The sequence below is a fragment of the Pipistrellus kuhlii genome, unplaced genomic scaffold (genome assembly GCF_014108245.1).
Source record: "Pipistrellus kuhlii isolate mPipKuh1 unplaced genomic scaffold, mPipKuh1.p scaffold_m20_p_7, whole genome shotgun sequence".
Lineage (NCBI taxonomy): Eukaryota > Metazoa > Chordata > Mammalia > Chiroptera > Vespertilionidae > Pipistrellus > Pipistrellus kuhlii.
In genome coordinates, this window is record NW_023425573.1 from 39,907,821 (window position 1) to 39,973,190 (window position 65,370).

Sequence of the window (65,370 nt, forward strand, 5' to 3'; positions counted from 1 at the left end):
AGCATGGAACAACTTGAACTGGTTAATACTTTTTTTCCTCTTTCCTAGATCAGGACTTTTTAGTCCCACCCCAAACCCCTCCCTCACTCCTCAATGTCAGGCTTGGCCATGTGATGTGTGTGGCCACTACAATGGAGCTGAACTGCAAACATGATTTTCGGAGTGATGTGTTGTGCATCATTTTTGTGGTAGTTGACAAATACACCAAGGTAACCAGGGAAAACCAAGGTGGGACCCAGAGAAAGGTAGTCTGCCCAAGATTGCTGGGCTGTGGGCTCAGTCTGGGCTGATGGTGGTAGTGTGTTAGAGACCTGTCTTTCTCCATTTCTCTCATTTCAAATTATGAATATTATGTAGTGTTTATTGTATGAACCCTCGTTTAACTCTCACCTCTATTTCGCTGATGAGAAACTGAAGTCCAGGGAGCCTTCCAGACTTCTCAGACCACACAATGGGAGGTGGGCTGAACACTCTTCTTTGGGCCCAGTGCCCATACACTGCTCTGTGAGGCCTCCCAACTTGGCTACAAAACCATTTGACCTTGGAAAACCATTTAATCTCTCTGGACTCCCATAATGGGAGGGATAGAGTATTAGATGAGACCAGACAAGGCTTCCTTTATCTAAAATAACTTAGTATTTTGTGATTCTTCTCATTGGGGAATATTCTGATGCTGTGAAGGCTAAAGACTCCTCTTAAGGACTTCTTTTCCTCCTTATTACAGAAGGAAAAGCAAAATTTTTAAAGACAGCCAGCCAAGTTCAAATCTTGATTCTACTTATCAGCTATTACTTCTGCTTTAAATTTTCTCATCTGTAACATGGGGGATAATATCAGCTTTGTGGGCTATTTTATTAGATGCCCATAAAACTCAGTTAGCAAGTACCACAGTGCCTGGTTTATGATATTCAATAAATGTTAATTCTTGCTATTTCTCCTGCTCAGTTCAACAATGATTTTGACCCATTTAAATTTCTCCATGGCTATATAAACTAAGTCTAACAAGTGTTTTATTTTGTTGCCCATTTGCTTCAGCAGAGCTCCATCAGCCCCTGACATGGACTTGAGATGCTCTTCTCTAGTGAGTTAGAGGGTTTTTAACCCAGAGAGAAGTCTGATTCCCAGAGGATAAAACTTTCTGATAGGATATTCACACTCACCTGAGAAGAGGTGAAAGGGAGCCAGTTTCGTAACGAATTCTTCATTCTGCCCGTGACACTTGCTGTCTTTTGAACATTTGACGCACGCTCCCACTGCAGGCACTCGGCAATCACTGTTCCTTTGCTTGGGAAAAAAGCTCTTCCCGAAGGACTTGTTTCTCCTTATTCTGGTCTTGCCTCGAATGTTCAAATGTTATTTTCTCAGTGAGACCTTGCTTTATCCTATTTAAAATTGCAATTCTCCCTCTCCCACAGTACGTTCTATCCCTTCCTTTTTTTTTCTTTTCTCGTATACCACTTGACATATTGTATATTTTACTTATTTATTGCTTCTCTCTTTCCACTAAAATGTAAGCTCCAGGAGGGCAGGGATTTTTTTTTTTTTTTTTTTAAGACCAGTGTATTTCCAGCACAGAATGGCTCCTGGAACACTATAACCACCCAGTGCATATGTTTTCCTCACCTCTTCAGCTGGCCATCTGGGAGGCACTAGCACCTACAGAATGAGTGAGAGCAGTCGTTTTACATCAGTTTCACTTTTACATCTGGATTCAGATAAGTTGAGAAGAAAATGTAGAAAAGGAAAAAATAAATCCTCAAAAGTTGGAGCCACACAGTGGTTGGCAAACTCATTAATCAACAGAGCCAAATATCAACAGTACAGTTGATATTGAAATTTCTTTTGAGAGCCAAATTTTTTAAACTTAAACTTCTGACGCCAATTCTTCAAAATAGACTTGTCCAGGCCATGGTATTTTGTGGAAGAGCCACACTCAAGGGGCCAAAGAGCCACATGTGGATCAAGAGCAGCAGTTTGCCGACCACTGACCTAGGAGCCCTCAATTAACCTAAAAGGGATTAGCCAGTTATCTGAGTATTCAAACCACTGCTTTAACAGGTTGTAAAAGATCTCACTTTAACAAGTTTTAGTTTGTGACAAGTTTCTTATTCTTTTAATTCCATTTAGTACATACAATTTTTAATATTTTCCTACATTAGTGGGTTGCAAGCTAAGAGAAGGTAGCGTTAGCCTGATGATGATGTTTGCTGATTTAAGTATTCTGTCTCACCTTGAGTTCTGATACAAACAGGAAGAAATTGAATTTGGTACTTGGGGTGATGGTGAAAATGATCATTTTATTTTTTTTATTATTATTTTTTAAATATATTTTATTGATTTTGTACAGAGAGGAAGGGAGACAGATAGAGAGTTAGAAACATCGATGAGGGAGAGTCATCGATCAGCTGCCTCTTGCACACCCCCCACTGGGGATATGCCCACAACCAAGGCACATGCCCTTGACCAGAATCGAACCCGGGACCCTTGAGTCCCCAAGCCGACGCTCTATCCATTGAGCCAAACTGGTCCCGGCCACAATGATCATTTTAAAATAAAGCTTTTTATGGAAAGACATTTAGAATAATTTTATTAAAGCTCTAGCTGGTGTTGCTGATCAGTGGTTGGAAGTGTCAGCTTGTACACTGAAGGGTTATAGGTTTGATCCCTGGGTCAAGGGTAAGTATCTGGGCTGCAGGTTCAATCCCCAGCCCCAGTTGAGGCACATGTGGGAGGCAACCAATCTATCAATATGTGTCTCTCTTGTATCAATCTCTCTTTCTCTCATTCTCACCCTCCTTTCCTTCTCCCTTCCACTCTTTCTAAAAATCAATGAAAATAAAAATTCTCAGGTGAGGATTAACAACAAAAATAATTTCATTAGAGATGAAGATACACTTAGAGATCTGAGGACATGAAACACCAAAAGCCTTGTTTCATACTTTCCAAAAAAAAAAAAAAGTTTTAAAAAGGGCAGAAGAAACTCATGACAGTTAACTATTAAAATTATATGGGCAACATCCCATACCATATTCCAGAAAACAATGAAAATGAAGATTCAGAGGATCCAAGATGGCTGCGCCCAGGTGAACACCTAACTGCAGCTGCACACAACAATTTCAATAAAATACAACTAAAATATAAAACGGACATTGTCCAGAACTACAGGAAGGTTGACTGACTGGAAATTCTACAGCGAGAAGCAAGGAGAAAACCAGAAGGAGGCGCGGAGGAGCTGGAAAAGCCCAAGGTACGGAGACGCGGAGCGCGGAGAGGATGGAGCCGGAGAGGAGGGAGGCCGAGTGCCTGGCGGGCGTTCCCGAGCGGAAAGGAGAGAAAAGCTCCGACTGTGCTGGGCCCCCGACTGCTCTGAAACCCCAGTTCTAGGCCAGACCCCGGGGACTCAGGCTCAGCCATAGGGAGCCGGGCTGTAAGGCGGAACCCCGGGGAGAGACGAAAGGAGGTCCTGGAGGCGCGCACACTGAGCGCAGAGAAGGGACAGTCAGCTGTGCCGCGGGATTGCCCTGACGGGAAGGAGACCTGGGCTCCAGACTGCTCTGAACGCCACCTCCAACTCCACTTCCAACTGAACTGAACCCCAATACCGGGCTCATTGGGGGAGAGCATAGACTGTTTGCCAGCAGGCGAAAATCGAGGGCACCTTTCTCTCAGAGGCGCAGCGAGCACTGAAGGACCCGCATAGGGCGGGGCTGACGGAAGCCAAAGCTGCAGGCTCCACCCTGAAACCCCATCACATCTGTAACTGCGAAATGAGACAACAAAATAGATCACAAACGAAAGAAATGGAGGACAAAAAGCGTCTGGATATAGAGTTCAAATCTACGCTTATAAGGTTTTTCAAGAATTTCCTAGAAAAGATGGATAAGACCTATGAGGATATGAAAAGAGATCAACTAGAATTAATAAGGAGTCATCAAGAAATGATAAGGGATCAACAAGAAATAAAGAACACATTGTCTGAAATAAACAATATTTTACAGAGTCCTAAAAACAGAAGGGAAGATCGCAAGAATCAAGTCAAAGATTTCGAACATACAGAGCCAGAAGACACTCCTCCACAGAAGCTAGAAGGCAAGAGAATCCAGAAAATTGAAGATAATGTAAGAAACCTCTGGGACAACTTGAAGCGAACCAACATTAGAATTATGGGGGTGCCAGAAGATGAGAGAGAGCAAGATATCGAAAACATACTGAAAGAAATAGTGACAGAAAACTTTCCCCACCTGGTGAAAGAATTAGACTTACAAGTCCAGGAAGCGCACAGAACTCCAAACAAAAGGAATCCAAAGAGGACCACACCAAGACACATCATACTTAAAATTCCAAGAGCAAAAGACAAAGAGAGAATATTAAAAGAAGCAAGAGCAAAGAAGGTAGTTACCTATAAAGGAGCACCTATACAATTGTCAGCTGACTTCTCAACAGAAACCATGCAGGCCAGAAGGGAATGGCAAGAAATATTCAAGGTGATGAATAGTAAGAACCTACAGCCAAAGATAATCTATCCAGCAAAGCTATCACTCAGAATCGAAGGTCAGATAAAGAGCTTCGCTAATAAAAAAAGCTAAAGGAGTTCATCAACACCAAACCAGAATTATATGAATTGCTGAAGGGGGTTCTTTCAGAAGAGAAGGTAAACAAAGATAAAAATTATGATCAACAAATATATAACTATCAACAAGTGAATCTAAAAACCAAGGAAATTTTTAAAAAAATCTGATGAACAATAGTAACTGTTGAATATAATAGAATCAGAGGTATGGAAGGGGAGTGAACTGACGATTCTTGGGGAAAAGGGGGGAGGGGGGCGTGGGAAGAGACTGAACATAAACTGTGCACCTATGGATGAGGACAATGGGGAGTGGGGAAAGGGCAGAGGGCGGGGTGGGAACCTGGTGGAGGAGAGCAATGGTGGAGGGAAAAAAAGGAACATTTGTAATAATATGAACAATAAAAACTTATTAAAAAAAAATATCCTAAAATGTTGGTCAAAATGCCAGAAATGGCCAGACTAAAGATAAAATAAATGCTGACAAAAAGAAAAAAAAAATGAAGATTCACCAAACAAGCCCTATATATTGTTCATCTATGTACTTGTCATCACTTTAAAAAATCTATAGCCAGTCAATGTGGATGAGAACTGACCACTGACTGTCCAAGTTATAGACACACACACACACACACACACACACACACACACACACACTAAACTGAGATCCCTAGGAAAACTACATTTCACATCAAGATCTAGGACATACACACATACTCAAAGTAAAAGTTTCACAAAAACAGAATTTCTATACTCTTTTGTAATGTGTGCTATTTTATTCTATATACTTTAATTTTAAAACACCCCAGCTACTTGTGACTATAAACTTTTCATAACTGACCAATGGACCTGTACTTCAAGAAAACATTTTTCTACCTGGCTATTAGAATGTTCTTTCTAAAATACCATCATTATTTTTCTTTAAATTCTTCAATGTCTTCCCAGTACTCTAAGAATAAAGACTTTTATGATCCTCCATTATCCAGCTCTTTTATCATTGTAGCTTCATCTGTTTCTGCTCAAACTGGTTCGTTTTCATTTTGCAATCCAACCTTACCTACTTAGTTTCTGGACTCAGAATGTATCTAGTGTTAGAACACTTCCCCACATTGTCTTGTAGCGAATGCCTGCTCATTCTAACTTCTCAGCTCAGACTTCACTCCCCTCTGGATGCTTTCCCTGGATGCTGGGCCTGGGCTAGGTGCCCCTCCTCTGTGCACACTGGACTTCCTCAGTGCAATGTTTATCACCCTGTATTTCAACTATGACAGTGCTACTTAAGTACTATTTATGGGTTTTGTCCCCAGAGTATACCTAACAGGCCTTCAGTAAATATTTATTAATAAATGAAACCATTTAGTGGGATTCCCATGTTGTTGGATATATGGGTATTTGTTTTATTTTTATTTATTTTTAATATATTTTATTGATTTTTTACAGAGAGGAAGAGAGAGGGATAGAGAGTTAGAAACCAATGAGAGAGAATCATCGATCAGCTGCCTCTTGCACACCCCCTACTGGGGATGTGCCCGCAACCAAGGTACATGCCCTTGACCGGAATCGAACCTGGGACCTTTCAGTCAGCAGGCCGATGCTCTATCCACTGAGCCAAACCAGTTTCGGCTTTATTTTAATCCTCACCTGAGCACTGATCTTAGAGAGAGAGAGAGGAACTGGGGGTGTGGGGGGAGAGAAACATCATTATGAGGGAGAAACATTGACTGGCTACCTCTATATGCACTCCAGCTGGAGATTAAACTGCAACCTAGGTATGTGCCCTAACCTGAAATGGAACCCACATTTTAATTTAATTTTTATTTTTTTCTTTGTATACAGGACAATGCTCCAATCAAGTGAGCATTGGTATCTAGTTCTTTCACACCATGGTAACATGCTATAAAATTTTAAAGGCACAAGACTGGAACATTAGTTTCTAGACTTTAGCTAATGTGAAGGTTTCTAGAATTTAGTGATGTGTGAAGTCGCATGGGATGCTGTGTTCAAGGTTCTCTAGATCTCTCATACTGAGACATAACCTAGCATCTCTAAGTCTTAATTTCCTCATCTGAATTCCAATACCCATTAACATTTACTCTTGGATATCTCCCAGCATCCCCAATTCATGTCACTTACAGGGATAACAATAGCACGTTATAGAACTATTGTAAGAAGACAGTGAGTTAAATAATAAAATAATACTTGAAAGATTATTTTTTATCTACTATTACTATGTCAAGTTTTGCCAACATGCTAAGTTACATTAGTTAAGGAGAGCAAGAAGAATGAAGAATAGGAAGAGAGAGATATGATAATTCTGTATGAGCAAACCTCATGATATTTTGACTGTTCAGATAGTTGTTTTCTTAGAACTTTAGCATTCCTTTAAAAGAAAACTAAAATCTCATTAATGTAACTAATCTGCAATATCAGTTGTAGAGTATTTTATGAACTTCTTGGTGGGGGAAGGGGACCTCTATACTCCGGTAAACATCATCAGATTGACATATGGTGGTTTTGCTATAGTGGGGAGGAATAACAACCCCCCACCCCAAATAAAAAGAAGAGCCATTTCTGAAGTCTGTGTCAGCCAGCCCTCCAGTGCTATCTGACTTCTTATGTAGCTACAGGATTATACACATCTGTCTTCATTTATCTCAGTCACTCCTATAAAATGGTGCAGAATTTCTTCCTCTAAATGTTAGCAGGCTACAAAATGCCCAAAGAACAATGGTGCAAACATTTTGGATATAACATCTGATATAAAAATAAAAATTCAAAATACCCACCCACAAATCAGACTGGCACACTGAAAACAAATTACTCAGGAATATATTTCTGATTTTTACCTTACAACCTATTTTGAAGATGGCAGAAATTTATTGAGGAATACAGAATCAGCAAAATAATGTAGATTAATACATCAAAGGTGTAATATAGTTGTGTAAATGTTTCATGAAAGAATATAAACATTTCATTAATTTTCACTACATTCATTCACTTTGTGTATACATCCTATTATTTGCCAGGCACTTGTGCAGTTGCTAGGAATACAATGGTGAAAAAGACAAAGTCGTACTTCAGGAGGTTTACATTTCCTGACTGCAAGGGAGAAGATAAAAAGGGCAAGTAATTAAATAAGAATGTCAGGTACTGATATATGTTATAAAGAACATAAAGCAAATTATATAAAAGTACCTTAAGAGGTTGTCATGGAGGGACTTAGAGTATAATTCTGGAGCTATAATGTCCATGTACAAATTCAGGCTCTACCATTCAATAGGTATATGATGCCAGGGCAAGCTACCCATCCTCTCTATGCCTCAGTTTTCTCATCTGCTGAATGGGAATAACAATAGTACTTACCTCATGGGTTTGTTGCATTAAGTAATGTGTGCAGAACAGTGCCTGGCACATAGTGCTATGTGTTTTCAAATACAAATTGTTTTCCTCTCTGAGTAACTCACATTGAATCAAGACCTTAATATTAGGAAGAAGTTCAAAATAATATGGATAAATTAAAGTACCTCTATACCAAATAAAGAAGAATAAAATGCAGTTCTCTTCTTTATATTTCCATGCTATACAGTAATGAAAATATATGAAGATTAAAACATAGTAGCACCTTTCATCACCCGTCTTCACATTCATCAGAGCTTTCTTCACTTGGCTCCTCACTGCTTTCTCCTTCACTCTCCCCGCTACTGTCTTCTTCACTCTCTTCCTCACGATTCTGAGCTTCCTCTGCCACAGAAAGAGAATTGCTTAATATGTTTCTTAACATTTTCACTCTTTTAAAAAATTGAAATTTTCCTTGCTTCTGCCTCCACTAAGAAATATATATTTTTGGGACATGAGAACTGAGCTGAACTTTGTTAACTATAAAGGGTTAAAGTAGTAGTACAAGTAAGACTATATTCTTACCGGATGTTTGTGGATTGAAAGTAAATTTACAATATTTATAGATCTATAAAATATTTTTTATTATGAATGCAATTCTTAAACAGAATAGGATAATACAGAGGGTACTAGCTTTCTTTGGAATTGTGGGATAGTCCCTTTAATACAAGGGGCCATTGGCATGTTCTATTCCCTCTGAAGACTGTCATGCAAATACCTGTGCCCAGGAAGCCCACTTTGTTTGGGTAGTCCCACCCCACAGAGAAAAGGAAGTCATCTTGACCATCCACAAAGGACAAGCTGGTTTCATTTAACCATCCAAGATGACCATTCAGCCTTTTCTTAACCACATCCTGAGGATGTGCTTTGCCAGACTCTGGGAGAATGGTTTTTAAATAGCAACTGCTCATAGTTCTATGAGAAAGAATGAATTTCAATTTTTAAGTTTACCCATCAGCAACATTTCTTCAATAAGAGTTAAGAACTCCTTGGCCTCAGGATTTTCTGGTTCATAGATTAGGACTGAAAATAGACAACAGAGTGTGTGTTACTAATGGTCAAAGTGTTTCAGCAAACAGGTTCCTCAGAATGAGATTAAAACTGTCCATCAGAGTAAGGAAAAACGCACAAAAGCAATAAACACCAACAATTACACCATGGGTGTATTTAAGTGCAAATAGAGAATGATATAAAGTAGTTTTTAATAGCAGAAGAGAGGATAAGTTAACTAAAGTACAACAGAAAATATTCAAACTGAAGAAGAGAAATATAAAGCAATGGAAAAACAAAACAAAGCTGAGTATAAGATACATGTGGGACACTATGAAAACAAAGTCTAATTTATGTGTAATTGAAGATCCAGGAAGAAAAGAAAGAAAGAGAATAGGGTAGAAGTGATATTTTAAAAGATGATGGCTGAGAATTTTTCAAAGGTAATGAAAATATCAACCCTCAGAACTAAGAAACTCAGGAAACCTGTCAGGCCTCCCTTTGTATAAAGACAAAGAAAAACTACAACTATCAAGTCAAACCACTAAAAACCAAAGATAGAAAGAAAAAAAAAAATAGGGGTAATATTCTTCTACTCAAAAATGTCCAATGGTTTGCCACTCAGAGAAAAAGTGAAGACCCTAAGCTGTGAAAAGGTGCCATGTAATCTGCACAAACTTAACCCATGACCTCTGTGACCTCATCTATCACACTTCCTTTGCTTATTTTCTCCAGTTATATGTTCCTGGTTGTTGTCAGGCACACTTGCCTCTCAGCACATTTGCTATTAGTCCTGCCTGGAACTCACTATTTTCCAGATACCCACATGACTAGTTCCTCAACTTCAAGTCTTTCCATGAGGTCTTCCGGGACCATCTTATTTGAAACTGCGTTACCTCCTCCCAGGACTTTGTATTCCTTCTTTCCTATTTTCTTCTCTTTAAAAAAAAAAAAATTTTTTTTTATTGATTTCAGAGAGGAAGAAAGAGGGGGAGAGAGAGAGAAACATCCACGATGAGAGAGAATCATGGATGAGCTGCCTCCTGCAAGTCTCCCACTGGGGATCAAGCCCACAACCCAGGCAGGTGCCCCTGACCGGAACTGAACCTAGGACCTTTCAGTTTGCAGGCCGATGCTCAAGCGACTGAGCCAAACCAGCTAGTACTGTGCTTTATTATAGAACTATTATTTATGACACACTCTTTAAATGAGTTTTATCATCTGCCTGATACTAGATATAAATGTGGGATCATTATATGTTTTGTTGACAGCTGAATTTCCAGTGCCTGACATATGCAGGCCTCAAATATTGGTGGGATAATTGCATGTTAAATAAGGTTTGATGCACTACCTGACAGCAATTACCTATTATCATAAAGGTAAGGATTTTGACTTACCTTCATGGTATTAGTGGTAATTAGTCTTTTTTACTAGGTCTCATACCAATCAACCTAATTTACTGTCAAGGAAATTCACTGGACTTAGGATAATCAAACCATCTTATATATTATGGAATGTATTTAGAAACAAAGTAAAGATTAGAAAACAAAGTATTTTGTACTTACTCATCTGACATAATTTTTTAGCCAAATGGTAGTCTTGGCTCATTTCTGCTCTCAGGAACTGGAATACATGAAGAAATTCTTTAGGTAAGTAATTTCTGAGAGAATTTAAGTGTCAATTGTAAACACCTTAGAAAATATTCTATTAATGATGAACTATTTTGCTTTTAATATTTACACATGTTTTTCCAGGAGTGAGTCTGTAATCAGTTAATCAATTAAGAATATTTAAGGTCTTCTCATGGCAAGGCAATATATGCAGAATGATATCTCTACTTTTCTGCAGCCACACTATATAGACACTACTGAATAATCTGAGGATACATAGGCCGATTCAATCGGAGAAGATAGTGAAGACATTAATCACCTGAATATTTTTTTGGTTCAGATACAGCTTTTATTTGTGAACTTAGTCCATAATTACATGATCATACTTAGTAAAAAAATGAAGATTTACAATTATGTATATTCACTGTTTTTTAGTATTACACTCATACCATTCTGTTTTTACTTGATCCCTGGTGGGGAGTGTACAGGAGGCAGCAGATCAATGATTTTCTATCATTATTGATGTTTCTATCTTTCTCTCCTCCCTTCCTCTCTGAAATCAATAATAATATTTTTAGAAAAAAGATAACTGACCATTTTTAAAACAAAAATAACAATGCATTGTGGAGCTTATACATAGAAATAAAATGTTTTGACAACAAAAGCAAGAATGAGAAGGGGACATAAAAATGTACTATTATAGCCGGCACCGGTTTGGCTCAGTGGATAGAGCGTCGGGCTGCGGACTGAAAGGTCCCAGGTTCGATTCCCGTCAAGGGCATGTACCTTGGTTGCGGGCACATCCCCCATGGGGGTGTGCAAGAGGCAGCTGGTCGATGATTCTCTCTCATCGACGTTTCTAACTCTCTATCCCTCTCTCTTCCTCTCTGAAAAATCAATAAAATATATATTTTTAAAAATGTACTATTATAAAGTTTGTACAACATATATGAAGTTGTGTAATATTAAGTAATGGTAGACTGTGACACAACAATAAGTGAGGTAAAATTGTTTTGTTCTCTACAGAATTACCAGTAAATGTACAATTTTGTCCTGTGATGTTTCAGGTTTCAATGCCTTTGCATATGCTACAATATTTCCTGTATTAGGAATGCCTTCTCCTCTTGTTTACTCTTCCTTCTTCCTTTAAGTTTCTAAGATGTATGTATGTCTCTTCCTTTTTATCCCATTTCTCCTGTTTCTTTTCTTAATTACTTAATCCTCTGTTCCCAGAGAATTTCATAAACAATTCTACTAGCATAATTTCATTTTATTGTAAATTATATTATATAAATAATATGTGCCTGTTATTTCTCAAAGGTGGGAACTGTCTTTATTTCTACACATTCCCAGTAACTAGCATGGTGCCCATGTTTATGTACAAAGCATTCCTTTAAACAATCCTTGAAGAGTTTTATACCAAATCTACTCTTATTCCTGCTCCTTTTATCAGAATACTCTCAGGCAGTTCTAGAATCTTCTCTCACCGCTCCCCTGGTGAAAGTTGTGAGAGAGATGAGAAGTCAGGTAAGCATCTGTGTGTGGCAAGGATCTTTTTACTATTTTTTAAATCCTCAAGGCTATATACTAGTTATTTTAATATGTTTAAGTTTCTTAAATTATAATGCATAAGTAAAGCTTACTTCTGCCATTAACTCTAATGGGGCACGAATACCCTTTTTTGGGCCACTGTCTTCATTATTTTCATCACTGCTGTCATCTTCACCATCATCTTTTGTTGACTCGGACAACTTATCATTAATAACCTGAAGGCTATTTTCATTATTTTTCTCCTGCTCTGCAATGACTTCATCTTTGCCCACCTCACCTAAAACAACATACATAATTAATCAGTAAATACTAAAAATTCAAAAATTTTAAATGCTCCTAAATGACAATGTAACAAGTGTGCATGTTGTCTATATAGCTTTCTATTCTGGAGTTGTGTGTGCTTTATTTTTTCTTGATTAAACAGCACTGATTTCCATTTTCAAAAAAGGTAATAAAACTGCCAAATGAAAGAGGAAAAAAACCCAAATCTATTAACACTGAGCTGATGTTAATGTTAACTGTTTAGTGCTTTGAATTTTAATAGATAATATTTTTGTTTATAAAGAATTTCAAGAAAAAAGAAATTAATGCTATTCTACCTCCAGAAACATATTTCTTAAATTATTCTTATAGAAGGTAAATACAGAATAAAGAGCTTGGAGAGTAAAAGAAAGGCTGGAGAGGCTGAAAAGCAAACAGTCCTTAGGTCATGTTACTTCTTGGATACTTGAGAATAAAGTCTCTCTCTCTCTCTCTCTCTCCACACACACACACACACACACACACACACACACACACACGCTGAAAGAAACACCTGTGGATATTCTAGATATAACCAGAGGTTACATAACATTAGTAATAATTTTCCTTAATGTTAAGTCACAGTACCTATGACCAAACACAGGTGACCCTACAATTAAAACTAAGTACTACTGAGTGACTACCCATTTAGTGCCTGGCACTATGCTGAGTCCCAGCTTCACAAAAATGAATGGTCCTTGATCTGAGAGAACTTGCAAAAACTCTAACTGGGGAGTCAGAAACATATGGATAATTATAAAAGAGTATGGAACAACAGTGATGAAGATGTGTAGTAGGAAAATGGGAGAACAAAGGAGGGCCATATCCCTGCCTTGCAAGTGGTCAGGAGCTCTCCAGTCTGAGTGGATGTTTTTCCTGGAAGAGGGAACAGCATGAGCCAATACAGAAGCAAGAATGTGTGTGGACTATAATCACTCTGATGCTGCTTAAGGGTCATGGTTATGGCTGGAAGTCTAGTAGGGGCTAGTTGGATAATGGAGAGTCTTGGAGACCAGAAGCCTTGGGACTATCTTAAGAATGAAGGAGCTATTAATGAAAGATTTTATGTAAGGAAACAAGGATGATCAATTTTGCACTTCTGAGGGAAAACTTGGGAGAGCATGTTAAAAAGTGTATTTGAGGGAAGACAAAAATAAAGAGTAAGGGAAGAGATTAGAGTTATCTCAAAATCCAGATAAGAGCCGAAACCAGTTTGGCTCAGTGGGTAGAGCTGCGGAGGTCCCAAGTTCGATTCCGGTCGGGGCATGTGCCTTGGTTGCGGGCATATCCCCGGTGGGGGGCATACAGGAGGCAGCTGACCGTTTTTTCTCTCTTGTCGATGATTCTAACTCTCTGACCCTCTCCCTTCCTCTCTGTAAAAAATCAATATAATATATATTTTTTAAAAATTCAGGTAAGAGACATGCTACGGCACTGGTAAAGTAGGAATGGAGAGGAAGTGAGAGATAAGTATTTAACAGATAAAATCTTTTTGGTACAAACTATTGAAACACTTTCTAAACTTAATTCTTATACTATCTTCATCCATTTTGCCTTATATATATCTCACCTATACTAATTACTTAATATTCTCCTTTGAATCTACTTTTTTAACTTATATACTTGTTAGATCATAAATATCATCCACGAAACTGATGGATTAATAAAAGTAACATATAATAATCCTAATACATCATATACCATTATTCTTCAGAATACTACATATATTAACTCATTTTCTCTCAACCCAAAGAGGTTTTACTTTTATTTCATGCATAGATGAAATTGAGGGACAGAGATTAAATAACCTGCCCACCTTCTCACTGCTAATTAAATGGTAGATCTGGGAGTCAGTTAGGCTCCAGAGTTCATTTTATTATTATTAAAAATATATTTTTATTGATTTCAGAGAGGAAGGGAGAGGGAGAGATAGAAATATCAATGATGAGAGAGAATCATTGATTGGCTGCCTCCTGCACGCCCCCTACTGGGGATTGAGCCTGCAACCCGGCATGTACCTTTGACCAGAATCAAACCCAGGACCCTTCAGTTTGCAGGCTCTATCCACTGAGCCAAACTGGCTAGGGATATATTATTAACCACATCTTTTTTTCCCCCAACACATATAAAAATATGCTACTATTAAATTTTTTTTAAAAAGTTTATTATATGTTTCCTAAATGCATCTCTTTGGGAAACACTATTGAATGAACTTAGAGGACTCCTTTTGCTCTATGGATAGCTCTGTTTCATACTAACTTGTGCTACACCATCCCTTTCTTGTCAGATATTGAGTATCTGGGAAGTCTTATGAGATGCCTTTTGGAGCTACTCTAAATAACGTAGAAAACTTGTGTAGAAAGGAGAAAATAAGGAAATCCAGGAAAGCTTAAGAGAAAATAATGTTAAGAGAACATAAACCAAAAAAAGTCTTTCCAAGAGTAGGATGGCTTGGCTACCTGACTCTGTGTCCTTTATGGTGTCCATCAGCTCACAGCCACCCTGATCTCCCAGTGTGTATCCAGCCTGCTCACTGACTCATCACACTGATGTCATCAGGGGAAGATCAGAATAAGGAATTCAAGACTGTGTGATGTCACAGGAATTGTCTCACCTCAGTTAATTCATAAACACACACTGAGCTTCATGAGAGAGGTTTCCTGATCTCTAGATCTAAGGTGGTCCTCTCCCACGTGGCCTTTATTAACATTGAAACATCCATCACCACCTGACATGGGGTTGCTTTTTTGTATTTGTTTTATATTGTTTATTGATTTTTAATAGTTGGCTATCTCACACTAGAATGTAAACTTCATAAGGCAAGAACCTTGCCTATTTGCTAACTACTGTATCCAAAGCTTCTAAAAGAAGTGAATGGCACTCAATAAACCATTGTTGAATGAATGGAACTTGTTAATGCTTTCATTAGGTATTTTAATTCATTCTAAAATTTAATACTCTATTACTATCATTTCATATATTTTCCCATTGATCCTACACCTGACTGCATATCAGAATCATATGGTACATGAATTTGAAAAAGTATCAATTCCTATGATCTTCCCCAGACCTACAGAGTTGTCAACATCCTAAAAATAGTGAAAGAGGGCTGAATTAAAAGCAACAGTTGCTCTAAAAAAAAACACCAAGTGTTATTACCTGTTCTTTCTTTTAAGAAAGAAGATGACCATAGTTTTGACTGTAGATTTGTTTCTGTATCTTTATGTTCAATACTCTTTGAAGATACTTTATTTTCAGTATTCTTTAAAAAGACTTTCTTTTCAATATTTTTTGAAGAGACTTCCTTCCTAAATGTTAAAGTAGATAGTCAAAATACTTTCCTAAGTCAAAATTATGTTTAAGGCTTTATTTGGGTACACACACACACACACACACACACACACACACACACACTTATTTAATGTAAGCACACAGTATGATATACTAATAATAAACTAAATAGCTAAAATGCAGTATCTTCTTTGTGGTAAAGTATTAAAAATAAATTTTACTGGTGATTAAAATTCTATTTCTGCTTGGCATTTGCCATTGTATAATGATTTCTAGAATGTTTTCAGAATTCTTTAACACAGAGCATATAAGCAATCAGTACTATGAGTGTCTTCTGATATATATATACACACAGAAAAAACTATTTAAGGAATACCAGCCTTTTTTAAATGTTGTAAATCCAATTTGTTGTAAGTCCATAAAGTACCATATATTAGAAGACTACCATCATTTAAGAAAAAAAAGCGGTTGCTAAGTTTAAGATGCCATCAATTGTAAAAGATATTAAACTATGATGAAGACATGTGTACATATTTTAAATATGAAATATGTTACTTATATATTGGCTAAGTTATACCCCAAGTAAGAAAATTTAGCTAGTATACAGTAGTTTTGGGTACTTGCTTTTTAAATAGTATTAATGACACAACAGAAGGAAACATTCAATGTAATAGTAATAAAAGGGATGTTACTATTTAAGAAGCATTAACATGCCATAAAAATACATATGAGAATTGGGGCCAAATCTTCATTTTAACAATAAAATATGAAATGCCTTTCTGCTCATTTTCTGTAGTCTTTCTATATACAGTTTTAAAGACTCAAAGGCTCAAAGGCCAATCTCCTCTTCAACTGTAATCTATTGATTTCCATTTGCTAAAGTGATGTTATTTAAGGCAATAGTGCCTCTAACCACTAAATAAGGTAGATAACCAATATACTCCAAAAGAACTGTTATTTAAATACAGTTACAATTAAGGAAAGATTCAAAGTTTTTTTTTATGTAATATCCTTTGGAAATGAAAGATATTTAATTTAGTATCTGCTAAGGTTAGAGAGTCAGTCCAGTTAGATATCTCACTGGAGGATATTTATGCTAAAGGGTAAAAACCTAGGTTTTAGAATTGTTTCTTAAGAGCACTGGGCATATTTATGGAATGCCCCCAAATTTCATAGGAATTAGCAACTTTTTTAGGAAGTTTATATTCTAAACTATGTTTTAAAATGATTTATAATTTGTAAAAAATGGGCCTAAAGCCGAAACCGGTTTGGCTTGGTGGATAGAGCGTCAGCCTGCGGACAAAGGGGTTCCTGGTTCCGTTCTGGTTGGGGGGCACGTGCCTTGGTTGTGGATGCGTCTCCAGTAGGGGGTCGTGCAGGAGGCAGCTGATCGATGTTTCTTTCTCATCAATGTTTCTAACTCTCTATCCCTCTTCCTTCCTCTCTCTAAAAAAAATCAATAAATTATATTTTTTTAAAATGAGCCTAAAAGTTGATCAAAAACTACTTTTCTAAGAATGTCTTAGTTATACTTAGAGAAACTTGTGTTGCTGACATGTAAAGTTTGCTGGCCAATTCTTGGTCTTGTCCTTAAAGTGTAAAAATGGGAACTAAAAAATAAAAATAAAAAAATAGCTTATTCATTTAGTTTATTTTATTCTTTTAATATATTTTATTGATTTTTTTACAGAGAGGAAGGGAGAGGGATAGAGTTAGAAACATTGATGAGACAGAAACATCTATTAGCTGCCTCTTGCACACCTCTACTGGGGATGTGCCCGCAACCAAGGTACATGCCCTTGACTGGAATCGAACCTGGGACCTTTCAGTCCACAGGCCAATGCTCTATTCACTGAGCCAAACTGGTTAGGGCTAAATGACTTAATCATTTTAGAAAATATAAAACATATAATTATGGAATAACATAGATATAGTGTTTTCAACCTCAGAGTATTAAGTGCAGTGGGTCTGCTTCAGCCATTTCCTCCTCACATCTTTAAGTATGCTCAGAAGCTTAACCAAAAAACCCAACAGATCAAAGTTCAAGATCTATAAAACTTTGTTCAGCATTAAAGATATATTTTACCTTCACTACTGAAAAGTTTGTTAAATGCAATTTGTTGGGTGGACAAAATCTCTCACACATGGATTAATGGAGGAAAAGGAAATGATAAATGTGAGTTTTATGTGGAGAGTGTGAAATTCATGGTTTATAAAGTCCTTGCAGCTCCAACTAGATGAAGAATCAACCAAATTAAGGCAAAAACTGGTGGGGAAAGAAAAGTTCTTGTTTTCCTCTAACCCAAGCTTGATAGGATCTTATGGCAAATTCCACTTGACAGTCAGACTATGGAGCCAACAGGAGTTGGAAAGTACAATCTGAAGCTACACTGAGAAAATTCATCAACTTTGCAGTTCAGTCACACTAGCTCCCAAACAAAGGTCACACATGATTTTCTATTTTCTTGCTCATTTTTTTTTTTTTTTCAGGACTGATCCCGTTTGCCTTCAATTCTGGGTAAGGAACCTGAGGTGACACCACACAATGGTGAGGCTTATTGGCTACACTAACTATCCACTTCAAACAATCAAACCAAACCTAAACTCTTCTATGCAAGTAAATTTAAGGGAATGTTATCATCTGACCCTTTCAAAAAGTAGTTTGATGAGCAGATGCAATTACTAATGAGGTTAAGGAGAAAAGTAGGCACTCTGCTTTTCTCTTTTGGGCCTGGCTGCCTTTGATTTATCCCTGGGGTATAACTATTTCAGGGTGTGAGTCACTCCTGTTCCAATTCCAACATTGCTTATCCCAGTCTCAGAACACAGGGCTCACAGCAGACAAAACAATTTATTTTCATTAATGACCTATTAACTTCTGTTACTATTATTGGAAGTTATATTTCCCTCAAAGACTACTAAAATTGTCTTAGATTTTTAAATTTAAATGTTTTTAACGATGTAATCTATATATATAAAAGCCAAGTGAACAGAATGACCAAGTGACCAGAACGACTGGAATGACCTGTCACTATGATGCACACTGCGGCAGCCAACCAGCCCCATTGAGGCCCCGATTTGTTCCCTCAACCTCCCTCGGCCCTTCCCCCCCAGCTGGTTCGGCCTCTGATAGGCCCTCCCAACCCAGATCGGGGGTTGGGCTGCCCGGCCAACCTCCCGTGGCTCCCCCCACCCCCAGCTGGCCCAGCCCCCATTCAGTCCCCCCATCCCGATTGGGGGTGGGGCTTGCCAGCCAAACTCCATGGCCCCTCCCTCTGGCTGGCCTGCACCCTGATTGGTCCCCTCCCCCAATCCCAATCAGGGACGGGACAGCTGGACCTCACCTGTGCACAAATTCATGCACCAGGCCTCTAGGAGGATATAAGTATATATATATTTAACAGAGCATTTATTTTTTCTGGTTGTCTATAAGATTTAATCTGAAGTACCGGTATATAGATTCTCATCATTGATCTGCTATACATTACTCTCACTTTAATATAAGAATATGTTTTTAACATATAATTTACAACAAAGCCAAGGCTTTTAATTTTTAGGTTTGACAGCATAAAGTTAAAAATATATGTTGCATTACATGAAATTTTTCCCAGCCAAAATATTCACAATAAGCCAAAATAATATTAACTTAAATAGAATCACATCAGAATGGTGCTTGCAAACCTGTTAATAATTGATCTCTATGAATCTGTTTTATGATCAGCTTTCAAAATGTAATTTTTCATGGATTAAATGATAGAATATTTTCTTCAGGTGGTAGCAGATGATCAGATCAGGAAGGGCTTTGATAAATGAGCAGAATCAGCTACTTTAGCTACTAAGTTTAAACTGAATTATGACTCTTTTTATCACTAATCTCTTCATCTACTTGGGGTGATAATGTGTTTTCCTTATTTACTAGTAATGAATCATCTCATAGTAAATGAAAATCCTGTTTATAAATATTCATTTAAAGAGATAGTCTGAAATAAATGAGCAAGTATCAAAGGGAAACAAATGAGCAATGAGGCCCTGGCTGGTCTGGCTCAATGGATAGAACACTGGCCTGCAGACTGAAGTTGTCAAGGGTTCAATTCCAGTTAAGGTCAAGAGCACAAACCTCGCTTGCAGACTCCATGCCTGTCCTGGTCCCTGCCCTGGTCGGAGTGCATGGGGGAGGCAGTCAATAGATGTGTCTTTCTCTCTCTCTCTCTCCCCCTCCCTTCCATTCTTCCTAGAAAAAAAAAAAAATGAGCAATAAGAATTACATAAGTAAAGTACAAAATCCTTGGTGTTTAAGCATTTAAAAGAAGTGAATATTATCTATATCTTTATAATTTTATGAAAATTCATGTTTCATTTTAAATGTCCTTTTATCTAGTAACAATTGCTTTGACTGAAGCCAAAGCCAAAGTGCTAATCCATGTACTTCTGGCCTTTCAAATTTAATTGGGTGACAAATGATTGTATTATCTAATTCTAATTGCTCAAAAGGCATGTGATAGGTCAGTGGCACAACCAGAGACATTTTCTTACTCTGACATTGTTTCATTTGCTTCAATCATCACTTTTTCTGAAAGAGAAGAAAAAAAACACCCTCAGTATTTTATCGATAGGGATGTTCCTAACAGAAATTCCTAACTGGCAAATATTTAGGCATTTTTTGAACGACAGACAATATAATAAAAGATTAATTGCTAAGTCTTTCAATCACACTCAACCATCCCAGTAAACTATCTTCTTAATATTTAAGACAAAACGGTATTTAAACATATTCTTTTTAAGTAATAAATCATTTACCCTTTGGATCAAACACCAGCAACTTGCCATTCTGTCTATATTTTGATGCCTAAAATAGAAGCAGAAATTAAAACTAGCATTATCATTATTACTTTCATTTGAGGTGTTTGAAATGATTTATTCATAGTCTTATATAACATTTTTTGTTATCTATGCTAAAAGGTAACTTTATCCTAAAGCAATTATTAAAAAAAAACTATGTAAGTTGATGGTAAAAAAGTTTGTGTACTCTTACCTTTACAGCATCTGTCTTATCTAGATAATTCCTGCAAAAACCAGAATATTTACTTCATAAGTCTTTGAACACTTGCATAAATTTAGAATCTAAATAAAATAGAATGCAGAACTCAGTTTTTCATTAGAATATTAAGTATATTGTTTTTGTATTTGGTAGATTATTTCCATCCTAACTGAAAAAACCTAATTTTCTGGATGATAAAACTAGATTAAAAAAAAAAAAAAAAGGCATATAGAAATTAATCCTTTGTCCTCTTTTATCTTAGGAATAATTTTGCATGTTAGAAAAGTAATAGGTTAAATAAGCCACTAACTCTGTTACTATTTGGTTTTATAAAACCTCTCTAGCCCTAGCCCATCTGGCTCAGTGAATAGAGCGTTGGCCTATGGACTGAAGGGTCCCAAGTTTGATTCCGGTCAAGGGTACGTACTTCAAGGGCACATACCTCAGTTGCAGGTTCCTCCTGGGCCCAGGCTTTGGTCGGGGCTTGTGTAGGAGGCAACCAATCAATGTGTTTCTCTCACATCAATGTTTCTCTCTGTCTTTCCCTCTCTCTAAAACTCAATGGAAAAATATCCTCAGGTGAGGATTAAAAATAAACCACCACTTACACACACACGCACTTGGTCACCAGATCTAGATCCAAATACAATCAATAGCAGATTAAGGATTCACCTTTCTTACTGAGCTGACCCTAAAAATTATTAAATTCATCTTGGCTCATGTTTACACCAGCTTTTGTCTCCCCTACTTCAACAAAACAAGATGTGAGCTAACCTGCCTGCCAGATTTGAGTTGATCCATATTATGAAAAAATCTTTATAGAGTGTATATAAGCCAGAAGAAGATATTGCATTTCTAATAAAATATTATTTCAATAAAAACATTTAGAAATTGCCCTAACTGGTTTGGCTCAGTGGATAGAGCGTCGGCCTGCAGACTGAAGGGTTGTGGGCACATCCCGAGTAGGAGGTGTGCAGGAGGCAGATGATTGATGTTTCTCTTTCATTAATGTTTCTAACTCTCTATCTCTCACCCTTCCTTTCTGTAAAAAAATCAATTAAAAAATATATATACACATTTAGAAATTAACCTTTGATTTTTCTCCAGACAAATAATCCTTTACCTTATAAATTCCCTTATGTTTATTAACACATAAATTAAAATGTTTTCTCTGTGAAGTTTTATCTTTCCTACGTTACCCTCCGTAGACTGATTTTCCTACAAGTTAGCCCTTTATGAATTTACATAAATTTCATTCTAATTGCATGGAGAAAAATCAGCTCATACAGTTTTTTATGTTTGAGAGAGGACACACTTAAACTTTTCATAGCTAACAATTCACTTGTCCCCAAATCCCAAGCCAGATTCTCAAATTGTTATTAGTAATACATACCTAGGGATTTCTGGAATACAAAATGTAGGGCCAAATCTGTGGGCAATAAAAGAAAAGCTTCATTATTTTGTATTAAGTTTTTCTCTTTTTAAAACCAGCTCCCTCACACTGATCAGTAGTATGTAAACCTTCGCCTGGAGCTCTGTTTTCCGGGCAACCCTAACCAAGCCAGACATTATATGTATTAATTTGATTATCCCTCTGAGAAGCTCACTGAGAGCAAAGTACACCAGAAAAGCAAGGAATCTTTTGGGGGAAAACAGTTGTAGAAGACTAAATTCTAGGATAAATGAAAGATTTGCCTCCTAATTCTCTAGGGTAGTAGACACAGCTCAGAACGTGAAACAATGCAATGAACCAATAAGGCCTTAACAAAAGAAATCTGGGATGTCCTCTCTTGAGAAATACTTCCACTCCACAGATTTCCACAACCCTGTGTTGCCATAGTCTATAGGGTAGGACTATGTTTAGAGTCCTCTCCTTTCTAGCTCTAGGATCTTTATGGATTGTTACAGTCCAACCTTTTACCTGGATGAAGACATCAGTGCACATAATTCTTCTCCCATGTTCACCTGGGAACAGAAAAATCTAGGTAGGGTGGGCAGATCCTACTCTTGATAGAAATGCAGGCTCTCCTAGGTCTGATTTTATCATTACCTAGGAAGTGTCCATTTACTCTCCTTTCATAAAACTGAATTTCTAGGGGCACAGAGTAATACTCAAAAGTTGGGGCTCTTGCATGATAGAAACTGGATTCACATCCCAGTTCTGCCATGTGCCAGGTAAGCCTGAGAAAGTTACTTCACTTCTCCAGGCCTCAATTCTTCCATCTGTAAAATGGGGATTACAATGGTGACAACTTCACTGGATCATTATAAGGATTGTATAGTATATGATCTGGGTAAAGTGTGTAGCACAGTGCAGGGCACACTGGAGGGACACTGAAGGAACGGTTCTTGCTGTCATCGAGACAAGCAGATTAACTCTGAAGACTTTTAATTAATTTAAAAATCACAACAGCCCCAAATTAATGATACTTGTTTAGAAAGATCACTGACTCCAGGAAAATAGCAGAGTAAAAACACAGGTAAAGGTAAAGCAGCCATGACAGGCTGAGCAGAATGAGGTGCAGCCATTGTGCAGGTAATATATATTTTTCAACTAACTATCAATATGCAAAATATCTCTGAAAGGAAATGCTTTCAGAAAAGAAATGATAATATTGGCTGACTCTGGGGATGGCTGCAGGACTGGGGTGGGAATTTTTTACTTTAGGTGCATTAGTACTTCTTGAACCTGGGGGGGGGAGGGGATGTATTATCTATTTAAAAATACAATTTAAAATTTGCAATACCATTTGCATCTCTATGTTTATCCCTCTCTTACAGGCATGTGAACCAGGTGCTACTTCAATTCTCTACCCAGTGGTACCTGTTCAAACAGGGGTCATGGTGTCCAGAAAGAACGGTATACAGGTGCATATCTTGTATATTTGTTACTATTGGTTATGGTTAATGTTAACATCACAAGGTTCATTTAATAAGCCATTTGTGTTTCTATCAAGTGCACCCTCTGGCTTTTGGAATATGGGCAGACTGTCCTGATGTCTTTCAACAGTCCCAGTGGTAATGGGAACAACAGTGATGACAGGTCCCAATTTTCATGTTACAGTCAATGTCTATTTGAGACAAACATTTGATGAGCAGCTACTAAATGTTATATATATCTGTGATAAGCCCTGGGGTTACAAAAGATATCCAAGAGGAATTAGCAAGTAGTGGAGGCAGATAAAGAAGAGATAAAGGAAGAGAAAGTCTAATAATCAAGCTGTCCGGGAGCAACTTTCCAATAACAGAATCAAGCTTGAGGCCTGTTCTCTGGATTTGCTATAATACTTTCAGGTATAATTTCTATAAGTATCCCTAGAATATGGTATTGTCTACTGATAGCCCCTTCCTCCTTATGTGGTTAAAAGATCCAGCCCATCTGAACATCAGAGTAGTACTGTCCTAAGACACAGCAATCATAGTAATTGATAAGCTAACAGTGACAGGACCAAGTGAGCCTGTGATCCAAGCTAAGCTCATCACAACTTATCTCTGAGACAAAGAAGAATATGCATCTAGAGCTCCCAGTAGGCATGGCTCTAGCCTTCAGGAAAAAAAAAAAAAAGGAGGGGGGGGGGGCTGAGAGTGAGCAGAATGTACAAAAGATAACCAGGGAGGAGATGAGGAGAGAGGGAGTGAGTGAAGCAGAATGTACAAAAGATAACGAGGGAGGAGATGAGGGGTAGGGAGAGGGGGAGGGCAGTGGGAGGGAATGAGAATGAATGATGTTTGAGTCCCTGCTTCCAGTTCAGCCTGTCTTTACCACAGGCCAATTAATTTCTCTTCTTTAAAAAAAATATATTTTATTGATTTTTTACAGAGAAGAAGGGAGAGGGAGTTAGAGACATCGATGAGAGAGAAACATCGATCAGCTGCTTCCTGCACACCCCCTACTGGGGATGTGCTTGTAACCAAGGTACATGCCCTTGACTGGATTCAAACTTGGGACCCTTCAGTCTGCAGGCCGATGCTCCATCCGCTGGGCCAAACCGGCTAGGGCTTACTTTCTCTTTTTGACGAAATAAGCTGGAGGTGATTTTTAACATTTGAAGCCAAAAGAGACCTTGACAAACATGGCTCCTACTTCTTGAAACAAAAGTAGACTAACACACCTGATACCATGTAATAAGAGCTACATATTAGAATTAAGATAACCTGAGAGAACACAAAGTGAGAAGTGATGGATTCTACCTGTTATGGGAAGAAAGACTGAGTCAGTTATGGGAAGAAAGACTAATACAGCTGGCAGTTATTTAACCAAATCAAGACCAAGCAGCCAACAAAAGGGTAAGAGAAATCTAGCACTGTGTTAGAGAATATCAATAGATTAAATAAAAATGTACGTGGAAGCACATTTTAAAAGTCATTAATTGCCACATGCTAAGAATTTTGGGCTTTAATCGGTAGGCAGTGGAAAGCAGGTCAAGCCTTTGAAATTCTCTTGAGGGTAAACCTGAGACAGAATGGAAGGGCTCATTTCTAAAAGAAAGGGCTTAGTTCTTATCTTAGCTATATTAGAGTCTAATCAGTGGTTGGCAAAACTCATTAGTCATTAGAGCCAAATATCAACAGTACAATGACTGAATTTCTTTTGAGCCGAAAACTGACTTTTGTGCATGGGCCACGAAGTTTCAATAGCACTGTATGTGTGCACCAACGTGGTATTTTGTGGAACAGCCACACTCAAGGGGCCAAAGAGCCACATGTGGCTCGAGAGCCACAGTTTGCCGACCACTGCTCTAGACTCTTGTTTGCAAGTTGCAGAAACCCTGCTCTAGTTAGTTTAGGAGACAGAGGAAGAGGAAGAGGAAGAAGATCACAGGCTCGCCCCTTGGTCCTGTCACTGTTAGCTTATGAATTACTATGATTGCTGTGTCTGAGGACAGTACTACTCTTTTCAGATGGGCTGGATTTTTTTAAAAAAATATATTTTATTGATTTTTTACAGAGAGGAGGAGAGAGGGGATAGAGAGCTAGAAACGTCGATGAGAGAGAAACATCGACCAGCTGCCTCTTGCACCCCCCCCACTGGGAATGTGCCGGCAACCAAGGTACATGCCCTTACCGGTATCGAACCCGGGACTCTTCAGTCAGCAGGCCGACACTCTACAACTGAGCCAAACCGGTTTTGGCTGGGCTGGATCTTTTAACCACATAAGGAGGCAGGGGCTATCAGTAGACAATATCGTATCCTAAGTATACTTATAGAAATTATAAGTATAGGGGAGAAAAAGGCATTGGCTCATGGAATCCAAGAGTTGAATACCCAAGCTATGTGCAAGTCAGGACACAATGAATACAACTGTGTTCAAGGCAGGTAGGCTGGCATTTTCCCTTGTTCATTTAGCTTCTCCCTGCATGTGGGTCCTCTCTCTCTCTCCAGATGTTCTGCACGTGGTACAGATCAGGGCTCCCAGAAATCTCAAGTTATATGTGATGTAGTCCCAGCTTTTAAGGAAAAGTTGACTGTCAACAATAACCAACCCGTCAAGGTCCCAATTATTTAGATAGGTTTTTGTAGGTTTGTTTGTTGCTATAAAGAACAGATTATCTCAGGCAACCTTTAAAGAAAAATCTCTAGTGTCTAGTGCACTACATGTCACATAACCTGGTGCTCAATAAATATTTGTTGGAGGAATGGAATGGGAAGGAAACAATAAAGAAAAGGATGTATTAGACTAGAGATTCACAGCCCAATATGGTAGCCACTAGTGGCTATTGAGCACTTAAAATGTGTTCAATTTGAGATATGCAGACTGGACAAAAAAAGCATGTAAAACATCTCCACCTCCTCTAAGTAAGCGTGCACTAACCAGCAGCTATTAAGGCCAAATAGGTTTTATTTGGATTCTACAGGTTAAAAAAACAAACAAAAAAAACTTTTATAAAATGAGTCACCAACATTTAAAATTCAGATTTCACTAAATTCTTATTTTAGGTTTTTCTTGTAATATTGGAAGACATTTTCTCTTCATCCCATTTGTGCAATTATTTTATTCTTTGTGCTATTTGTTTTTTATAAGCTATCTTGTATTCTACTAGGCAAAGAATGAGTTACTAAATAGCTACATGTTCAGGACTTGCAATGTGGTGAGGAGACGCAGAGCTGATTAAGCACCAAACTCGGTCCCAGAAGAACTTAATGAGGAAACATAAAAGGATGTGGGGGCATTATTTCATTGCCTAGCTCAATTGTGTCAATGATCATCTGTCACTCACATTCATATTTAAAAGTGACTACATATAAATTTTATATATTTCATTTACAACATAATATAGTGCCCAGCCTCTGGAGTCAGATTGCCTGTGTTCAAATCCCAGCAAATTGTGTGACGTGGAGCAAGTTCCTTAATCTCTCTATGGTTCACTTTCCTCAACTGTAAAATGAGTATAAAAATACTACCTATATCATAGAATTATGAGATTTAATATAAATAATAAACATTAGTGGCATCTGTAATTATAATTGCTGCAACTCCTCCTCACGTTACTATTATTATTATTACCCACAGCCTGTCAGGGACAGTCCTAAAAGTGAACTCTGATTTAGGGAAAAACAGATCTAAGTGAACAATTGAGACTGGATGGGGCAAAAGATGGGAAAAAACACTGATAATTTAGCTCCAAGGTGGAAAGTAGAAAACTCTGAATTCAGTGGGAATTGCTACAAAGGTGTTGGAATTCAACTCCGGTAAACTCTTAACACTTAAAAGAGCAGTGTTGTTGTTTTCCTGAGATTAAAAAATACAAAACTTCAATTAGCAGAAAATAAAAATAATAAGGTGGATTTGGAGAACATTGTATTTAGTTTTCAGGAGAATGAAACAAATATAAAATTTTTTCAGATTTATTAAAAAAAACCAATAACTTTTGGGATAAGAACAGCTTCATCCATGTGTTAATTTATGCCATGTTTCAATTTAAATGCTACCAGGGCGCAGGGTAGAACAGTTTAAGACAGTAATCAAAAAGCCTTCACCATGACTAGACCTCTCAGGTCAATTTCGTCATCTCAAGGCTGAAGATTGAACCTTACAAGTGATCCCTGTCCAAGCCCCTCATGTTACGAAAGATGAAAAGAAAGCCCTTGGAGGCTAAATAATTTGTCCAAATTCCACGGAAGTTTTTATGGCTGAGCAAGTTATGTCTAAAGAGTAATGACGTCTTAACTACAGCAGTGAGTGCTTGCTCCTATTGGCCATTAAGCAGTTTCCAAAAAACAAACAAACAAACAAACAAATAAATAAAATAAATTCATTTGCCTCTCAGCATAACCATTATTGCTTGTCCCATTTTCGGTTCTTATAAGCGTATTTCTAGTATCACATGAGCTCACTCATCTAGGGGAAATGATGAACAACACAGACTGATGAACAAGAACAGCATCGATCAGACTGTCGGGCCTCAGAGGGAAGGCAGGGGAGGGCGGGGATGAGGGAGAGAGACCAACCAAAGGGCTTGTGTGCACGCATATGAGCCTAACCAGTGGTCACGGACAACAGGGGGTGGAGGCATGGGTGGAGAGGAGTTTGGGATGGGAATGGAGGGGGGGGGTGTTTGATGACAAATTTGTGATACCTTAATCAAGTGTTTCCCAAACTTCTCTCATGATGAGAATCACCTGGTGGAGTTGTTAAACTACAGATTCCTGAATCCCAACTAAAAAGTGCTAAACTAGAATTTTGGGGAACATATAGGTAAAATTGTATACTTAACTAGTGCTCCCAAAATTTCTAGTTTAGCACTTCTTAGTTGGGATTCAAGAATCTGTATTTTAACAACTCCACCAGGTGATTCTCATCATGAGAGAAGTTTGGGGAACACTGCAAAATCAATAAAGTAATTAAAATAATAAATAAATAAATAAATAAATAAATAGATAAATAAAAATTTTAGTAGCGGACCAAAGGAGTTGCGGAAGCCTTGAGATGACCTACAGCAATTTTCACGGGGGCGGGCGGGGGAGGGGGGTTGGCATGCGGGAATCCGCAGGCCAGAGCTGGCGGCGGGTGTAGCCGTCCGACAGCCCGCGGTCCCTCACTCCCGCGGACGCTAATGGCCTGGCTCCGGGCCCACTGCAGCCGGAGGAGGGGCCCAGGGCCTCCGGGCCCAGAGCGAGGCGCGCCTCCAGCCGAGCGACCGGGTCCTACCTTCTCGCGTGCCGGCCGGCAGCCGAGGGGCCGCAGAGCCCAACCCTGGAGGGTGCACCAGAGTTTGCGGAGCCGGGCGCCGGGCCTGGAGGGTCCGAGGTGAGAGAGGAGTCCGGCTGCACGCCGGGGCCGGGAGAGGGAGACCCGCAGCGGCCGCGGCGCCTCTTACCCGCTTGGGGCCCTCTCAAGCGGATCATCGGAAAGGCAGTCGGCGAAGGCCCGCCCCGCTGGAGGTTCGCTCGGGTTTCGGAGCAGCAAGCTGTGGACGCCTCGTCGCCATGGAGACGACGCCACTTGCGGCCGGAGTCCCGGGAGCCGCCGCGGAAGGCGGCGGAAGGGGCGGGGCTTGCACGTGGAGAACTCAGGGAGCTGAGAAGGGGCGTGGCGGGGATGGGCCGCGCCTGGGGAGCAGCAGCTGGCGCGAGACGAAGCGGGCGAGACGGGGCGGGCCCAGGCTCCGCCTGCGAAGTGGGACGGACGGGGCGGGGCGTGCCTGGGTCTGGGCAGAGGGGGCGGGGCGTGCCTGGAGCCGGGCTGAGGGGGCGGGGCGTGCCTGGGGCCCGGCTGAGGGGGCGGGGCGTGCCTGGGTCTGGGCGGAGGGGGCGGGGCGTGCCTGGAGCCGGGCTGAGGGGGCGGGGCGTGCCTGGGGCCCGGCTGAGGGGGCGGGGCGTGCCTGGGGCCCGGCTGAGGGGGCGGGGCCAGGCGAGCCTGGGCGGAAGCTGCGGGACGGGGCAAGGGTGGGGCGGGGGCGGAGTACGTTCTGTGAGTCACGGCAGGTTCGGGGCGCCAAAAGCAGGCCCAAGAGAGCCCCTTGGTTCTCGGGGTCTCGCCGCGCAGTGGATTCGGTGCGCAGATCCTCGGACGCACGTCCGCACGCTCCCCGGTTACTTGGAGAAGGGCAGAAGGGAGGGAGAAGGAGATATCCTTGTCCATACCTGACCCTGTTCTCGGTGGGAAGAGGGGGAAGGGCATGGTGGCCTCGGCGGAGTTTAAATTTGTGGAGGGAAGGGAATGCTCAGCCTTGCACCGAGGCAGAGAGGGTTCTCTCTGAATGCGAATGAACAAATGTCCCCTGCAGGTCTTGGTCCCTCAAACCTGAGGTCGCCCCAAGAAGATGATGGGTTTCCTAAGGGATCTCTGGGCGCCAGTCTCCACAAGTCAGATTCGAGTGACTGGAACCGGGGACCCGCCTCTGCCACTAACCCCTGCCGAGTCCCAAGTGAAATCGACACTGGCCAATGGGAGGTTTTACTGACTAGCTGACTGTTTTGGTCACAGAAGCGGGTGGGGAAGAACATCATTAAACAATTCTAATTGTTCTCCAAGCTTGGCTTCTAGGACGGAATTGGTTGGTTTTTTTCCACTTAAGATGCGCAAGTCACGAGGATCGATTTGTTGCTAGGCAACGTGTTATGAAGGAAGCCTGTTGGAATCAAAATCTTGATTTGAATTTCACTGAGAAGCTCTGATATGAGGTTTAGTTGCTATTTAACCTTTGGACTAGGTGCCATCTGGGAATATGTACCTTGGTAGATGGTTGTGAGCTTCAAATGACACAAAAGACAGTATGTGGCAATTTTAAATTAGTTTATTATTACTATTATTAAAAATAGAACCAGCTGAACCATTTCAGGAACCAAAAGTGTGTAAAGTGTCCGTTATTTTAATTAAATCATTTCTCCGTATTCATTCCAAATTTCCTTGGAACCCTGGATGGAAAGAAGAGGCAGAGGGATAAAGCCAGAATGGAAGTTTTTTTTAAAGAACTCAATGAAGTCATTGATAAAAACATCCCTTGTTTGATAAGGACATAGCAAGCCATTACCTCTGTTGTAGAAACACCCGTGCATAGCCGATATCTGAAGTTTTTGTTCAAATAGGCAAAGGGAAAATCATTATATTTCTTGGTGAGTATCTTTGAAAAGTCAGTTTTGATGAATTTGCTTTGTATTGATAATGAGTGATGTCTGACTGGCTATTCCCATTGTTCTACTCCAAGGAAAGTAAGAAAACCTACTCTAGCTGATTAAGCTGCCTCCTCCTATATACCCTCTTCCAACAGAAGATCAAGATCATTTGTAGAATACAGTGTCTTCAGTGTTTATTGTTCCTGAAAGAAGGGGCAAAATGGTTTAATGACCTTTGAGCATAAAAATATTTTCTCCACGTGGAGGGTGACTTTTCTAGCTTTTACCTTGGGCTTCAGGATCTTCAAGTGCAAAGTGGTGATAATATACACTATCTGCCCCCAAAAGCTCAAAACATGAGAGAAAATAATAACACAGAGTATGGCACATGACAACTGATCAATAGCTCAGCTATTATTACTACTTCTGTATATGAATAAAGGGAAGCTGCCTGGCCCAGTGCCTATACATAGTGGTTATTTTATTTCTCACTGATGAAAAAACATTTTATCTTTGTATAATTTCAGAAATAATTCACCTATCTCTGTAACTTGTATACAAAAGTTATTGGTGTAATACTCAAAAGTAGAGCACAATTTAGCCCTGTTTCATGATTCAGACCACTGAATAAATTACCAAAAGTATATATCTAGTGAGCATTTGTTTTAACAAAATAATAGGGAAAAGCCAGACACTCATACAAATGTTGAACCACCCTACAGCAAATACCTTTTATTAAACCCCATGGAGATATATATATATATATATATATATATATATATATATATATATATATATAAATTTAAATTAAATATATATATTTTTAATTTGAAATTTTTATTGATTCCAGAGAGGAAAGGAGAGGGAGAGACAGAAACATTAAAATGAGAGACTCATTGATCGGCTGCTTCCTACAACCCCCCAACTGGGGATCAAGCCCTTTACTGGAATTGAACCTGTGACTCTTCACTCCACAGGTTGAAGCTCTATCCACTGAGCCCAAATGGCTAGGGCTCCATGGTTTTTTTTATTTATTATTATTTAAAAAAAAATACATTTTATTGATTTTTTACAGAGCGGAAGAGAGAGGGATAGAGAGTTAGAAACATGGATGGGAGAGATATATTGATCAGCTGTCTCCTGCACACCTCCTACTGGGGATGTGCCTGCAGCCATGGTACATGCCCTTGAACAGAATTGAACCCAGGATCTTTTAGTCCACAGACTGACGCTCTATTCACTGAGCCAAAACGGTTAGGGCTAGAATTATTTATTTATTTATTTATTTATTTTGGTGACATTATTTTATTTTACTTTATTTTTTACATTTTAATTGATTTTATTTATTTTTTATTTTTTTATTTATTTTTAAAATATATTTTATTGATTTTTTTTTGCCCCCCTCCCTCCCTCCCACACATCCCCTCCCTCCCCAGAGTTTTGTGTCCATTGGTTGTACTTATATGCATGTATAAAAGTCCTTCGGTTGATCTATTATCTCCCCCATCCATGGGTTTTAATAGATAAATTTTTATTACAGATCTGAATGTTAACAGAGCATTATAAAAATGTTTAAATAATATTTGGTGCTCTGATTATAAAAAACATACTCATGACAATTTGCAACACATAGAAAAATGCAAAGAAAAAATAAAAACCACCTCAATCAATAATTTAACCCTTTTTGTGTCCATATATATTTATAAGATTTGTATTAGTGCACACATTGTAGTCATCCCTTTTTGCTTAACATTTTCTCTAATGCCTTAACATTTTCTAATGTCTTTTAAAAAGTATTGAAAACATTTTAATGGTCATACATAATATGTATAAACCACAATTTACCCATAATTATTTAACTAGTTACCCATTTGGAAAGTTCCAACTTTTCTCCTGTAATTCATTCTTCCAAAAATACTTATTGAGATTTTTCTGGATGCTAAGTGCTATGCTAGGCATATGACTTAAGTGGTGAACAATAACTGTAAATATAAGGTTTTGATGAACACCCTTGTAAATAAATTTTTGATGGCATCTTTTATTCTTAGACTGAATTTCTAGAACTATGGAAACAACTTCAAAAAGCATTTTTTTTTTCCTGGTTCAAAGACAAACTTAAAATAAAATCCTGAACTGTAAAATATTAACTTTTTGGAAAATTGCCAACAGACTTAATATTTATTTTGTGCAAAGTGTGAACTTACCCAGAAGATGCTTTCTCGTTAGTGACTGTGAAACATCAAGGGTGGTTGAAGTGTATTGACTTTGGCTTTTATCTCTAATTCTTTCCAGGATTTGCAGGTTTTCTCAATAGTGTGAGATTGTTTGAAGTCTATGCAAATTGCCCTACTTCCTCCCCTCACAGTTAAAACGTTAACTATTTTATTTCTAGCTTTCCTCTTGTAAACATATGGCTTTTCTAAATTTCTTTCGTTTACCTTCCTGTGTGAAACATTTTGTATTTTCACACTTTTTAACTTTTAAACCCAAGTTGTAATACACACATTCCTATGGTACTGACATACCCTGTAGTTAATTTTGGTCAAGAAACAACATGTAAATTAGCCAATGTATTTAGAGGATTTCATAATAAAGATTATTTATTAAAATAACCATCTCAATACACACACACACCACTACCACCAATGTTTGACAATAAAATGTTTAAACACAGGCTTGAGCCATATCAAATAGTCATTTGTGGATTAAAAAAAATAGTCAAATAACTTCATGTGATTTTATCTATATATGTCATTAACTAGTTTATGATTTTTCTCAACTTTCTCCAAATATTAAACTTCCTGATTATTATAAGGACTTCCTTTATTATTACGCAGATTGGGTTTGCTTTGACTTTCATAAATACTGGAATCTAGTCAGGAGAGTTCCATAAAATGTTTGTTTATTATTGCAGAAACAGTAGAGGGAGCCTGGAGCCAAAGCATTGTTTATTTAGGCTTCCCATAAACGATGATTGTCTTCCAAGTCTTGAGATGTGGTTGAATTTAAATACTAGTATATATGTGATATAGCAATCTCCTCCCCTGCCCCCTAAATAACCACTTCAATTGGAAAGGGAAGGTTGGCTGCCAGCTAGACTTCATCAGGGTTCATGCTGGAATCAGCCTGCCTCCCATTGTCCTCTGGGTGATGCTGGAGACAGCACACTGCCACAATGACATATTTGTGCTCCACAATTTCCCCCTTTCCAACCCATAATGTAGACCATCCATTACCATGGGCATTACATCATGATTGTTGATTTCATCAGAACTTCAAAAATCTTACTAAAGTGACTATAGTTCAGTTGGCTGCTTCCTCCAGACACGTAAGGAGACACTTTGATCCTATCTTGAAAGCACATCCTTTTGGGAAGGTAATAAATTGCCAATCCTTTCACTGAGCGGCAAATTTTATTTCCCTTAATTAAAGATGATGTGTCTTGATGACCTCTCCTCAACCATCTTCATCCTCAGTATCCTGGGTTTTTGTTAACTTCTCCGGTCCTGGTGTTATAAAGGGTCCGCAAGGCGATTGGTGGTCACCATTATTCTTCACTGTCTAGGGAGGGTAACATGAATCCTTGAGTCTAGAGATAAGATGGAGAACCTCTGTTTAAAACCTCCCAAATCCACAGAACATGGAGAGAATCAAATTGCTACAGCAGGTATTTCCTCAACTGGTATTAAGAGGAAATTCTTCTGGTATGTTAATAACATGCAGAGAATAAAAAGCCTGGCGGGGGAGGGAAGTGAGTTTGTAAACTTTTGAACAGTGTTGTTGTTTAACTAGGATGGCTCAGAGGCTTTAATATGCTAATGTACTTGGTCAGCCTCTCAGAGGGAGATTTTTAATGGACAGCCTTTCTCAAATTATTTGACCAGGACACTTCAGTTCTTTTCTTAGGGCCATTTGGGAGCTCTAGGATCACTGGATACTTCCTCTGTGATTTGAAGCTAGCTCCAAATGAGAAAAGTAAAATGACCTGTCCGTCTCCAACTTAATTAGGAATCAGCTAACCTAACGTCGTAATGGAAAAAGCAAACAGATCGGGGAATTTTAACAACTATATATATCGAGATGAAGGGCCATACTGCAAAAACTAAGTACAAGTAGAAGGATTTTTCATGGAATCTGGAAAAGAAAATGCTAGAAAAAAATACCCTGTTAGAGTGTAACCCTCCTTCCCCCCCTTTTTTGGGTTTTCTTTTACTACCCTTTCTCCTCAATTACTAAACAAGCAAAAGTCACATAGCCTTAAAACAAACAAAATTAATTTATAAAAACCCCAAACACTTGACATTGAAAAGTGCCCTCCTCGCTTCCTGCTGCACGGATTCTCTTTACACACTGGCATGCATATTCTGGTTTTCAGCCATGGCTCAGCACACCTTGCTGGCTCTGCCTGCACGGTGCTGCTAAAACATTTTCCTGGCAAATGGTGTCAGATTCAATGGGAGGACCTTCTGGTTCTAGCCTTACTACGGTAAGCTCTCTGCTGCATTTGACATACTTCTCACTCACCAACTATCTTTTTTAAAAAAAATTACAGCTGACATTCAATATTATATTACTTTCAGGTATACAGTATAGTGATTAGACATTTTTATAACTTACAAGGTCATTCTCTTGATAAGTTTAGTACCCACCTGGCAGCATCCACAGACTTCTCATGCCTTTTTGCAATATATATATATATATTAGCTTTTGTATACTTTTTCTCCCAGTTTTCCTACTTCATGGGCTTCTTTGTGGTGTATCTGACTATGCCTACCTCTAAAACCTGGTGTGCTCCAAGATCCCTCCCCATCCCACTTTACGTAGTCTTCCTGGAGTTGCATCCACACTTTAGCACCAATATGCCCACAGGTGTGAAACTTTTCACTGACCTTTATGTACTTACTGTTGTGGGGTCGAACCCTGGAGTCAAAATAAGACCACTAATTGATTAAAAGGCTGCTAATTGATTTTAAAAAGCAGGCAAGGATTTATTGAACTGGCCAGGACGGCTGCTAGAGCACCACCCGCAGGTGGAGTCCATACTCATGACCACGCTGTTCCAGGTGTCGGCAGTCCTTTTAAAAAGATCTAAACCACAAAAATTTTCCTTTGTTCTAAATTCTAAATTCTAAATATATAATTCCTGCTGGATCTTGCGAAAGCAGATAGTACAGAGGCAGAGCTGAGTGGTTAATCTCTAAAGGTTATCTACAGTTTCTACTCCTGAAGCTACTGAGTCAGTGGGAATCGATCTCCTGTGGTCGTCCACAGGCACAGGAAAATTGCCTTAGCTTCCAGATCTCAATCTGGAAGCTGAGGCACCTACCATATTGTTTAAGCAACTAAGCGGGTGCCGAAGCCAGAATAGCAGGGTTAAAATTCAAACGGCAGTTTTTACCCAAGTATGGTTGCTACCATACTTCACTTACTTAGATACTCCACAGGCATCTCACACTCTGTCTTATCATATTTTCCTCTGCCCCAAAATGTCACCATGACCATGCCTTCGTGTCATTAAATCCAACAGGAAGTTTTCATCTCATCTTATTTAACCTTTCAGTCATATTTGACCCTGTTGGTATTCCTCATTCTTAAAACACTCCTTGATTTCTGTGGGTCAATTCCTTGCTGCTGTGACACTATACCTTTCTGGTTTTCTTCCTCTCTCTCTGGCTCTCATTTTTTATTCTTTTCTTTTCTTTAAAAAAAAAAACAAAACCCAAACTTGGGATTCTTTTCTTTTCCTATCCTTTCCTTTCTTTCCTTTTCTTTTTGCTAGCCTTTTTCCTCTACCCAATATTAAAATATTGGAGTTTCTTAAGATTTTCCTGGGATTCTGCATCAGTGGTTTATTGCTGCATCTCAAAACTTAGTGGCTTAAAATAGCAAATATTTTATTTGTTTATGATTTTATGGGTCAGCAAGATTTGGCTTGCCTGAGGGGTTCTGTGCTCTTGCTTATAGTCACGCATGCATCTACAGTTATCTGATGTCAAACCAAGGCCTGGATTTCCTAAAATGATCTTTCCCATAAGTGTGGTGGTTAGTGATAGCTCATTATCACTTGCCCTCAAGAAGGCTAATCCAGGCTTCTTAATAGGGCAGGAGAAGCAGCAGCTGCAAGGCCTCTTGATATTTAGGCTCATATTCCCATAATGTTTTCTTTTACCATGTTTTATTGGTCAAAGCAAGTTGCAAGGCTATTCCAGACTTCAGAGGTGGGAGAAAGAAACTCCTCTTAATGAAAGACAAAATCACATTGTAAAGAGTCATGCAAACCAGAATGAGAGGAATATGTGGCCATTTCTTACGTTATATTACTTTCACCTTTGCTTCTTACTCTGTATTCATTTCCCAACAGATTTCACCCATTCATTTGGCTCACTGTCCATCAATATACTAGCAATGACTCCCTAACATATGTCTCCTCCTCAGTTCTCACCTATAAACTCATATAATATGTGCCTCCTTGACCTCTTATTCGGATATCTCAATGATACTTCAAGCTCAATAGCTCTAAACTACATTAATGATCTTCTACCACCATTACTGTCCTGTTTCAATGTTCCCTATCTTAGTGAATATGACCATTAACAAGAAGACTGAACAAATATCTCTTTTTTATTCCCCATTTCCATTCCATAACCCAGTCATGTTAACTGTAAGTCTGAATAACTCTCCACACCATATACTTTTACTTCTACCACTTGAGACCAAGCTACCAGCAGCCTTTCCTTGGATTACTGCAACTGTCTCCTAATGTCACTATATCCACTCATTTCCTCACCAAATCCATTTTATCCAAGAGCCAGCATAATCTTTGAAAATGCAATTTGAAAAGAAAAAAAATGCAATTTGAGAACTTTTTGCTCAAGATGACAAATTAGGCACATATGTTTATCACATTTATTATGATAATAAAAGAATGACAAAGGTCTAAATCCACAACAAAGAGAATGGAGGTGGAGTGGTGATCACCAGACTACACTTACTTAGAGAGTATGATGAGTCAGGAACTAAAATCTATATAAAATTGCATTACTGTAGAATCTAGTAGTGCACTGTGAACACATTTTCTTTCTCATCTTTAAATTCTCAAAACTGGTGTGTGTGTGTGTGTGTGTGTGTAAAAATAAATTAAAAATAAATTCTCAAAACTACTTGTTTGGTTAAATCCTCAACCCTGGTTAAATCTGGTTCTCTATCTTCTTATCAGCCTGTATCAGCCAAGTAGACTGTGACTAATGGAAAACACATGACTACTTTCATTTTAAATTCATTATGGTTAACCTCAAGGGGGTCATCAGTGCTGCCCTATCATTGTACCTCATGCCCTCAGTCCATCTGCTCTCCCCCTCTCTCACACCACTGGTCCTCAAATGGCAATTGCATTAAAAAATAGTTTAAGGGAATCAGCTACCAGATCCTCAACATCTGTATGGACTCTTTCCTAAAATTTCTCTGCTTCTCCTCTCACTTTATAAAAAAAAAAAAAAAAAAAAAAAAAAAGCATGCCTCTCATCCATCTCAAATTACAAAGGTGACCGCCATGATGTAAGTACCTTGTGGGACAAGCCAAAGGGTAATTCCCTTTTGTGATGGACCAAGACATCATACCATACACATTATGGATTTCTTGTCTTCCTCTGCTTTAAGTATATTTCAGTTAAAGTAAAAGCAGCATTAGAGACACGGTATTTTGACTCACATTGAAATGTTTTCAGCTGTGATGCATTGTAGAATGGGCTGGTGAAAGTAATGACAGCTTTTGTTGAAAGTCCTAGCCTCCTCTATCCCAGACTATTGTCAAGAACATGGACCATTCTTGGGGAGAATCCAGAAAAAAGAGAATTGGGAAAAAAATATATATATAAGATTCTAAAATGGCTTTCTAAATGCATTTAAAGATGAGCAAATATTTTATGAGTTATTCTCAGTATTCATACTTAGGGCCATGTCATTTGAACAACAAATCAGTGTAAGTTAATAACACTGATTCTTTTCAGTGTAACTGGAATAATTTCTGGGACTACTAATTGTTTAAAGATACATCAGATAAAACTTTTATGTGATTTCTTTCAGTTGGGTGTACAATATTAAATAATTTAGCTAATTCCTATTTTATTAAATCATATCATATATTTATTTCAATTACAGTTAATTCTCATTTTATAAAATATTAAGTATTGCCTATCTCCTATTAAAAATGGTGGTTGTATTCAAATTAGGGTTTGTTTGTTTTTTTTCAGCTGGCTATCCATTTTAATTTCATCAAGTAAATTAATATGATTATATATTGCCTAATAAAATTAATGAAGTTATTTCTCACTTTTATTTCAAATCTGTATTAAGTTATTCTCAAAAGCAGAATGCCAGAGATCAAGATGAACACTAAACATAGTGCTATTATTTAAATAAATAAAATAAAACTCGTTAACAATGGTAGGGCAAGCTGAGAGAATGGGAGAAAGGAGAGTCTGAAGAAATCTAAGCAAGCACATGTATACAGTACAATGTCCAAACTTGACAAATCAAGTAATGGCAATTTAAGCTTTTTTTTTTTTTTTTTTTTTTTTTTTTTTTTTAAGTAAGAAGGAAACTATCAGAAGAACAAAAACTGAAAAGTGTTAAAGTGGTTGCTTCTATGAGTAGGAAAGAGGTTGCTTCTGTAAGTGAGAAAGAGGTTGGGGAGCAAGTCTGACCTATAGCAGGCAGGCTTCCTGGCTGGTTCTGTAGGTAATGGGTTGACTTCCTAGGCTGGTTGCTGCGGACTGTGGGCACAGTTTCATTTTTATATATTTTCTCTCCATTATCTGTTTGCATAGGAGGGCTCTCAAGTTCAAACAGCCTTGAGAAGCCAGTGAAATCTGTCTGGACTTTGAGAAGGCTGTCAATGAAGGCTAAGACAAAGAGGAAATTATTATTGGAGGGTGGAAATAAGTTGCTAAGTTGTATTCAAATGTTTAGCAACACTGTCACCTGCAGTAACAAGGAAAATAGAAAATATACCAAATGAACTAGTGGATTTGGCTAAGAAGAAAGTGCCGCCGAGACCCGTTTGGCTTAGTAGATAGAGCGTCAGCCTGTGGACAAAAGGGTCCCGGGTTTAATTCCTGTCAAGGGCATATACCTAGGTTGTGGGCACATCCCCAGAGGGGGGTGTGCAGGAGGCAGCTGGTCGATGACTCTCTCTCATCGATGTTTCTAACTCTCTATCCCTCTCCCTTCCTCTCTGTAAAAAATCAATAAAATATATTTAAAAAAAGAAAGTGCCAACTGCTTTCTTCCTCTCTCTCTCTCTCTCTTTCTCTTTTTGTTTGTTTTTTTTGTTAATCCTCACCTGAGGATATTTTCCTATTTATTTATTTATTTATTTATTTATTTATTTATTTAAGAGAGTGGAAGGCAAGGGAGAGACAGAGAAAGAAACATTGACGTGAGAGAGACACATTGCCTCCCACATGCATCCTGGCCAGGGCAGGATTGGGCATGCAACTGAGGTAGGTGCGCTGGACTGGGACCCTTCAGTCCATAGGCAATGCTCTATCCACTGAGCCAAGCTGGCCAGGGTGCAACTGGTTTCTTTTAATTAATGGTGACACAATATGGCTAGAGAAAGAGGAACTGTTCAATTTCCAGCAAAAGTTAGAGGAAGCCGAAACCGGTTTGGCTCAGTGGATAGAACGTCAGCCTGCAGACTGAAAGGTCCCAAGTTTGATTCTGGTCAAGGGCATGTACATTGGTTGCGGGTACATCCCCAGGGAGGGTGTGCAGAAGGCAGCTGATTGATGTTTCTCTCTCATCAATGTTTCTAACTCTCTATCCCTCTCCCTTCCTCTCTGTAAAAAATCTATATATATATATATATATATATATATATATATATATATATATATTATATATATATATATTTATATATATATATTTTAAGAGGAAGTATAGTGGGCTCAAGTCAGTCTTTCTAGTCAGCAAAGCATTCTCAAAGTAAGAAAAATCATCGGTGCAAAGGTCAGATCTAGGGTGCAGTTAGGAAGACAGTCTCTGAAAAAAGATAAAGCCAATGATGTGACTTTGAAACCTCGAAAAGATTTCAGATTGTTTCTTGTGAACACTTTCAGACAGATAATAGGCACTTTAAGAAGCTTAAGACACCACTTTGTCTCTTTAATAGACAGGTCTTCAGATTGCAAGGATGTACTAAAGGGGCCATACCGGAGAAAGGCACCTGAGAGGCCTTATCAGCACCAGAAACTGACTAGATAGTGAGGTCTTGGACTCTGAATGGAGGCAAACTTTAAATTTATTGAGGATAGCCTGGCCGTCCTGGATGCCCAGGTTGCGGGCTCAATCCCAAGTGTGGGGCATGCAGGAAGCAGCTGATCAATGATTCTCTTTCCTCACTGATGTTTTTTTTTTCTCTCTCTCTCCTTCTCTTCCTCTCTGAAATAAATTTAAAAATATTAAAACAAACAAGTAAGTAAAATCTTGAGGATGAGGCTGTGGGGATCTTGAGGGAGGAGTGAAGTTGCTTTGTATGTGAGAGGGATGAGAACTGTTGTTGCCAGAGTACAGATGCTGACACACTGTACTTTTCCATCAATGGCAGCAGATATGGCTCTTTTGCAAAGTGAACTTGCTATGCCCCCAGTAATGAATTTGTCTTTCTACCTTTCCTTCTTTTGAACCTCAGTGATTTGCTTGTCACCAATAAAATATAGTGGAATTTTACCACGTGACTTCTAAGGCTATCTATGAAAACAGGTGTAGCTTTCACCTGTTTTAAAATGTTCCTTATTGGAATGGATGGTCAGTCTCAAGATATTCCTCTGGCAACCCAGTTGCCATGTTTTGTGAAGCTCAAGTCACATGAGGAGGCCAGGTGCTCTGGGTGACACACTCAGCTGAGACTTCTAGCTCGGCACCAGGCATGTCAATGAGGCAGTCTCCAGAGGCATTTGAGTCACCCCCAACTGAGTGATCCCCAACTGAACTCCAAGACCATATGATACAAGTCACCCCCATGGTGTCCTGTGTGAATTCCCATCTCACAGAATATGGGAGCACAATATGATGCTTGTTATTTTATAGCATTAAATGTTGGGGTAGTTCTACTTAGTAACAGATAAACCAGAACAGTTGGCTATATACACAAGTCTTCCTGAGAATCATGCTATTTTCAAACAGAAGAGTACCTCCAGAGATGATCTAGTCCTACCCCCTCATTTTCTAGATGAAGAAACTGGCCCTCACAGAGTTATATGACTTGCCTAAAATCATGCCATTAGTTGGTAGCAGATCAAGACTCTGAATTTCTCTTCCATAGCAGAGATGTATCAACCATGCCCTGCAGTCTTCTATTAACTGAACAGTATCAGCTGTTCTGCCAGGGACAGAATCTACTAGTACACTGAAATTCCAGCTGTTTGACCATGGGTAAATCTTTAAGCTGAAAGCTCCCCATGGGGCCTGCCTAAAGAGGAAGCCCTCTACATGTGTCACATTATTAGGCAGGTGGGTTGTTTCTTCCTTTCCCAGTCTTCCCCCACCTCTCTCCCTCACTTCCCTGTGGCTTCTTCTCTACTGTTTCCTTCCATTTTTTGTATTCAACATTGTGCATTGAAACTGTGTATCACTCTGGGGAGGGAGGGGATATGTGAGAGGGAGGGAGGGGGGCAAAAACAAAAAAAAAAAATCATTAAAATATGTAAAAAAAAATAAAATAAAATAAAATAAAAAGAGGATTAAAAAAAAGAAAGAAAGAAACTGTGTATCAGCCAATGGACTGGAGAGGCAGTGGATTATGCTTGTAATTCACCAGGCACAGACATAACAGAACGGAAAGGGACCATCCAGTTGGTTGGTGATTATCAGAGAAGCTCAGGATATGAAACAGAAGCAACAAGGAGCCTCCTAAGGCATCACTGCAGTCACCAGGGGCTCTGAGGAATTACATTTGGAAACCTCTTGATCTCTATCTCATTTATAGATAGGAATTGATCTCAGAGAAGTGATTTGTCTATGTTCATCCAGGCCTTTGTGGATCTCTGTGTGGATCTCAGAACTGAAATTCCCCCAAATCAAACTGGGTAGTTGAATGTTTCCTCTTAAAAGATTTTATCTGTGCCAGTTTAATATTTAAAAAAAAAAATCACTGGTATTCAGAAAGTACATTTTTTAAAAAAAATCACAAATTTAGATGATCTTAATAGCAACATTAAATTGTAGGGTTGAGAGCACACATAGAGGGTACTTTATAAATATTTAATGGAGTGTATGTATCTCCTCAAGGGTGGTGCTTCAGAATGTACATAGAGGGAGGAAAGTCTACATGAGGGCACACTCTGCAGAGAAAAAGAAATAGGCCGTATGAAGACAGTACAGAAACTCTGATTTTTGAAGCCTGAGACAGGAAGGTAACTTAGGTAATTTAACAAAACTCAAGTGTAGAGGCTGGCAGTCCTGCTCCACATATGAGCTGGAAGTAAAATGAAACCATTACATTTAATCCTGGTAAAACTGTTGTTTTGGGATCTATGTTTGTTTCTGTGCTTTCTAGAAAGCTTTCACATTTCTAGGAAAGGGAGAAGTGATTTAACTAAATATGCAGAAAAAGATGAAATTACATGATCAGGGTCAAGGATTGATCCATTTAAATAATAGTCCTGCTTTTCAATTATAAATCCTTTCAGAATATAACTAATTTTTGGATTCATTCTCCAGAAAAATGAGTACATAATAAATTGCATATGCCCATTTATATACCCCATGTCTATCAAACACTTGGCCAGAGATATTAGGATAAATACAGATGACAGAATACCATAAAGCAATGAAAATGATAAACTTCATCTTCTATGTTTTAAATAGAAAAATAAACCTTATTGAAAGAGTTCAAGAAGTAAATGATAGAATAGTTTCATATAACTACTGTAGTGTAATATTATTTATTTAAAATAAAATATTTGTATTATGCATATAGAAATAGACTTTTTGTTATTTCTTTTAAAAAATGTTTTTATTGATTTTGGAGAGAGAGGAAGGGAAAAGAATAGAAACATCAATAGGCTGCCTCCTGCATGACTTCTATTGGGGATTGAACCCACAACCCTGGCAAGTGCTCTGTCAGGGAATGAACTGGTGACCTCTTAATTCATGGGTTGATGTTCAACCACTGAGCTACACTGGCTGTGCAATAGTAGATGTTTTGAGTGCTTATTCCAAGTCATTTAATGTATATTACTAAATTAATCACCACAACAATCCTATAAATTAGGTACTATTATTATACCCATTTTGCAAATGAGGAACCTGAGTCTTTGGGAGTTTCTTTTGCCTGAAATCACATAGCTATGTGTGGAGGAGGCAGTTTACAAACACAGGAGGAGACACACACACTCAAACTGGAAGCTACATGAAGTTAGGCACTATATCCAGCACATCTAGGACAGGGCTGGGCTCACCGTAGATCAATAAAGATGTGTTATTTGAATGAATGACAGCAGCCATTTTATTTTTTACTTTATGTTTTTTATTTATTTGAATGTTTTTGATGAGTATATTGGCAGAACACTGTTAGTGTTCAACAAACATCCATGTGTTTTTCTCTATTTCCCATTCCCCGTGCATGTAGGTATGTTCATGGGACCAATCCTCACCAAAGGAAAGCAGGAAGAAATAACATGTCTCCTTTAGTCTGAGCAATTAAGAGACAAGGATTATTGGGGGTCATCTTTGAGGCTGGTTATCACAGAGACCATGAGATACCAGCAATGTGACCGAGACTCAGGCTCCTGTGTGACCTTACAGAGGAAATAAGGATGAAATTCAGACTGTTGTTTTACTCCATAAACCCCTGACATTGCCTTATTATTTGGTAATATTGTATCTTTCCTGCCTTACTAGAATGTTGGCCTCCTGAGGACATAGAGCTTATCTGTTCTGTTCACTGTTGTATTCCTGGTGCTTAAAACAGGACGGCCTCATGTGAAGAGTCCCATGAATGGTGACGTAAACATGAGTAACTGAAAGCATGAAGTCTTCTGGGTACTTATGCACGAGCAAAGCTGGAAAGCACAGATGGCATTTTCCATAGCAGCATCCTAAGAGGGTACCTCCCAGGAGTGAGAACTTTCTGAAGACTCTGGCAGACACAGCCCAGGAGGAGGTTGAAAGGTGACACCATGTATTATCATCTTTTAAAGGGATGGAATTCACAGCTGCCACAGGAAGCACTGCTAATAACTGCCTCTGGAACCATTAGGATATTGGTTAAGTTACCGTAAAACTAAATGGTTTATTTCTCTCTTATATGAATGACCAGCTGGTAGGCAGTTGGGGAAAATTGGTTTAGGAATGTAGCCTGGGAGTTTGCATTTAAGTAAGCATCCCCGGTCATTTTCACACACATAAAAAGTTGAGAGCCAGTCCTTTGGCAGCTTGTGACTTCCTGAGTCTCCTCCCACTTTTCCTGGTCCTCTACCATCTCTCCTTTGCCAGGCTGCTGAATGTCCATTCAGTGTGCTTACTCATAAGTGCATCATGGATCAAGCATGTCCTCAGTTTTCTCTTCTGTTAAATCAGAGAGACAGGCTGAATGGTTTTTAAGGTCTCCTCCAACTCTAAAGTGTTCAAAAATTCTGATTGGGGAGAGAGTTCCTTAAACTCTCAGGGTTCTGGAGAACTTTGGAGATATACCATAGCCAGCATCAAGCTAGCTTCATGCTGTCATTTACTAAGGGACCCCCTAAAATAACACAAATCAATGATCAATGAGACCCAGAGCCAGAAGGGCTCATAAACCAGAAAAAATAAATTCTCATGGATGTAACAAGCTTCCCCAGTGCTGGAAACTCCCAGCAGCGTTCTATAATTTCAATGGTCAGAAAGAAACTGCTTTTCAAATAAATTTTACAAAATCATGTTCTAGTTTGAGAAAGAACCCTGAGAAACACATTGAGCAAGAAAGATTTGGTAAAGAGGGTGGGCCGATGAGGACTATGGTTAAACCGGAGGAAGTGAAGTCTGGCCTCTATAGAAAAGCCCTAGGACTCTGCTCTTGTCTCTTAGGTGTTTTAAAAAGCCCCTTTAAGGCAAACCAGCGGCCTAAAGCAATGTGCTTACATTTTGGAAGTGTCATTATTACATTTCTGCAGCATGGAGTATACATGCATTTCTCCCCCCAAAAATATATTTTATTGAGTTTTTACAGAGACGAAGAGAAAGGGGTAGAGAGTTAGAAACATCGAGAGAAACATTTATTAGCTGCCTCTTGCACATCCCCTATGTGCCCGCAACCAAGGTACATGCCCTTGGCCAGAATCGAACCTGGGACCTTTCAGTCCCCAGACGGACACTCTATCCACCGAGTCAAACCAGATTCGGCTTTTTTTTTTTTTTTTTTTTTTTTTTTAATTCTTAGAGGTGATGTTCCTATATGTCCCAAGATAATTAGTTATTAATCATCCAATGACACTGAAAAAAATCAAACTGCTCAGTTAGCTGAGTATTCTAAGAAAACAGATGTTGTTATAGTCAGTGTTCCCCTCTATGAGGAAAATTTCTACTAACATATAAATATGATTTAGGATTAAAAAATTTTAATTTTCTATGGGCAATAAATACTAAAAAAGACATTTGCCTATATAATTGTATAACATGCATATAAAATCACTAATTAAGATTACTGTTGACTTCTCATTGGAGTTAGATTTTCAATTGTTTCTCAATTAATTGAGGGATTTCAGCCAAGTGGTCTATCCATTCTCAACTTCTCCAGAGTAACTTGTGAGAAATGTTTTAGGCTAGAATTTGCTTATTTCCCATAGGTTAATCTTACACATTATTAAATATTCAACTTTCTAAGGTTTAGTAACATGAAATTGGTCCCAAGAATGTGCATTTTGTCTGGCTGGTAGTTTGGTGGTTGAGTGAGTGTCAATCTATGAACCAAGAGGTTGATGGTTCAATTCCCAGTCAGGCACATGCCCCAGTTGTAGGCTCAATCCCTAGTAGGGGCATGCAGGAGGCAGCTGATCAATGATTTTCTTCATTGATATTTCTCTCTCTCCCTCTCCCTTCCTCTCTAAAATCTCTCTCTCTCTCTCTCTCTCTCTCTCTCTCTCTCTCTCTCTCTCTCTCTCTCTCTCTCTCTCTTGCATTTCTAACAAGTTTCCAATGATGCTAATGTTACTGGTCTGGGAACCACACTGTCTTGAACTCTCAGCTCCAGGTAAAAACCCAGTTGGATTCTTTTTTTTTTTTTACTTTTCATCTCACATGTCCCCCTGCCCCCTTCCCAGTAACCCCCCAATTTGATTCTGAATCCAGTTTATGGGTTGTTGTTTTTGAAAGCAGAAGACTCATTTATGGTATAAAATAGTTTATCATTGTTTTACCTGAAATACTTTCTCTTCCCTTGTGCTTTAATAGGAATTTCTTTCATCACTTTTAAATTAGTCCTTGTGTTACATTCATTTGAGTATATGTCTTATCTCCTTTATGAAGCCAGCTTTTTGAAGGATTGTGTTCACTTTTGAATCCTCATTGTACTTTACATCTTGTGGATATCAAATAATTGTTTGGTCAATTAAGTTTAGTTATGTGCATCTGGTTTGAATCTGTTTTGTATTTGGTTTTCTACATCTAATAATTATAACTAGTACTAAATTAAGTATGCAATTCACATATTTTTAATTGCACATACCAACTGCACTCCCAAAAATTCTGATTGGGGAGAGAGTTCCTTAAACTTGATTGACTTTGAGGGTGTGGGGAACGAATAGTTTTCTTAAACTTAACTAGGCCAAAGTTTGCAAATCTAAATAAATCTTCTTAGTTATTGTTATCTATACTTTTTAACCCTATCATTCTACTGTGAAATTTCCATATATAGAAACAGGACACTTTAAAATTGCATAACAGTACAGCATTTATAAAGATTGACATACCCAAAAGTGTTATGTTCGAAAGCCAATATTAAAGTCATGGCTAAATTTTGATATTACTTGCAGAGGTTGATTTATAGCAACTTACCTTTGCTCCTCTTTAATACTTTCCCCCCTCTTTAATACTTTTAACTATTTAAGAACAAATTATATTTTAAACACTAGATTTCTAAAATCAGATATTAGAATGCCAGGAATATCCATACTGCTGTTGCATTTTTAGAAGCTATAATAAAGTGTATTTGGCTCTGGCTGGGTAGCTCAGTTGGTTAGAGCATTGTCATGATATGCCAAAAATGTGGGTTTCATCCCCCATCAGGGCACATACAAGAATCAACCAATGAATGCATAATAAGTGGAACAACAAATTGATGTTTCTCTCTCTCCCTTCCTCTCACTAAAATCAATACTTAACATTTTTTAAAAATGTATTTGAATTTTTCATTTACAGATTTTATATTTGAAGCATTTCAATATGGAAGAGACCATAAAGACCATCCAAGTCCAAATGTCCTCAGTCAAGTCTCTTATTTCCCCTACGTTCATACTCACCTTTGGTTTAAAGAAACCAAACCAAGCTGGGGTCCAACTTCCCTAAGTATGCTCAAACTTTCCCTTCAACTTCTACCCAACAGCTGTTTCAACTCCTTTAAGAACAGCCTATCTAAACAGGACACTCCAGTGTCTGTTATTCCTCATGGTCATGCTATTCCCCCATGATCTGTTTCCCTTTTCACTATTTCTACATTTCTCTGCTACAGAAGCAAGGGGGCAGTGGTAGCCCCCAGCTTCCACCTACTAGCTGCTGGACAAGCCTGAATTATTGATGGAGGAAGTGCTTTTCTCCTTAGAAAACTTAGCAACTTTCTATTCCATACCCAGGCTTGGCACAAAACTTATTACCACAGTGACTTCTTAGTAGTTGTCTCAGGTACTATGAAGAGATGACATGGACTTTATCAAAGATCAAATAGGAGAAGAAAGCTTTCAGAAGTCACCACCAAATACAATGTTCACAAATCCACAGTAAACATAGCCATGCACATACTATAAATAAAGCATGACTTGAATCTATAAATAGAAATTTAATTAACTCACATGTAAAATTTAGGCCAAGGAATATAAACTTCTACAAAAAATGGCAGATTTTAAATACCTAGAATTTAGAATCCTGTCAAGTTCTACACAATAGGAAGGAAAATCAAAGTGGCATAAATACATCAAGAAGGAAGAGACTCATAACACAAAATGAGTTTCCATGGTAGAGATGAACATGGACATACAGAAGACACGTGACAACCACAAGTAAAGAGACATAGAATGGGATAAAAAAAAACTACACAAAATACAAGAATAAATTTCTCAAAGACAGAAATAAGAGAAATAAGCTTTCATGGTACCTCATGTAGAGTTTCAGGAAATTGCCACCAAAAACTTTTCACATTGGGACACATTTTCCCAACTATAAGTATAAATGAGCATTTATTGTAGTTTTGACACTGGCCTATGAATTGGATGAAACAGGACCAGATGCTTTCCATCGACACAAAATCATTAGAGAGCACCCGTATGACTCAAAAATTTAGCTTTATATTTAAAAATCAGGTAACACCTATATATTGCCTTAGACTTTGGAAAATTTAGTATTTTTTTGATATCAGAAGTTTAATAATGAAAAAAAAAGAAATTTGATAATGAAAAAATTAGTTTTGGTGTAAAACAAACGTTTGTTTTATAATAGGCACTTTGAATGTCCATGATGATGAAACAACTTTTGAAAAGTGAAAGTTGCTATTTTCCATATATCAAATTAGAAACTAGACTGTTTTCCCTAAATTGAATTTGACATTAGATAGACAACCAAAATATATAATATAGTTTATTAGATATTGTGCAGAAACTACTGCAGTTCACATGCATGGATTTAATTATGAAGTGTCAACTACCCCATTGTGGATTATGCTTCAGCATAATCACTGAAGTTGAACCGGAAGGAAAGAACATAAAGACTATAAAGAGAAATCATCAAAATGTCAGCATGAAAATGTATAGTATATCAATCATCATGTGCAAATCTTCAACTGGTAGTTAAGTTATAATAGTAAAAAAACCTTGTAACTACCAGAAAAAGTTGTGATGGTCCATAAATGTTTGATTACATATTTGTTGAATGCTATCACTTACTTGCTATAGTAAGGAATATCATGTAAGTTATATTACAATATCCATAAATTAATTTGAAAAATTGCACATTCTTTAAAAACAATCAAGGGAGGAGTAAATAGGTACAAAGATCTTGATGCAAAAAAAGTGTTCAGTTTGAACAGCACCAGGGAAAAATGTACTGTTTACATAAAGGGTGGAGCAAAAGTAGGTTTACAGTTGTTCATATGGAAAATAATACAATAATTAATAAATAACAATACAAGAATAAACTGTTACACATATTCACAACTATAAACCTGCTTCCCCCCCCCTCTGTATATTGAATGAATTACCCACTAATCAACCATGTTACCATTATAGTGGCTCAGTAATAAAACATGCCCTGGTGGTGTATTAATCTAAATATATATCTCCTTACTAACATACATCTTTCTATCTAGATTTTTTTCCTCTAGGTTATCAAACTGTTGACATATACTCATTTCAAAGCTGCACTTGCTGCCATAAACTTTTGAAGTTCCCCTCCAGCATGCAAACCAGAGGAAGGTAATGATATACAACAGAACATTAATGAGCATTAATATTTGTTTTGCATGCTCCTCAGTTTGGGATGTTAGAAAATCTTAATTACATTTACTGTAAAACACAGCAGACCATTTCCCAGGAAGATATTGTCAATTAACTTCAACCGACGAGGCACATGCTCTGCAACTTCAGAGCTCCAAACAGCCTACTAGGTGCTTGCACACATTGGAAGTCAGAGCTCTGGCCCTAATAACATTCTGTGAAACTCTCACAGATAAACCAAAATAATGGGAAACACAAAGCTGCTGCCTTTAACTGATTACTTAAAGACCCACAGTATTAGAATAGAAACATGGTGCAAACTTAGTGAAAAACTGCCTTTTCTATTAATATTGTTTCAAATATATTTCTGCAGTAAACATGCACATCATTAAGATTAATTGGTACATCTTGTTTGACTTATGAGAAAAATTTTATAACAATATATACAATATAGCTATCACATTTGAACTCTAACCCAAACTAGAAAAGACTAACATAATAGTGAATAATACACTGGCATTTTCTTTAACACAATTTGCTTTCATTCATTACCAGAACTACTAAAAATTAGCAGTCAGCCAAAGGTAAATTTGCACAATTTTCTCTTGAGAAAAGCAGAAAATGATAGAGTATAAAAACAACTCAAGAAACACAAATTACCTAAATTACTGATAACTAAATTTCTCCATGTTTCTAAGTTCTTGGTAAAAATGGTTCATTTATCAACTGAGTGTTAAATTTAAAATAATATCACACCAATCTAGAATTTTCTAAAATATGACACCTTACACTACTATACTTGCATACTATTAAGACAGTTGCTTAGAAAGAATAAAATGTCTATTGACATTAAAGGCCATTGTTAACATATTTTCTTCAACTAGTTTTTACAACCTAATTGAATTGGGTTTTGGGTTCCAAGTAAAGCCTTGAATACAGTTGGTAGATTAAACTGTCTTTTTTGATACTGGTAAAACTACAATTATAATATAAAATGAATTTTAGTTTATATTTATTTATTTATTTTTAATTTTAGTTTATATTTAATAGCACTTTGTTTTTGAACTTCTTTTAATTTGAATTTCATTAATTTTTCTGCTAAGTGTGCTTAAATCCATCATTTATGCATATTATTTCCTACATATTGATTTAAAAATCATTTTAAAGTCCTAAATGGTACTCTGGTTGCAGTTTTATGAAACAAATAAAGCATGCAATAGCAGTTTAAATTTTAACAGCTTATATAGTCTAATACATTTCTGCACAAAGTTGGTATTGCTGAGCATTTATTAGCTTATTTTTCAGTATAAACATGAAATACTTTCCTACACTTGGACAAAAATGTCACATTATTGTGGCTTTCTGATTGCCTCTTGGATAATGGCATAAACTTTTTTTCCTTAAAGTAATTGGAATAGATTTGCAGTGGCACAATAAAGAGCAGTCTTCCAGCTATACGAAGTTTAGTCTAGAGACTGTACTTTAATCATATATATATTTTTTAATTTGCAGGTTCAAGTAAATGAAATATATAAAAAGTTATGTCATCAAATGACTTTATTCTGCTTTTAATTACTGTACTTTTAGATATATTTAATATATTTTATCTAGTTTAACAATCATAAAATTTATAGTAATAAGGAAATATCTTCAACACCTCACTTAGATACTACATTTTATAGATAATATGTAAGTTTTCTCTTAATAACCACAAAGTTAAATAGATAAGGAAGCTATCTTCATCACTTCATCTGTTTGGATACTAAATGTTCATACTGTGTTTCCCCAAAAATAAGACATCCTCCGAAAATAAGACCTAGCGCATGGAAAGATAAGACATCCCCTGAAAATAAGACCTAGCACAACTTTGGGAGAAAAAATTAATATAAGACACTGTCTTATTTTTGGGGAAACAGGGTAGCTGGCAAGAATAGCTAGTAGACTCATTCAAAATTGCCAGTTCCCCCCTCTACCAAGGGCATTCTCTTTCTCAGGAAAGGATCACTTCAACTTTTCTGAGTCAAAAGCCCTTGGTCTCTTCATACTGCCAAAAAACCTCTTCTGGCTCTAAGGTTGATCCCACACTATGCCTCAGACTTGAGTTTCTCTAACTCTTCATAGAAATGATTCTCAAGAATCTTGATTTAGATCAAGATTACACGTTTACATGTATGTTAATGTTACTCTAACGTCTTTCTTATTCCTTGCTAGAAAAACTGCCACAATTTAGCTAACCCAAATTGCCTTTCCCTGGTAAAGCACCCTGAAGACTCAGTCTAATTTGTCATTAAGTAGTTTCAAAATTTCTAATGAGAGTGACTGGTTCTAAGGCATATTTCCACAATGATTCTATTATTCATTTGCTACCTTGTCCCAAGTTAATGGAGTGAAAATGCCATTTCTTATGAGTATAACAGTAATCCTTATCTTAATGATGTTGATATTTGTGCTTGACTTACTAGAGTAAGTCTCAAGTACAACCCTCACAGCTTTTAAGAACTTACCCTTCACTTTGACCTTAAACAAAAGGCAACTTTTGTTTGTAAACTGGGAAATCATATCAACTTACATAGTACACTTCTATCACCACGAAAAGATGATTGAATTCCACTGAAATTTGGCATTAATGATGCCAGTTTAGCATATTAACAAAATTTAAAAGGTTCTGTTCTTTGCTAATTCTAAATCAGAAGGTTAAGATTTCAGTTTCAGGTTTAAAACCTCAAATATTAGAAAGCATCAAGGAACCAGCAGAGCTGAGAGTTTGCAAAACGCACTTGTAAACTTGAAAATTTCACATTTTAGAATCAGGAGAAAAACCTGGATATGAGTATTCCTGGCCCCTCCCTGAGGAAAATCTTAGTCTACTTCAATGGTTAATAAAATCCCAAGATACAAAATGGAACTGTACTTCCAGGTCCAGCCAGAAACAAGGCTAATATTTGTACAGCAAAATAATTAAGACGAAAAACAAGACAACGTTGTATACCGTGATGGGGCCGAAATGCGAAACTGATGCCTCTTTCCCAGGCAGAGAGCAACCTGAACAAGGGCCCCCAGCTTCTCTATTAACTCTCCAAAAATCTCACCTGTGAGCAGATCCTTGAGTCGCTAGGACCTTTCCAGACACCAGCATAGCTGGCTGCCAGGAAGAAGCGAAGCTGGCGTAAGACCTGTTTCTAGAGTACCAACAAAAGGAAAGCCACAGGGAATTGTCCAGGTAAGAAGTCCTAAGGCTGCACAAGTTAGTCACGCGGGGTGGGCCTGGAAAATCTTGCCCTATCTTCTTTATCACAAAACAGACCCTGCCCTCCGTCCTCCATCCATGCACCCAATAAACACACTTCCCCAGAATCTTCCAAACCAAAGAAGCCTGGGACGCGAGCAGCCTCCAGGAACCTCCAAATTCCTGGTGAAACCTGACCTCTCGGTGAAGCCTCCCGGAAGAAGGAAGAAGAAAAGATCAAATGAGACCGGCTCAGCGGGGTCTTCCCCAGGGTGGCCCCCGGAGTTAACGTATTTATTTCCACGTTGCAACTGCTGATTGCTTTACATAGACATTTCATGCTGTAGCTCTGCATAGAGCTGAGGACAAAAGTAACATTTTCATTAATGTAATTATTATCATTATTCTTTAACAAAGCTATTAAATAACCTGTACAAAGCCGGGCCAGAACCTAAAAAACCAAACAAAAAAACCCCAACCCAGCACTATTTCAACTCTCCCAAGGTTCCTCCCGCTTCAATTCAGCAACGTTTCCTATACCCAGGTCCGCTCAGGGCAAGTCCCCCCAAACGGTAGGTCTCCCAGACGGTGCTGGGAATGGTTTGAGCTCCAAACCTCCCTTTGGGGTGCACAGAGCCCTCCGCCCCGCCTCCCCTGCTTCTCCTGGGCGCAGGGGTCCCTGTCCGCCTGCCGGGCCAGGGAAGCAGGGAGGGGCAGTGCCTGTGTTGGGACTCCCCTCGGCCAGCTGCCCACAGGCCCCAGGACCTCCCCTTCACTTTTCCTAGAGGTGCTGGGGAGCGCGAGGCGGCGGAAAGGCCTCGCCTGCCCCCGGCTGCGCTCACAGGTCCCGCGGGTCCTCCCGCTTGACGCCGGCCTCCGCCGCCCGGAGCTTCTTGTTCTGGTGCGTCTTCACGTGCTTGGCGAGGTGGTCGCTGCGCATGAAGCGCTTGCCGCACTCGGGGCAGGCGAAGCGCTTCTCGCCCGTGTGGGTCCGCAGGTGCCGCTGCAGCTCGTCAGAGCGCGTGAAGCTCTTGCCGCAGAAGAGCCAGTTGCACACGAAGGGCCGCTCGCCCGTGTGCCAGCGCAGGTGCGCCTTCAGGTGCGACGTCTTGCCGTACACCTTGCCGCAGCCGGGCACGTGGCACACGTGCTGCTTCTTCCTGCCGGGCTCGGGCTCCGGCGCGCCGCCCGCCGCCTGGCAGTTGGGGCAGCGGCAGCGGCGGCACCTCCTGGCCGCGGCCGCCAGGGGGGCCTTGGCCTGCAGCAGCGCGGCGATCTGGCTCTGGTACTGCGCGAAGTCCGACGGGCCCAGCACCAGGCCCCGCTGGAGGGCGGCGGCGGCGGCCGCGGCGGCCGCGGCGGCGGGGAAGCGGGGCGCGTGGGGCCCGCCGGCACAGGCTCCGGACAGGCCGCCCCCCGGGACCCCGGCGGCGCCCGGCCCGGCGCCCGCCTGCGGGATGCTCCACCAGGGGAGGTCGTCGGGGGCCGTGTTGGGGGACAGCTGCCGGCACGTGGGCGGCGGCGGCGGCGGCGGGGGCAGCAGGTTGGAGTAGCCGGGCGGCAGCGCGGCCTGGGCGGCGTAGGGGGGCACGTAGGCGGGCGCGCAGCTGGCGGGCAGCGCCGCCATGCTGGAGGGCAGCATCTTGACGGGTGAGAACTCGTAAGGGTACGAGGGGTCGGCCGGCGGGGTGAGCGGCAGCTCGTGCGCCGCAGCCGCCCCGAAGGACGACGGCTGCAGGTGCGCCTTCTGCGGCGGCGTCAGCCCCAGGCTGGGGTGCGGGGGCGGCAGCGCGCCCGGCGAGTGCGCCGGCATGTCGGAGGCCCACGGGTGGAAGAGCCGGGAGGGCGAGCCCAGCGCCGGGTCGTAGGGCACCTGCAGGAAGTCCGGGGCCGGCGCGGCGCCCGGCGGCTGGCCAAGGCGGCTACAGGTGGCGGCGAGCAGCGCCAGGGGGGAGTGCGTGCCCAGGTCCGGGGAGGCGCTGGGGGTGCGGTCCTGCATGGGCGGCGGCGGCCGCCGGGGAGGGCGGAGAACAGACACAAAAAGGTTAACGCTCGGAGCGCGGGCTCCGGGCCGGCCCGCCACCCCTTCGCCCGCGGTTATCCGGCCGCCCCTCCCCCGCCCCCCGCGCGCACCCACCGGGCCCGGGAAACTTTGGGTGCTGCTCTACCTGCACGCGGGGCACACGGGGGCTCCTGTGAGATCACTGTGCTTGGCCACCCAGGCTCAGAGGAGCCAGGCGCGGAATGGGAGGGGAGAGGGATCCGACCCCCCGACTCCCGGTGCCGCGGTCAGAAGGGGCCTGGAGACACCCACAGCCGGACTGCCCCCCTGACTCCCTCCCTCTCATCTTTTAAGCTGTTTCCACGCGACTCCCGGGCTCCGCCCCCGCCCCCGCCCCTGGCTGAAATCAGCCGGGGGTAGGGGTGGGGGGGACGGGCCACCTGGGTCAGCGAGGGCCTTGTTCTCAGGCAAAGGCACCCCGGGACCACCCCGGGGCCCGCGCGTCCCACCCCCTACAAAGGCCACCCTCCTGGCACCAAGCTTTGGTGCTAAGTTGGCGTGGGCACCCCGCTAAGTCTGACTCCAGCGACAGCCGCGGAGCACGGCTCCTTTTGAGACTCGGGGTACGAAGAGCACCTAGAGACATCGAGACCCGATCCTTCCTTCCCACCTTGCCCCCGGCCCCCTCCGAGCCCCGCCCTGACCTGGAGGAAGGCCTGCAGCGAGTCGCTCCGGAGGACGGCCACCGCGGCCATGGCTACCGCTGGCCGGCGGCGGGCTGCGGAGCGGGGCGCAGCGGAGGCATGGAGACCCCGAGGCCGGCCGGCAGCGCCCCTGGCCCTGGCCCCTCGCCGGCGCCGCCCCACGCACCGGGCCCTCGCTGCCCGCGCCCCCGGCCGCACCCCGCGCGCTCGCCCGGCGCGGAGTCTGAGCGCTTCAGGATCACCTCCAAGAATTTGATAAGGACTTTGCCGGGCCGCCAGCCAGTCAGAGGGAAGATTTATGGCTTTGAAGTTCGCCGCCACCCAATCATCAAAGAATAGCGGCTCTTTCAGAAGCGAAAGCAAATCCTTTGAATCCACAAAGCTCCTATGGTGTGTTTGTTGGTCTGGATAAAAGAACTGATTATTAGTGGGGGGATGGGGAGGGAGGAGATAAAGGCGGGACAATTAATGAAGTAATCACTATGTGGGAAATGTATATACACAAATAATTGGATTTTCCTGATCAAAGGGGGCCTTGCCGCCCGGAGACCCGCGCTTGGTGGCTGGATTCTCTCTATCCTCTCTTCCCCCACACTCCCTTGCAATTAAAGATTTGCACCGTGGCAGCGCCCAAAGTGGCAAAGTGTCTTTGTTATCTCCGGAGAGATCGGCCCTCGTCTTCCCGGCTCGGACTTTGAGACTCCCGGAGATGAGGGCCATTCTCCCCTCCCCGGTGCTTACACACTTCCCGCCAGAGTCGTGCGCGCACCCCGCGGGCCCGAGGGAATTCCCGGGGCGGGGCGCGGGCCTCCCCTCGCCCCGCCCGCCGCGTGCCCCCTGCCCGCCTCCGCGAGCGGCGGGCGGGGCGGCCGCCCGCCCAGAACCACAGTGGGTGGCGCGCACACTTCGGGGGCCGCCCGCCTGACCAGTTCCTGGGGCCCTCTGGAGACGTTCCTATGGCGACCTGGAAGTTTTCTAGGGCCACAACTTTGCAGATAGTCTGGGAAAACACCCGAGCTGGGCGGGACACCCAGAGCACTCCAGAATGTACACCCAGAGCACTCCAGAATGTACACCCGAAGGAAGGAAGAAATGCTGTTCCCTAGCCCTTCTCTCTCCAGGCCCGTAGCCCTGCACCCCGCCGTGGAAGGGGGCTGATCGCCCTTAGCCGCCCCCCAAAGCCCCCAACGGGGCTGGCAATCCCCCCTCACCCCCACCCCTCCCCGGCCTGGCCCTGCTCTGGGAGGGCGCGCTCTCAGAGCCGCACAGACCCACCCGGGGACACTCCTCGGAAAAGTGAGGCTTGGCCGAGGAAGCCTTTTGTTGTTGAACAAACCATAACACTAGGCACCAGGACAAATAAAGAGTCCTCTAATCGGAAAGAAAAGTCCATCAAGACGGCTGTTCTCACTACCTTTGCAAAGAAGAGGAAGTTTTTCAGGAGCAGGATGCTTGGCCCGGGGCAGGGAAATGCTCACCAGTATGCACCCCCACCCCCACCCTCGCTATCCCTCCACGCCCAGCCGAGCAGGGAAGTCCGCCACCTGCCTCCCTCCCTCCGGCCGAGAGTGCAAGGCGGAGCCTGCGGGGCAGTACGAACACCTGGATCTCCTCTCTTGGGGAGTTGGGGTGGGGGGGAGGGTGTAAGGAAGAGGCGGGCGAGGAGCTGCGGGGTCCCCACAACACTAGAAGGATTAGAGGCAGCGAATGGCTTCTGAGGCGTGGAGCCGGGGCTGCTGGGCCTCCTGGGCCTGGCAGACCCAGACCCGTGCCGGCCTCTCCCTCCGCAGAACGGGGTGTTCTCCCCGGTCCAGGGCGGTGCAGGGATATTCCGAGTCCTCTCGCCCGCAGCCTCCCTGCGCTTAGTCCTCCCGGGTACCGCCCTGCAGCGGGACTGATGTGAGAAGACAGGTAGGGTGGCTGATTCAGAGTCTGGGCTGTGGTACACTGGTGCCCTCTGCATTCCACAAAGGGCTGGGACACTGCGCCACCAGGCCCACTTTCCCCCATGCCCAGGGCCCATCAGCGAAAAGAGACGTCTTGCTTGAGACACATGGGCCGGGAGTGGCCCCAATACTGAGCGCTTTGCAATTCCGGTCCTTGCACGCCCCTCATCTCTCCAACCAGGTGTCACCCCGGGAACTCTGAGCAGTGACTACACAGCTCGGTGAGGAGGTCTGGGTGCTCTCAGAGAGGGGAAGGGAAGGGACTTAGTGCTTAGATCTGAGGCCAGGTAAACCTACCCCTTTCCACAAGTTGAGTCTCCTCAAAGCCTGGGATCTGTAGGAGCCCTTTTCCCGATACAAGTCAGAGGCCAGGGAGCCCCGTGGTGCACAGCCCAGCCAGCACCAGTCCACACTGGGCAAGCAAGTGGTCTAGTCCCTTAGCGTGTGTCCTTCGGAAATCGTTTGAGCTCTTACACACACACACACACACACACACACACACCCGGCTGGGCCAAGCAGACTAGAAGGCATTCGCACTTGCCGAATCTGTTCCCTATTGTGACAAAAAGGCAAGAAAGGCCAGTCCACACGCTCTTGGTTGTGTTAGGAGAGGACTTTTTCTCTGAGATGCCTCCACTTAGCCAGTTACACTTCCAACCAGTGTTTTGTGGTTAAGAGCCCGGACTCTGAAAATCTGAACCCAGAGATGTCCACTTTCCAGTTGGTAACTTTGATAAGCAAGTTCCTCAGCCTTTTTGTGCTTTATTTTCCCAGTGTGTAAAATGCTCACCTGCACAGTTCTTGTAGGCTCAAAAGATGACTTGATATATGCAAAGACTTTAGGGCAGTGCTGGGACAACTCGCAGCAGGCTCGAGTTGAGTGTTGGAAATCCTTGCGCTTCACCTCCTGGGATTCCAGCTCTCCCAGGCGCCAGCTGAAGTCTGCAGAGACTTTTGCAAACTGCTGTTTAGCCTCCCTCCCTTTGCGTTCCGTGCTCCTGAAAAACTTACTCTTAATGAAGTAATGTTCCGCAGCGACCATAAAAAAGTGCAACGCCGGGAGATCAAAGTACAACATTTATTTTAGAAATTTGTTAGAATCACCAAGAGATACAGGTATCAGGGCCAAATGTCAGTGGTGGTACACAAATCCCCGAGCGCCGGGAAGAGCGCGTGGCAGCTCTGCAATAATGCAAAAAGACATCAAAGACCCAGCGCGCTGCAAAAGTGCACAGCGGGGCGGGAGGGAGGGCGGGAGGGAGCCCGGGAGGGCCGAGCGCGCTGGGGACGGCGCGGGGCTGCGGGGGCTGCGGGGGCTGCGGGGGCTGCGGTCAGTTCAAAGAGCTGTCCGCTGGGGTGCGAGTTCACAGGAGGGAAGATTTGATGGCTTTCTATTGTTGGTGGGTGTTTGTGCACGGGAGGACCCTGGAACTCCGAGGTCCTCCAAGAGATGAACTGACAAATCTTCCTTTTAATAAAACATATATATATATTTATGCTATCAGGTCGGTGCATAGGGCGCAAACTCTAACTGGGGCGCCACGGGGAGGTTGTTTAGCAGCTGCCCATGCTGAGGAGCCGCACTTTGCTGCCCTCCAAACAGTAGGCTTTGGAGGTGGGCCGGCTGGATGCCACCTGCAAGAGGCGGGTAGGTGACTCCGAGGAGGCATTGCGCGACGGGTGGACCCGCTCTGCGTGCTCAGAGAGAAAAGTGTCCGCCAAGAACTTCTGGTTACTAGTTCGAGACCAAGCCTGGTATCTGGCCTCAGGCATTTCCTTGCAGCAACCAGGGAATCATGCCTCTGGAATCAATCCAGAAAACCAGCTCCAGTTGATTCTTCCCTTACCGCCCCCCCCCCCCCCCCATTTATTTAGGTCATTTCAACTAATTCTTAGTTCTTTGGCTCTTTACCGCAGGGGTTGCTTAAGTGCCCAGATCTCTGCCAAAGGCGCAACCTTCCAGTTTCCTGCACCTGCCCACTTACAAGCACCACTCCTTGCTTTACTAAAGTGTTGGTCAGAAAGGGGACAGACAGTCCCTGGTGCTCAGGGGGCACTGCGCATCGCAGGAGGACGCCTGTGCGTTTCTTTAGTCGTCACAACCCAGTATTCTGAGAGCAGTCACTCTGCAACCCTTTGAAGTCGCACTAGAGCAGAAAGCTCCTATTGTTCTCAGCTCTCGAGGAAGGGATCAAACTTTGCCTCTGCAATTTGAAAGATTTTTTTTTAATGGTGGGGGTGGGGGGGAGGAGTTGCAATCTCAGACTCTCTAAATTAACTTTGAGACTTGGAGGGTCTTGCAGCACAGATGCCCTAAACAGGGGCTCTATCACGAATAGGCCTAGTGAGTTAGGTGGCAAAAACAAAACAACAAAAATACAAAAATACAAAAATACAAAAATAGTGGGATCTTTGGAAACAGGGGCTTCGTTTTGGAAAGTTCCCTCCACTGGAAATTTGAAGTTAATTTTAAGCTTAAACTTAAAAACTGAGTCCCTCTAGCATGGATGGAGGAGTGGAATTCTAGATCTAGGAGGATCCTTTATTTTATTCTATTGGGTTCCCCCATTTGACAGCAGGAGGAAACAGTGCTTGCATGAAATGTGTCATGTCTGCACAATGCTGTGAACTTCAGTAGCTGCTCAGTAACTGCTCCTCAGTGCTGGGTGGCAGCATGAAATGCTGTGTACACGGTCATGTGCACAGGGATTGTGCTACAGAGCACACACATGCAGCAGGGACCCAGGAGAGTGCTGTGAGGCCTGGAAAAGGCAAGGGGCATTTCTCAAGGAGCTGGGGCTTGGAGGAGCCTGTAGGACCTCTGTGGGTTTTAATGGGGTGCACAGACAGGAAGGTGATGACGGGGGAAAGGAAAGGGAACCCCCTTTCAGTGCGGAGCTGAATAAACATGAAGATAAAGTTGTACATCTTTGATTTGCTGGTTAGACAGGTTAGGGAAGACAGGGAGAGGAGCTTGGCCCTGATGCTATATGGAGTAGGGTTTTATTGTAGGCTCTGGAGCAGGTGAATTACAAGAATTCAATTCCATTTATTTTTTGCTGAGAGCTTGGCAGGATAGACACAGATGCAGTCAGTTAGGTGTGAGATTGCTAAGGCTCTGATTGGAAATTGGCCTGAGAGTGAAAAAGTGTTACGCATATTAAAGGGGAAAAGAACAAAACTTGATAGGTTGGAATAAGAGATAAAACAAAAGGAAAAATAAAAAATATCCCTCTTTTGACAAATGGTGCTGGGAAAACTGGATATCCACATGTAAAAGGATGATGTTGGACATCTTCCTTATACTTTACATAAAAATTAATTCTAAGCCCAGCCAGCATTGACCTATGAACCAGAAGGTCATGTTCAATTCCCGATCAAGGCACATGCCCAGGTTGCACGTCCCCAGTGTGGGCTATGCAAGAGAAAGTCAATCCCTGGTTCTCCCTCATCATTGATATTTGTATCTCTCTCTCTCCCTCCCTCTCTGAAATCACTACTAGATTTGTAAAATTCCGTTCAGTTAGAAAAGGTCATTATCAGCCCCCCCCCCTTTTTTTTTTCAGTTTGAATACAAATGTTTAAAAAATTTAACTTTAAGTGGGTCATGTAAGAGTTAAAATATAAAACTTATAGAAGAAAACATAGGGATAAATCTTCCTGATCTTGGATTAGGCAATGCCTTCTTAGAAACATCAAAAGCACAAGTGACAGAAGAAAAAAATAGATATATTAATGCTATCCAAATTTAAAATGTTGTTCTTTAAAGGATACTATCAAGGGTGTGAGAGGGAAGCCAGTGTTGGCAGTAAAGGGAAGGAAGGCCTACTCTTGCATGAATTTTCATGCATTGGACCTCTACTGTATAATATTATATATACATATCTATAATAAAGTTTAATTTATGAATTAGCCACAGGAAGACATTAACAATAATAACCAATAATGAAATAGAATAATTATAACAATATACTGTAATGAAAGCTACGTGAATGTGGTCTCAAAATATTTATTGTACTGTACTCATCTTTTCACTTACAGGAAGCACCTTGCAGCTTTTCTTATGTATATCCAAATGGCCAGACGTCACTACTCTTGAGCTTTGGGGCCATTACTAAGTAAAATAAGAGTAACTTAGACACAAGCATTGTGGTACCATTCCAGTCGATCTGATAACAGACGGCTGCCAAATGACTAATACGGGGAGTGCACACAGTGTGGATATATGGGACCATGGGATGAGTCATGTCCATGTGGGACAGCACAAGACTGCATCATGCTACTCAGAATGGTTCAAAAATTAAAATGTGTGACTTGTCTATTTCTGGAATTTTCCCATTTAATATTTTTGGACCATAGTTAGCCACAGGTAACTAAAACCAGAGAACCCAAAACAATGGAGAGGGGGCTATCACATTAGAACCTCTATAAGAGCCTTCATAATGAGAAACAAATATACCACAACTGTGCTTACTAGTAAGGACAGCAGAAGCACAGTTCCTCCCTCCCTCACAGTTGTTTACTTCTGCCTTTCAAGTTTGGTATGTTGCATGTGGTATGCTAAAACATATACTAGTATCTGGAACCATAGAGAGTCTGGGGAATACAGTTTTCAGTTTTCTAGCCGAGAAAGACAGTGGAAAATAGCTATTGAATGAGGCAATCCAAATAGTGCTACATTTGCTGATTATGAAATTGCTTCACTTGAATTCCTGGTTCCCATTCCTAGACCCCCTACTGCTCCTTTAGAAAATTCCCCAAGCCGAGACTGGTTTGGCTCAATGGATAGAGTGTCAGCTTGGGGACTGAAGGGTCCCGGGTTCGATTCCGGTCAAGGGCATGTACGTTGGTTGCAGGCATATCCCCAGTAGGGGGTGTGCAAGAGGCAGCTGATCGATGACTCTCTCTCATCGATGTTTCTAACTCTCTCTCTCCCTTCCTCTCTGTACAAAATCAATAAAATATATATTTAAAAAAAAGAAAAGAAAATTTCCCAAAAACTGATATGCTTTCCTCCCTTCTCATTACAAACATTAATTTCGAGCCCAGCTACAATGGATTATGTCAATCAATATTTATTGAATTCCTACCACATGCAATCCCTTGATCATCTCTGTCTCTTCTGACTCCCAAATATGTCTCCAGCTTTAACTTTCACCTTTCTTTAGAGCCCTAGTCCTAAATTACTAACTGCCCTCGTTGATATCCTCTTAAGAATGCCCCACCATATCTCCAAGATAAATATATCCCCAAGAAACAGACCCAGTTCCAACTTTACAAACCAACTAAATCTTTCCCAGGTTTCTGATTGGTGATTTTTATTTATTTTTTATTTTATTTTTTAAAATATATTTTATTGATTTTGTACAGAGAGGAAGGGAGAGAGATAGAGAGCTAGAAACATCCATGAGAGAGAGAGTCATCGACCAGCTGCCTCTTGCACACCCCCTACTGGGGATATGCCCGCAACCAAGGTACATGCCCTTGACCGGAATCGAACCCGGGACCTTTTAGTCCCCAAGCCGACGCTCTATCCATTGAGCCAAACTGGTCTCGGCTGATTGGTGATTTTTAAATTGGTTCAGATTCACACACATTTGGTCTTCCTCCTTCTTTGCTCTCCTAATTACTGCTAGTTCTAATTCCATGCTATCACCCAATTCTTACTTTTCCCTTTGTTTCCCACCTCCATTTTCTATTTCATGGCTTTTGTGGCAGATTATATTTTCCAAAGATAATTCCAACAGTATCTCTCATCCCCACAATCGGGCCTTACTAATTCACTGAATTTCAATAGAATTCAGCAGAAGTGTCTTCTGAGGCTAGTCAGCAAAGGCCCACAGCTTCTACCTGATTCCCTTGGAGTGCACACTCTTCAGATGCTCCACTGTAATACTCCCTCTTGGAAACCAACTATGAGAAGCCCAAGCCAAATAAGAGGCTAACTGAAGCAGCTCTGGTCAGCAGTTCTAGCTGGAGCCATCCTCAGAGTCACCTCAGCCCAGGGGAAAAAAAAGCTGAGGGTGATTCCAGCCCCAGCCATTGAGTCACCCTAGTTGAGGTGCCAGACATCATGGAGCAGAGAGGTAAGCCATCCTCTCTGCTCTGCCCAAATTCTTGACCCAGAAAACCCACAAGCATGATAAAATGGCTGCTATGTAATTCTAATACCTTTAGGGTGGTTCATTATACCAGAGGTAATCAAAACAGCCCTCACATCCATATTGCACATTATCTGATGATTACCTTTCTGATACACCAAGGCAGCTTATATTTTTATCATGCTCAAAAACCTTAAGTGTCTCTCTATTGAATATGGAATTAATAAGTGTATTTTCTCCAGGCTTGCATTCAAGATGCCACATAGTTTTGAATTTCTGCCCCTTTTCTTCCACTTTAATCTACCACCCACTTTAAAAAAAAAAAAAAAAAATATATATATATATATATATATATATATATATATATAAATTTTTATTTTATTTTATTTTATCTTATTTTTTTTTACAGAGAGGAAAGGAGAGAGATAGAGAGCCAGAAACGTTGATAAGAAAGAAACATCGACCAGCTGCCTCTTGCACACCCCCTACCCGGGGATGTGCCCACAACCAAGGTACATGCCCTTGACTGGAATCGAACCTGGGACCTTTCAGTCCACAGACCGACACTCTACCGCTGAGCCAAACCGGTTTCGGCCCTACTACCCACTTTTAATTCCAATCTTACCAGATAGCAGATCTTCACTTAGCCAGGCCTGAAGCTTTCCTTCTTCCATGAGCTTACACAGCACTGGCTTTTGCTTGGAATTTTAACTTTCTAACTAAAACCCCTATCAAACTCCCACCTATTCTCCCTTAAAGTCCAGCTCCAATCTCACATCATCTAAGACTATGCTGTCCAATATGGTAGCCAAAAGCCACCTGTGGCAATTTAAACTGAAAATTCAGTTCCTCAGTCTCATTATGCACATTTCAGTGCTCAGTAGCCATATCTGATTGGACAGTACTCTAAGAAGC

The 65,370-nt window shown here is 40.8% G+C and overlaps 2 protein-coding genes across 12 annotated transcripts; both read right to left on the minus strand.

Moving 5' to 3' along the window:
* Nucleotides 1-7,379: 7,379 nt before the first annotated feature.
* ERICH2 (glutamate rich 2) lies at nucleotides 7,380-29,333 on the minus strand. 11 transcript variants are annotated; one of them, XR_006740479.1, is made up of 12 exons: nucleotides 28,894-29,302; nucleotides 22,137-22,172; nucleotides 20,738-20,768; nucleotides 20,503-20,551; nucleotides 20,239-20,275; nucleotides 19,823-19,936; nucleotides 15,574-15,722; nucleotides 12,207-12,391; nucleotides 10,519-10,576; nucleotides 8,915-8,986; nucleotides 7,763-8,308; nucleotides 7,380-7,662 (listed from the first exon to the last, which is right to left on the minus strand). XR_006740479.1 is itself a non-coding variant. In XM_045575460.1 (12 exons), the coding sequence occupies exons 1-11, from the start codon at nucleotides 29,088-29,090 to the stop codon at nucleotides 8,196-8,198; spliced, it is 1,041 nt and encodes a 346-aa protein (XP_045431416.1). In that variant the 5' UTR covers nucleotides 29,091-29,304; the 3' UTR covers nucleotides 7,380-7,662; nucleotides 8,190-8,195. The 11 variants fall into 11 exon arrangements, 10 of the variants coding, with proteins under 10 accessions (XP_045431416.1, XP_036277781.1, XP_045431415.1 ...); XM_045575460.1 differs by having other exon boundaries at nucleotides 8,190-8,308; nucleotides 28,894-29,304; XM_036421888.2 differs by having other exon boundaries at nucleotides 7,380-7,666; nucleotides 8,190-8,308; nucleotides 28,894-29,304.
* A 24,751-nt stretch (nucleotides 29,334-54,084) lies between these two features.
* SP5 (Sp5 transcription factor) lies at nucleotides 54,085-56,623 on the minus strand. The gene is made up of 2 exons (XM_036421987.2): nucleotides 56,409-56,623; nucleotides 54,085-55,695 (listed from the first exon to the last, which is right to left on the minus strand). Exons 1-2 carry the CDS (start codon nucleotides 56,457-56,459, stop codon nucleotides 54,541-54,543), a joined length of 1,206 nt encoding a protein of 401 aa, XP_036277880.1. The 5' UTR covers nucleotides 56,460-56,623; the 3' UTR covers nucleotides 54,085-54,540.
* Nucleotides 56,624-65,370: the final 8,747 nt, after the last annotated feature.

Coding starts and splice junctions, on each gene's coding strand:
- ERICH2 (XM_045575460.1), bottom strand. CDS start 29,090: ATGATCCGCTTGAGAGGGCCCCAAGCGGGTAAGAGGCGCCGCGGCCGC. Junction 20,769..22,136: donor TGTATTCCAGAAATCCCTAG/GTATGTATTACT, acceptor TGGTTTTTGCAG/GAATTATCTAGATAAGACAG. Junction 8,309..8,914: donor TGAAGAAATGTTGCTGATGG/GTAAACTTAAAA, acceptor TTTCTGTGGCAG/AGGAAGCTCAGAATCGTGAG.
- SP5 (XM_036421987.2), bottom strand. CDS start 56,459: ATGGCCGCGGTGGCCGTCCTCCGGAGCGACTCGCTGCAGGCCTTCCTC. Junction 55,696..56,408: donor CGCTGCAGGCCTTCCTCCAG/GTCAGGGCGGGG, acceptor CCGCCCATGCAG/GACCGCACCCCCAGCGCCTC.